General features: G+C 21.6%; 7 protein-coding genes across 7 annotated transcripts; 3 read left to right on the plus strand and 4 right to left on the minus strand.

Annotated features, from left to right (window-relative positions):
* Window positions 1–17,404: 17,404 nt before the first annotated feature.
* LOC128953416 (uncharacterized) lies at window positions 17,405–17,996 on the plus strand. The gene is made up of 2 exons (XM_054298901.1): window positions 17,405–17,417; window positions 17,614–17,996. The coding sequence occupies exons 1-2, from the start codon at window positions 17,405–17,407 to the stop codon at window positions 17,994–17,996; spliced, it is 396 nt and encodes a 131-aa protein (XP_054154876.1).
* A 6,772-nt stretch (window positions 17,997–24,768) lies between these two features.
* On the minus strand, window positions 24,769–26,078 carry LOC128953417 (uncharacterized). The gene is made up of 3 exons (XM_054298902.1): window positions 26,004–26,078; window positions 25,131–25,890; window positions 24,769–24,923 (listed from the first exon to the last, which is right to left on the minus strand). The coding sequence occupies exons 1-3, from the start codon at window positions 26,076–26,078 to the stop codon at window positions 24,769–24,771; spliced, it is 990 nt and encodes a 329-aa protein (XP_054154877.1).
* An 819-nt stretch (window positions 26,079–26,897) lies between these two features.
* LOC128953270 (uncharacterized) lies at window positions 26,898–28,209 on the minus strand. Its single transcript, XM_054298749.1, has 2 exons — window positions 27,533–28,209; window positions 26,898–26,946 (listed from the first exon to the last, which is right to left on the minus strand). Exon 1 carries the CDS (start codon window positions 27,911–27,913, stop codon window positions 27,608–27,610), a length of 306 nt encoding a protein of 101 aa, XP_054154724.1. The 5' UTR covers window positions 27,914–28,209; the 3' UTR covers window positions 26,898–26,946; window positions 27,533–27,607.
* Window positions 28,210–30,169: 1,960 nt separating this feature from the next.
* LOC128953419 (uncharacterized) lies at window positions 30,170–31,675 on the plus strand. Its single transcript, XM_054298903.1, has 3 exons — window positions 30,170–30,378; window positions 30,548–31,092; window positions 31,529–31,675. Exons 1-3 carry the CDS (start codon window positions 30,198–30,200, stop codon window positions 31,673–31,675), a joined length of 873 nt encoding a protein of 290 aa, XP_054154878.1. The 5' UTR covers window positions 30,170–30,197.
* A 1,240-nt stretch (window positions 31,676–32,915) lies between these two features.
* LOC128953420 (trans-aconitate 2-methyltransferase-like) lies at window positions 32,916–35,758 on the minus strand. Its single transcript, XM_054298904.1, has 3 exons — window positions 35,664–35,758; window positions 35,047–35,573; window positions 32,916–33,145 (listed from the first exon to the last, which is right to left on the minus strand). The coding sequence occupies exons 1-3, from the start codon at window positions 35,756–35,758 to the stop codon at window positions 32,916–32,918; spliced, it is 852 nt and encodes a 283-aa protein (XP_054154879.1).
* Window positions 35,759–40,757: 4,999 nt separating this feature from the next.
* On the plus strand, window positions 40,758–42,297 carry LOC128953240 (circumsporozoite protein-like). Its single transcript, XM_054298716.1, has one exon. The coding sequence runs from the start codon at window positions 40,801–40,803 to the stop codon at window positions 42,229–42,231; it is 1,431 nt and encodes a 476-aa protein (XP_054154691.1). The 5' UTR covers window positions 40,758–40,800; the 3' UTR covers window positions 42,232–42,297.
* A 19,899-nt stretch (window positions 42,298–62,196) lies between these two features.
* Window positions 62,197–65,216, minus strand: LOC128953316 (E3 ubiquitin-protein ligase makorin-2-like). The gene is made up of 2 exons (XM_054298803.1): window positions 62,784–65,216; window positions 62,197–62,667 (listed from the first exon to the last, which is right to left on the minus strand). The coding sequence occupies exon 1, from the start codon at window positions 65,198–65,200 to the stop codon at window positions 62,900–62,902; it is 2,301 nt and encodes a 766-aa protein (XP_054154778.1). The 5' UTR covers window positions 65,201–65,216; the 3' UTR covers window positions 62,197–62,667; window positions 62,784–62,899.
* Between the last annotated feature and the right edge of the window lie 6,873 nt (window positions 65,217–72,089).

Below are 72,089 nucleotides of genomic sequence, written 5' to 3' on the forward strand. Positions count from 1 at the left end.
ATAAAAAAATTAATTAAATCTAATATAACTGTAAAATGTTACTAAAAATATAGCTAAATTAAAAAATATATAAAATCTAAATTTAGATCAAAAAAATTAAAAACCTCTGATTTATAACTACGTGTTTATGTGTTTTAAACAAACAATTATTATTATTATAATAGTTAACATTAATATTTTTAATTTAATTTTAACATAACAAACATAACTAATGTTGTTAACACAACCAAAATACCTAACTAATATATTAATAATAATAATAATAATATTATTATTATTATTACACGATAATAATGGTATAGCTAATTGTCAAATACAATCAAGCTCAATTGATGGACTAATTTTAAACAACTTAGTCAATAATAATAATAATAATAATAATAATAATAATAATAATAATAATAAAACTAATATTGTTGATGATGTTACTATGATACAATCAATTGGTAGTAGTAATAATAGTAGGGATGTCACTGATTTACAGACACCATCATCAACACCGACATCAACAACAAGTGCATTGGCGAGTGGGATGGTGGCGGGTAGTGGTGGTGTAGAAGTTGAACATAAGCTAGTTAAAAGATCGGCAAATAAAGGAAAAGGTAGGGTACCCGGTAGTGTTGGTGATGGTGGCCATGGTGGTAAAAAGCATCCCGGTGGTATTCATCCAAGTGTCCATGATCATAATAATAATGATGATGGTGGCGGTGGTGGTGGTGGTGGTGGTGATGCTAGCGGTGATAGTCAAGGAAGTGATGATTCTGGCGGTAATGGCGGCGGAAATGATGGCGGAAATAATGGTGGCGGAAATACTGGTGATGATGGTGATTAAAATTAAGTTTTTAAAAAATGTCTTGGTGGTTTGTGTTTTTTTTCTAAATATAATGCTTTAATAAACTGTATGCTTTATTAGATTAATTATCAATTAGTTTTAAACACACATACAATGAAAAATAATGTTTTTTTAATAATTTATTATATTAGAATAATTTTTATGTTTAAAAAATTTATTTATGTTGCATATTAATCAGATTTAATTTTAAGAAATCAAAAATATTTAAGTTTAATTATAAAATTAAGTTTTTTATACTTGTTGAATTGAACTAAATTATTAATATTTGTTTAAGTAAATTTTTATAATAAAATATTGGATATAAAAAATTTTAAATTGATAAGCTAATATTAAAATATTAAGTTATTTTTTATCTTGTCTAAATTGTCTTAAATGTTATTGTATTAAAATTTTTAAAAACTAAAATATCCGACATTTACATAAAATTTAATTAATTTAATATAGATGTTGATTTTAAATAAAAATATATTTATATTAATTAATAAATAATTAGATATTAAAAAGCTAAAAATAAATTTTAAATGATATCATGATGCTTTTATTTATTGCTTAATTTCATAAATAAATAAATATTTAAGCGGCAAGTTAATTTATAACATAATTATTATGAATATTATTAGTTTAACAAAACAAAAATAAATTAACAGTTTTCTAAAAGTTTATATAATTAACTAAATTAATAAACAGATAATAAAATGTAAATAATTCTATTGGAAAAACAATCAATGCTATTGTTAGTCCAAAATATAATGGACCTAGTGCAATTTTTATATCGTCCACTTTTAAGCTAATAAAACTAACATCATAATCATAATTATTATTATTATTATTATTATTTGAATTATTTTGTTGTCCACTTGATATGATTATTGAATTTTTACTAACCAAATGTGACATTTTTACAATTATACCGCTTTCAAAAAATATGGATGTTCTAAAATATAGTATTAAAAAATATAATTAAAATTTTTTAAAAATGTAATAAAAAATTTTATTAATATAATTAAATTTATAAATAAAATATAATTAAAATATATAAAAATATAATTAGAATTTATAATAATATAATAAAATTTAATAATTATTAAATTTTTGAATATTTTCAATTAAAAATTTATTGATAAAAGATTTATTGCAACTTGCAAAAAAAATCTACAAATTCTGTATATTTAAATATTTAAAAAAAATAATTAAAATTTGTTTTTCAAATAAAAATTTATTGATAAAAAAGATTTAAAAAGAAATAAATGTCTAAAAGTTCTAAATATTTATTGTATAAATAAATTTGTATAAAAATTACTAAAACTTACATTAATTTAAATTTTTGACCAACAATTGTACTAGCATAATTTTTGTTAACCAATCTACCGCCACATTTTTGATAAAATTCCTCCCTAGATAAATGTAGGTTACGTTTATCTGGTAATTCCTCATAAAAACGTTTTAAACCATCAGGTCCAATTAGTATATGTGTTTGATCCAATCGAATCAATTTTATACTATTGTGTAAATATTTTTGTAAAAAATTTCTATGATTTGTTTGATATAATTTATTAGTAGAATTAGCTTGGCGATAATATTCTAGTTCAATTTTACGAAAATATTTCAAAATTAATAAAAAAAAATTAATTATAAAATGTATTTGTTCAAAATATAATTTTAGGGGGTTTTCACATATTACGTTTCCAGGGGAGGAGGAGGGTGAGTTGGCAAAAAAAAGCAAGCTTTTAGTGAACAAATGGGAGGGAGGGAGTGTAAAGACGTTTGCAACAAAAATTTTAGTATCGTGTGGTGGGGGGCGGGGGGGGGGTTAGCGGTTCATCACATTAGAACATAATTTTTTAATGACTACATGCAAATAATTAGCAAACATCGAGGTCTATGAGTGGGTCAAAAAAGTGCAAACGTAATATGTGAATGGCCACTATAACTAAACGGTATTTCATAAATAAAAAATTTAATTTAAATTATAATTACATTAAAATTTTTATTGATATCGATTTTTCTTTCATACCAAATTGGTTTCAATTTCAAGTCAAAATTAGCCAAATCATCTAACGTATCGATTACTTGTGTAGGCGTTTGAATCATTCCCGAAGTTATGTCGTTATTGAGAAAATTTCCCAGAAAACCTTTGCATACGATTACTGTAGCGCTTAAAACTATTAAATTTTGTTTGAGTATATCTATTGTTTTACCTAATTTAATATTTATTTAAAAAAAATCAATCAATGAGATAATTTTAGATTTTTTTTTTTAATTTAAAACACTTGCTAGATAATGATAATGTATCAAGCAGACTAAATAAGTATTCAATAAATTTTTTATTATTATTATTGTTGATAATATTTTCGGTTTTTATTTTGTATATAGTTAATATTAATGATAGGACAATGATAAATAAAAATATTAGTATCCAGCTCTATTAATTTAAAAAATTTATGTTATTTTATGTTTTATTTTTTAATATTTTTTTAAGAAAATTAAAATTTTACTTACTAAATAATCAAGTATGTTAAAAAATCCATAATAATCGATATTGTTTTTGATTGGATAAATACTGCCCAATAAAATCATACGACTAAACAATTGTGTATCATGGGTAACATCTAGAAATTTTAACATGCTACTAGCATGTAAAAAATTTGTTTGCAACGATAAATTGACAAGCTAGAAAAAATTAAATAATAATACTTTGATTTTTTTAAAAAATATAATATCTATAAAAGTAAATATTTACGTACATTATTATATAATAAATTTAAATCTATATAAGCTGGTCCATTATAGTTTTTTAATTGTGTTAAATTGCCATAGTAATTGTTTTTGTTATTAATAAATTTTACTCTATTGATGGTTTGTAAAAAAATAAATAATTAATTAAATCTACATATATTTAAATAAATTTATAAATATATTATATTATATAATAATAATAATTGGATTAAATTAATTATTTTTTAATTACTAATACCCATAATTAGTTTTTTTGATAATTGTATCTATAATTAATAATGGTACACCGCACATATAATATGAATTAAATAATTTAAACTGTTTAAAAATGTGAAAAAATTAATTATTTTTAAGATAAATATTTTTTTTATAATAAAAATTAATAATATATAAACTAGATAATTAAAATAAAAATAATAATATAAAACATACCATTTGATTATAATAGACAGTAATATTGCCAATTGGTTTAATGTTATGATTATTATTATTATTAAATAGATGAACAAAATTTGTATTAAATAATTTAATTTTTTCACAATTAAACATTGAATTCAATGTCATTGAATTGAATTGTAATTTTAATCTACTTAATAAAAATTTATCATACATTTTTTTAAATAATAATAATAATAATCAACATATATATTTAAATTAAGTTATAAAATGAGAAAAATATTTTTTAAAAATTTTGAATTATATGATTATGAGATTTATTATTATTGTAATGCATTATACACTCTATATATATATATACTAAAAATATATTAATTTTTTTAAAAATAATAATTAAAAAATACATTAAATTTATTATTGACTATATAATTAACAATATAATAATAAAATAATAATAATCTAATATAATATTTACAATAATATTTCATTAACTTATAATGATAATAAAATAAATAATAATATTTTTATCAAAAATAAATATTTAATGAAAGAATATAATATTTTTCTAGAATAAAATAAATATTTAATATTTATGTTATATTAAAAAAATATTATTATTATTAAATATTGATTTTTCAAAATATTTTTATTAAATGATTTAAAATACTAAATTATTATTATTATAATTATATTATTTCAAATTAAATTATAATTTATTTGTTGAATTATAATAATACCAATTATTATTATTTTTATAAAATAATTAAAACTATACTAATAATAATAGTAAACATGAAATTATATAAAATATAATTAACAATTAATTAACAAAAAAATTGTAAAAACAAAATATTATTATTTTTTATTATAAGCAACTTAAATTTTTTAAAAAAAATTAATTAAGTAAAATGTAGCATATAATAAAATGTGAAAATTTCAAAATTTATTAGTATAATAGCCATTGATAGTCCCAGATATAATGGTCCTAGTGCAATTTTAAGATCACTTAAACGCATATTTTCATTATTATTATTATTAAAAATATCTAAATTATTTTCATCATCATAATTTTTAGATAAATTTGCCAATAATTTTGAATTATTATTATTATTGATATTAGGACCCCGCATAATTATAATAAAATTTTTAATAATTAAATCATACATTTTATCGCGTAAACCGTTTTCCGTTATTAATGATTGTCTAAATTATAAACATAAAAATAAATATTTTTTTTATAATTATAAATTTTACATTAATATCAAAAAATAATATTTTTAAATAAAATTATTTACATTAATTTGAATTTTCTACCGACAATTGTTTTCGACAATTGTCTGCGTACTAAACGTGCGCCACATTTAAAATAATATTCATCGCTAGCTATATGTAGACTACGTTTATCTTTAAGTTGTGCGTAGAATTGCTTAATACCGTACGGACCAATCAGAACGTGCGATTTTTCTACACGTATTTTATTTAAAATTGAATGAAAATAAGTTTTCAAAAATATCGGATGATTTGTTATTAGTAGATTATTATCTAGTTTAGCTTGTTGATAATATTTTTGTTCAATTTCTGTAAAAATATTCTTGAAAAAATTAAAAAAAAATTAATTAAAATAACATAATTTTTTTACATAAAAAATTATTTTCATAAATATCTTTAAGCTAAAAAATATTTATAATTTAATTAGTAAAAAAATGTATGTAATTTACTAAATATAATTAAAATATTAATTAATATAAATTATTAGATATTTATAAAACCAAACAACAATAAAACTTTTCAATAAAATAAATTAGTTTTTTTAAAAAAAATATTCTAAAAAATTATAATCTATTACTTAAACTTATCTATTTACATTTAGTTTGCTTAGATCATCATTATATTTTTGGTACCAAATTGGACGCAATTCAGGACCAATATTTGCCAAATCATTAAACGAGTCGATTACTTGAGTGGGCGTTTGAATCATTCCCGATGTTATATCGTTGTTAAGGAAATTTCCCAGAAAACATTTCCAAAAAACTAATGTTCCGCATAAAATCCAAGTACTTTGTTTTATTTTATCTAATCTTGTACCTAAAAATTTATATATTAGTATTTTTGTAAATTTTTAAATAAATATATATACTTGTCAATGTTATTGCATCTAGTATATCGATTAGACAATTAAATAATGTTTGAATTACGTTTAATTTTTTAGATAATTGTCTACTATTTGCATCATTAGAAATAATTATTACCAAAATTTTACTTAGAAATAAAATCAATGTAGCCAGTACAATCCATATTATTGTTGATAACCAAGTCTATAATTAAAATGTTTAGCTTGAAAAAAATTAATTTTATTTTTTTTTTAAAACTTACATGCACATCTAGTATAGCTGTAAATCCAATGTAGCTAGTTAATTTTGTAACAGGGTAAACGCTGCCCAATAATACCATACGGCTATAGAGTATATCGGGTATAAAATCAACAAATTTTAACATGTCACTATTGATAAAATGAATTTCCATTGATATATCAATTAACTAGATAATTAATTTTTTATGTAAAAAAATAAAATATTTTTTAAATATATTATTTCTAATTTATTAATTAATTTTTAAAAAATATAATACTTGATTAAACAATAATTTTAAATCCATATAAGATTTTCCAGTATAATTGGCAATTGGTTTTATATTAGACGGCAAATAGTCATTAATAAATATTATACTTTTTTTAAAAAAATTATTTAAAATTAAATTTTAATTAATTATAAATTAATAAAAATTACAGTTTATTTTTCCAATAAATACCCATGATTAGTTTTTTGTACTAATGTATCTAAAATCAATAATGGTACTCCGCATAGATATTTTACATTAAAAAATTCATTCTATATTTTTTTAAAAATAAATAATTAATTTTTAATTTTTTTAAGATAAATTTAAAAGTTAAATAATATTTAGTTAACCAAAAAAATACTCACCAATTGTGGATAATAAATACTAATGTTTCCCATTAGACTACTATTACTAAAATTATGATTAAATGTATTGATTGAATTTTTATCTAGTACAATTTTTGAACAATCAAATAATGCATTTAGAATTAAAATTTGATAATTATTTCTAAAATTTTCTTGTAAAATTTTATCACGCATTTTTGATAAAAATAAAATATATAATAAACTAATATTTTTAATATGAAATATAATAAAATAATTCTAATATATCTACAGTATATTATTTATATTATTGATTTACAAAATTAATTATTTCAAAACATGATATATTTCAAAATAATTCATCAAAAATATTATATATTTATTAAAATTATTATTTATTTTTTTTGTAAACAAATAGCAATAAATAATATAATAAATAATGTAATAAATATTGATTTTTATTATTAAAGATTAATATTTAAAAAACTATTTAATTATATTTAGATTTTATTGAAAGAAAATATTATCATATTTTTTGTGAATTATTTGCATAAAAAATAAAAAAAAAATATTATTGAAAATATTATTATTTACTTATACTTTTAATAATTACTTATACTTAAACATTGGTTTTTATTAATGTTTAATAACTTATGTTATGTTTTCAATTCAAATATTTTACAAATGTTTGTATAAATATAAACTTTTTTTGTCTAATTATTATTATTATTATAAAATTTTTATTATCAACTTTTAATTATAATAGCTATTAATAATCAATATTAGTAAACAATATGCATATATTATAATATTATATATTTATATAGTAAATAATAATTTTTTTAAAAAGTTATACATATAGTTAAATAATAATAATAAATAATAATTTCCATTAATTATGATTTGCATGTAACCAATATTTGCACTATAGTGTAGGCAATTAACTGGTTGTATAAAATTAAAAATTTTAAATATATATTAATAATAATTTTTTTTATAAAATAATAATTTGCTAATTTAGTTTTATTTATTATTTATTTATTTTTTTTTGTAAAAAAAGTACCTCGTATCCTTTAAATTTATTTAGACGATTCAATTGCCAACAATGAAATCCAATTGATTTATCAGCCAGTCTAGTTAGTTGAGTTGATACCTAATAATAAAAACAATAATTAATAATAAAATTTATATCATATAAATAGAATAATTTTTAATTCTTATAAATAAAACATTTAAATATAAAATTAAAATATATTATATTATATTTTAGATTATTTTTTTGAATATTAAACTAAATTTAATGTTTAGGTTTTTGGGTTTAGGTTAGGTTAGGTTAGGTTAGGTTAGGTTAGGTTAGGTTAGGTTAGGTTAGGTTAGGTTAGGTTAGGTTAGGTTTGGTTTGGTTTGGTTTGGTTTGGTTTGGTTTGGTTTGGTTTGGTTTGGTTAGGTTAGGTTAGGTTTTTTTATTTAGGTTTTTTGGGTTTAGGTTTTTGTGTTTAGGTTTTTGGGTTTAGGTTTTTGGGTTTAGGTTTTTGGGTTTAGGTTTTTGGGTTTAGGTTTTTAGGTTTAGGTTTAGGTTTTTAGGTTTTTAGGTTTAAGTTTTTTTAGGATTAGGTTTTTTGATTTAGTTTTTTTAGGTTAGGTTAGGTTAGGTTAGGTTAGGTTAGGTTAGGTTAGGTTAGGTTAGGTTAGGTTAGGTTAGGTTAGGTTAGGTTAGGTTAGGTTAGGTTAGGTTAGGTTAGGTTAGGTTAGGTTAGGTTAGGTTAGGTTAGGTTAGGTTAGGTTTGGTTTGGTTTGGTTTGGTTTGGTTTGGTTTGGTTTGGTTTGGTTTGGTTTGGTTAGGTTAGTTTAGGTTTTTTTATTTAGGTTTTTTTGGGTTTAGGTTTTTGTGTTTAGGTTTTTGGGTTTAGGTTTTTGGGTTTAGGTTTTTGGGTTTAGGTTTTTGGGTTTAGGTTTTTAGGTTTAGGTTTAGGTTTTTAGGTTTTTAGGTTTAAGTTTTTTTAGGATTAGGTTTTTTGATTTAGTTTTTTTAGGTTTAGGTTTTTTAGGTTTAGGTTTTCAATTTTTATTTAGTATGTATACTCTTATCTGAGTGGATAGATCTAGACTATGGGCACCGGGACTAGCCATTAGCGAACTAATCAATGTATGCGCAAAGTCTACGCAATTACATAGTGAACCAGATATTTGGACAGTTGCCAACAATATGACCGTATAGATGGCAATATTCATCATGAAAAATATGTATAACATTGGCTGATTTGAATACATTATACAATAGAAACTGTATGAAATGATCATGCTGAATGCAAAATAAATACATAGTAAAAATTTTGACCAATACGTCGAATCGTAATCATTGATTTCCGCATAGATTTGGTCAAACGTATCGATAATTGTACGCAATTTACACGCGTAAATCAGTGGCCATTTAGGATCTCCCAGTGGGCCAGCGTTGTCTCCAATTCCGCTAGCATTAGCATGTACAACTTTAATACGTTGTTGTTGGTGTTGTTTAGTACGCATACGTTTGACCAATTGACCAAGCTGACCATTCAATGATTCAAGTTTATATTTCAAATATTTGATAATTACGTACAAATAGATAACATGAAAACATAGGGCAAACAGTTGATGTTTGACAAATATCATATAGACCATTATATTAGTTATGCATATGATAAGTACCTGTATGATTTTATTTATTTATTTTTTTTAAAAAAATAAATTAAAAATTTAATCAATAAATTTAAATAATTAGATTTAGCATGCACAAATAACAAAATATTGATTTATTTTTTTTATAACAAATCTAACAAAACTAAACAAAAAAATGAATTAATAAATTTAGAAACTATATTTTAATTAATAAATTATTAACAAAAAAAATTAATTAATTAATTTAAATAATTAGATTTAGCATGCACATGTAACAAAATATTGATTTTTACTAATTTATCAAATCTAACTATAGTAATCGTTATTGTTTTTAGAAATAATTTTTATCAATAAAATTAAATTCAATTATTTTTCAACAAAAAAAAATAAATAAAATAATTTTAAAATTACCTGTAGCAAGGTAGTTTTCAATGTTTGCAAACATAGATCACTAGTCAGGCACATGAAAACCTCTAGGGTTGTCAACATTAACAAATAGTTAAACGTATACAACAATCTATTGAATTGCCTGGCTAGTTTATCAACAAATCGCCAATTAGACAAACCAATTGCCCGTGGTGATAATTTACCGGAAATTACTTGGAAAATTGCCAAATAATTACCCGGAACCTGGTGCCAATGATTCCACAGATTAAGCACCTGTATGTACATGGTTATAGCCAGGCAAACCAGCTTATAGTAGCTAATAACTTTCACAGTTCCCATAAAATAATTACAAAAATTCAAATAATATACAGTATGGCCAACGGTTAAGTGTACATCACCGACAAATAAGGTTAACATGATTTTGGCTATCATATACATAGCTATGATAAACAGTACCCATGGTTGATTAATGAATGTACGTTTAACTACTAGTTGTTGACCATCCCTGTGTCCCCTGGCACTGGTAGGCCTGTCCATTGATATACCCAGTTTGTACAGTAAGGTATCGGCATCATCGACACGATAGATATTGCTTATTGGATCTGGTTGATTTTGTTTAGTTGTTTTATTAATTGACATAGTTAATTATTTTTAGTTTATTATTATTATTAGTATAATTTAGTAACAAATAGTTAGTAAACAGTAATGTTTTTGAAGTTTTTTTTAAAAAAATTTAAGTTATTTTTTATATAATAATAATAATAATAATAATATTATTATTATTATTATTATTATTATTATTATGTTCAAATACTGTATTTAGCAAGCAACAAAATTTATATATTTATTTACAGTATAGACAATTTACTGTACAAAAACATTAWTTAATATTTAAGATAATATTAAAGTATAAAATTTTTTGTATTATTAATATTATTAAAAGTAAATTTTTATTATGAAAAATAATAGTAATTTTTTTTAGGTTAAACTTATACCGCATATTGTAATTATAATTATGAATACAAAAAAAAACAACAAAAATATAAAAATAATAAATTATTGTGATTAATAATAATGAACTTAAACTTAATATTTTACACACACACACATACACACACACACACACACACACACACACACACACACACACACACACACACACACACACACACACACACACACACACACACACACACACACACACACACACACACACACACACACACACACACACACACAMAATAATTGAAATATACTACTGGTATATTAATTATTTTTGATATATTATAACTACTAATATGTCAAATATATATATAACAATAAAATTTATAATATTAAACTTATAATTGAGTTAATTTACTTTTAATATAATAATAATAATAATAATAATAACTACTTTTTCCTAATAATGTATATCATAATATATATTATATTTTATATTATATATATATATAAATTAAAACAAAAATAATTAATTGTTTTATAAAATAATTATTATAATTATATTTTTAGTTTATATAGAGTTTGCAAACTTCATTATAAATTTAATTTATTATTATAATAAATCAAAATAAATTACTATTTTTATTTTTTTTATCTTATAAAATAGACCCAAAAAAATAAATATAATTTATATATAAATATAATAGTAATAATAGTAAAAATAATAATTTTATATAAAACTATTGATAGTACAATATAATATATATATATATATTTATATATATATATAAAATAAAGTATAAAAAATTAAACTAATACCAATTTTATTATTAATAAAATATTTATTAATTTTTGTAATTAATAACAATCCTATTCAATTAATTAGAATATAATTAATTTAAAAAAATATAATATAAATATAAATTTATTTGTTTAATATTGTTGTTTTAATTTTTTTTAAAAATAATTTTATACATATATTATTGTATTTTTATTTAATTTTGATATTTTCTGTTATATATTTTTTTCTAGAAAAATATGTTTTATACTTAATAAAGTTAGATAATAGTAACTTTATGTTTAACAACAACAAAAATATTTTCAAAAAATTTTAGCTATAAATAAATAGATAGATATATTATGATTAATAATTTATAGTAAAATTTTCCTAAAAAAATATATTTTTCTAATTACATCAATTTATAATCTATTTATTGCCATTATTAAACTGTATTAATTATCTAACTGTCATATATATTGTATATATATAAGTATATAATATCAGCAACTCATTAAAAGTAATTTATTATATTACAAAAAAATATATTATAAATAAATTGTATTTTTTTAAAAAATTAAGTTTTCCACATTTTTTATTAATCGGTAAATTTTATTATAGGAAAAAAATTTAATAAATTATAGTATTAAATTTATTTATTTTAGTAAACTATATAAAACATTAATTTCATAAATATATATATATACTTTAATAATAAAAAATAGTAAAATTTAAATTAACTATAACTTAATTGTTAGCATTATAACTACTACTACTACTAAACTATAACTACTACTAATAATTTAATTATTATTATTATTATTATTTAGAGTTTTAAAATTTATTAGAAATTTACATTAAATTTAAAATTAGTTTTTTAAATATAAAATTCTAATAAATTTTATTAAAAAATATGTACTTAATTAAGTAAATAAAAATATTACATAAAAATTATTTACATGTACTTTATTTTATAAAATATCTAATTAAAAATTTTACTCTAAAAAATACAAATATTTTATTAGTTAACTATTTACAAATTTTTTTCCAAAAAAAATATAAGTTTATATTTATTAATAATAATAATAATATTAATATTAGTATTAGTATTAATTAGAATTAATAAAAAAAATAATAGAAAATAAATAAATAATAACTAATTAATAACAAATATAATTATATATATTATTAATTTTAATTAAAACAATTGTCAATATATTAGTTTTTCCCTCAATTATAAATAAATATATACTGTATATTTAAAATATACATAAAAATTACATATATTGTATGTAAGTATTATTAAATATAAATAATAATAATAATAATAGCACTTACAGTACAACTACTACTACTACTACTACTACTACTACTACTACTACTACTACTACTACTACTACTACTACTACTACTACTACTACTACTACTACTACTAATGATTATTACAGTATTACTCAGATATAGCATCATTAATAGGGGATAATAATAATTATTTTATTTTAATAATAATAATACAGTATTATTAGTATGTAGTATATAATTATTATAATATTAAAAAACTGGTTTATAAAATAATAATAACTAATAATAATAATGAAAAAAAATTAATAATAATTTACCCAGTATTACATATAGACATTGACATTTAAATATATATATATATGTATATATATATATATTGTTGTTATTTTATATATTATATATTTTATACACAATTAGTATTACAACTAGTAATAGGAAAACATTGAAAAACTTTTATTATTATTATTATTAATAGATTAGAAATTTAAATATTATTTTTATTATTATTATACACTATTATTACATGTATTAGTAGAGTATATATATATATAAATAAATGTCAAACAAACTATTTATTTTAAATAAAATGATTAATAAATCAATTTCACACAAAAAGTTATTGATATTTAAAATATCATTAGTTTTATTAAATTTTTAATTAATTAATATTTATATATTTTTTAATAAACTAATAATAATAATAATAATCATGACTACCCTAGATCATTTAGATGAAATTAATATAGAAATTGATAATATTGTAAGATATTATTTTTTATTATTATTATTATTTTAATTTATTAAAATTTTAATTAATTAATAATACTAATTATTTTTATTGTTAATAATAATATTATAAATAACTTTAAATTTTATTACACTATATATATATTAAATAATTTTAAAATACTTTAATATACTAATTATTTTTTTGATTGTTAATAATAATATAAATAAGTTAATTTTTATTTTATTATTTTAAAAAATGATATTTTTAAGTTTTTGATATGTTATTTAAATATAATATTAGATTTTTTTAGAAATATAATTATTTATCAAAAATAAAAATAATTAATATCTTAAAGTATTTTAATTTTTTTAAAAAAAATAAAATATATATAAATTTTTTTATTATTAAATTCATCTAGATAGATATAATGCGCACAAATATGACCCGATTGTTGGAAAGGGATGGCCGTATAGATGACCTATATGCCCGATCAATTGAGCTAGATGAATTGGGCAAAAATTTTAAACTAAATTGTCAACGTGTTTTAATTAAAAAACGTCACCTGAATAGAAAATTATTAATAATTATTATTGTATTAGCCAGTACAATTGTTTGTATAATTTTAGGTTTAATATTATTTGAATTGATTTAACAAAATGTTCAAAAAAAAATAATTAAATAAATTTAATTATTTATAAATAAATTATTAAGTTATTTACAATTTTTTTTAAGACAGATAAAACATATGTTTATAATAATTATTAATATAAATAATTAATTTTTGTTATTATAATATACAGTATTATTATAAATAAAAATAATTTTTATACTCAATATATATACAGTAGTTTTTTTTAAATAAATATTTGTATCAAAATAAACACAACAAAATTTTGTTTAACTTAAATATTACGATTAATTGATAGATTTTTTTTATTTGAAAAATTTTTAAGTAAATTTTCCACAAAAAAAATTAATTATATAATAAAGTATTAAGTCTTATATATAGTATAATATAATTTATATTTGAAGGTCATATCAAAAAAAAAGTTTAGATTAAATTTATTTATTAATAATAAATGGTTTTATACTTTATTTAAATGTATAAATAAATAGATATATATATATATTATATATATATTTAAAACATTAATATCAATAAAATAAAAATAATCATATCCTGAGAGATAAACAAAAATATACACCATTTTTGTCGCATTTAATATAATATTTTTATTTTAAAAATATATTTATTTATTTCAGATATTTTAAACAACAATTTTCAATAAAAAACACGTTGAAAACTAAACAGTAGTTTTTATTTTATTGTTAATGCATTTTTACAACAACAAAAATTTAGCTAGCTAAAAAAATTACTAATTAATACTAAAATTAATAATAATAATAATAATGTCTAGTACATTATATACACCAATAAATACTATACAGGACCAAGCTGATGAAGTGGTAAGTTTTAATTTGAGTTATTTTTTTAATAAAAATTAAAATATAAAAAATAATAATAATTTAATTGATAATATTAGATTTTTTAAAAATTAAAATAAAATAAACATAAACATAAAAATTATTCAATGAATTCTAAAACAATTAAAATATATAATTATTTATTTTGTTTATATATTATTTTAGAAAAATGTATTTATAATGTTATAATTTATTTGTATAAATCAATCACTAGTTAATAGCAATTATTTTTTTTATTTTTATTTATATTTATTTTTAAATAATAATAATAATAATAATACTGTAATAATTGTCAATAACCTTTTATATTGTATTGTTATAACATTTTTATATGTAAATTATTATTAATAACTTTATATATATATATATATATATGTGTGTGTGTGTGTGTGTGTGTGTGTGTGTGGATGTCATCATAATAGGACGTTTTTTTTAATAATTTTTTTAGTATTTTATATTTAACTAAATTAATTATAACTTATTTTGTTTTTATTTATTTATTTATTTTTTTTGATTTGATCTAGGTGGATATTATGAAAAACAATTTACATATGATACAGGAACGGGAGGGACGGTTAGATGAACTATCAGATAGGGCTACTAGTCTAGAGGAAGGTGCCCAACGATTTAAGCTAACTGGCCAATCACTGACCAGACACTATTGGTGGCAAAATAGGAGGCGCCAACTAGTATTGGCCGGTATTTTTAGCTTGATAGTTTTGGTTATTGTTATTATTATTGTTGCTAGTTTAAAATAATAATAATAATAATAAATAAATAAATGTACTAGATGATATATAAAATTTTGTAGTTTAATTATTATTATTTTTCTAAATATATAACTTTAATAAATGTAATATAAATTAATAGATAGATTATTAATAAATTATTAAATATTTTTGTTTTTTATATAAAATAAATGTTTTGATTGTAATTATAAAAAAAAAATTTGATTACAAATTACTATTAGTTTATTAATAATTATTATGTTTTTTTAGTTAACAATTATTTAATTAGTTATTTAAATAATTATTTTTTTTAAATAAATATAATATTTGTTAATTTTTTTGATACCATAAATAGTGATCTAATAAATTAGTTTTTTATTAAATATAAGTAATTTTTATTACTTATTATAATTACATTTTTATTATTATTATTTTATTTATTTGTTTTTATAATTATAAAATGATATCATATTTAAAAAATTTAATTTTCTATTAGTTTTTTTGAAAACTTTTTTTTTAAAAATAATTAAATTAATATGTTTTTTGTTGTTTTATTTTGACAAAAAAATAAACATTTTTTTTGTATTATAAACTTTTGACATTTTTTTATAGTTTTATAATATTTTTAGTTGTATTGATGAATACTTGATCAAGGTTAATTATCATTTAATATAGTAAATATAAATGTAATAATAATAATATATATATATATACTTAATATATAAATTACAATTTTTTAGCAAAAATTTTTAAATGATAATGCACATTATATTGATAATTAATTAAAATTATTATCAAAAAAATAATATAATAAAATCAACATTATTATATTGATAAAAAAACTTTATTTTATAGTCAATATATCAATATTGAAATATTTGTTGTTTTTTTATAAAATACTTTTATATTTTAGTTTAAATTATATTAATAATTAACTTATTATAATTATTTCTAATATTTAAAAAAATTATGAGTTTATTAAATATTAAACTATTATTTTTTTTAATAAACTAATAATTACAAAACTTTTGTAAATATGTATTTTATTTTTACTATTTATAATTAATTGTTAAAATAAAATAAAACAATTAAATACTGTACATACTGTATATATATATATACAGTATATATTGCTAGATCATCATCATCAATTTTTTTTACTATTTAATTGCAATTTTTATTTTGTTTTTTGATAATTTAATTATTAATTTTATTATACAATGTTTTAAATTTATAAAAATTTATGACATTGACATTGATATTTTCAACTACAAAAAAAATAACATTAAAAAGTATATAAGGCAAGTATGATATTTAAAAAAAAAATAAAAAATAAAATAAAATACATTATTAGTGTGTATATACTTTTTTTAAAAAAAAAATATTAAATTATTATTATTTTTAATAATTAAAAAACAATAAAATACAATGAAATCATTATCATTATTATTATTATTATTATTACTTTCAATGTTAACTATCGGTAAGTTATTTATTGTAATTACAATTTAGTAAATTATTATTATTAAGTATTATATAGTAATATAAATAAAGTATTTTCTAATTATTTTTAAAAAAAATTTTTGTTGAAAACTTATTTTCTATTTTTTTAAAACAAATATATTTTTAATATTTTATTTATTTATTTTTTATTATATAAAAAACAATATTATTTATAGATATAAACTGCGATTGCGGTGACAAACAAAATGGCTGTATGTTTGCCGGCGAGCTTTTCGGCTTATGTATGGAAGGTTTATGTACCGATAAATTTTTTGGACTGTCCCCTACTATTAAAACTATACCACAAGAGGGTAGTGGTGGTGAACAGGGACAGGAAGGTGCTGGTGGTGGTGAACAGGGACAGGGAGGTGCTGGTGGTGGTGAGGAACAGGGAGGTGCTGGTGGTGGTGAGGAACAGGGAGGTGCTGGTGGAGGTGAACAACAGGGAGGTGCTGGTGGTGGTGAACAAGCAGGTGCTGGTGGTGAACAAGGAGGTGCTGGTGATGGACAGGGAGGCGCTGGTGAGCCGGGAGGTATGGGTGAACAAGGAGGTAAATGAGTGGGGAAAAAATATTCATTAAGGTCAATTTATTATTGAAAAAAAACAACAACTATAATTTGTGCTTGATTATTTTATTTTATTTAATATTTAATTTTATTATTATTATTATGATAATAATATACTGAATATTTTTGTATCATATTATTTATTTTTATTTGTTATTGGTATTTTTAAGTTAAAATTTTTTTTTAAGTATATAAATTTTATTGTTATTTATTATTTTGAATTTAAATTTATTATATTGTATATATATGTTTTTTTTTGTATGTAATAAATATGTTATCATTGTTTTATTTTTTTTTTAAATTGTAATAAAAAAATTGTTAAGTTATGAAATATCTACTTTTATATATAAGTAATATTATTTATTTTTTATTAAATATAGTAAATTATACAGTAATTATATTATTTTAACTATTTTAATGTATTAACTAAATATTTTTAGCATGCTAGTTTTTGTTATTATTTTTAATTATTATTATTACTAGTTTATAATGCAAAATAATAATGTTAATGATTATAAAATTATTAAGTTTATTTTTTTAGATATTATGATAAAATATCTAATATAAAAATAAATAAATAAAAATTTATTAAATAAGTTTTAATTGAAAAAATAATCAAATTTTTTCAAAATGCGAATTATATTAAACATTTAATTATGATTTTTTTTTGTAAAAAAATAATTTATTAATAATATTTGATATAATAGTGATCTAAATTTATTATAAATTTTGTATATTTTAAAAAGTATTTAATAATTAAATTAAATTATTTTAGTTTTCAAGGATAATATTATAAATATTAGTTTTTATAATTTAATAACTTTGTAATAATTTAATTAATTTGTTTTTTGTTTTGTTTTATTTTAGTTTAACAAAACAAAATGTACATTTTATATTTAATTATTTAATTATATAATCATATTTTTATAATAGTAAAAATATTTTTCTTATATTGAATACTTGATCATGGTTAATTATTCAACAACAAAAAAATATCGTAAATGTGTAAATTATTATTAATGAAAAATTAAGCCAAAAAAAATTTTTAAATGATACGGCACATTTGATTGACACAATTTTTTTGCTACTAATTAATTTTATATTATCATAAAAATTAAATTAAGTTGATTATATATATACAGTATATAAAAATAATAAACTAAAAATTATGTCTATATTATTGAAAAAATACATTTTTTGTTGTAATTATTTTTAATATTTTCAATTTAAATTTAATATTATTTTTTTTTGATACTCATAAATGTATAAATAATTTTAAGTAATTTCTACTAAAAAACAAATGTAAACTTTTATTACAATATTATAGTAAACTAATTATTATTATTATAAAACTTTACTTTTTAATTTTGTAATTATTAAATATATTGCTAAATCATCTTTATCAATTTTTCACTATTTAATTACATTTTTTTAGTTAGTTAGTTAATGAATTTAATTATCATTTTATTACACAATGTTTTAATTTTTCAATTGACGTTAATATTGGAGTAAATTTTTTTTTAAAACAAAAGTATATAAGTAAAAAAATAAAAAAATTAAATACATTATTATATATTGTATATCATATATTATATATAATATTTTTTTTTTTAAAAATAAATTAATAAAATGAAATCAATTTTATACTGTTTTATAATAATTTTAATACAATTATTATTATTATTGCTTTCAATGTTAACTAATGGTAAGTTTATATAGTATTACTAATTGATAAAAAAAAATAATTTATTAAAAAAATAATTTTGTTGTTGTTTATTTTCTAGTTTTATTTAACAAAATTATTATCTATTTTCTAGTTTTATTAAATTACTTGAATTTGTTTTTAAATTACTAATGTTTAATATTATTTTTGTTGTTTTTTAAATAATTAATTTTTCTATATTTTTTAATATATTTTTTAAAAGTAATTTTCAATTATTTATTTTTTTATAAATTAATTAAAGGTATAGATTGCTATATATATAGTATCTTTAAAAAAATTATTTTTGTAATCAATATTTTTTATTTTTGGTTGAAAAATTATTTTCTAAATTTTTATATTTTATTTATTTATTTTTAATTTTAAAAAAATAAATATTATTTATAGATATAAACTGTGATTGCGGTGACAAACAAACTGGCTGTATGTTTGCCGGTGAGTTTATTGGGCTATGTATTGAAGGTTTATGTACCGATAAATTTTTTGGACTGTCCCCTACTATTAAAACTATACCATCACCATCATCATCATCATAAGCACCGGGAGGGTAACAGGGGGAGAAGGGGGGGGTATATAAAAAATACATACATTTATATTGCTAAAAAATATATAAAATATATTTCTAACACACTAAAAAAAATGTTGAAAAACTATATAAATTAAGTATTATTTTTTTATTGAAAAACAAATAAATTATTGTTTAATGTATTTTATAATAAGTTATTTATTATTGTTATATTGTTTTTTATTATGTTTATTATAATTTATTTAATTTTACAAGATGAATTTTATTATATATATATATATTTATTATGTTTTATTTCCTAATAAAATAAAAATTATATCAAACATTATTATATTTTGTTTTTTTTGTTGTAAATAAATATATTATCATTGTTTTTAAGTTTATATAATATATACTTTATTTATTGGTTAAAATGTTTTTTATTTATTTTTAAATTATGAAATTCAAATATATATATATATAAACTTATTTTACTTATTAAAAAAATACAATTTATAATAATAAAAATATTTAAGTACATTTTTATTTAGTTTAAAAACAATAAAATAATAATTTTTATTTTACATTTTTTTGTAATAATTTATAATAATTTTTTTCAATATAATTTTATATAACTATAATTTAATATATCATATAACAAAATATTAAGACAATAGACTGGTTTATTGAAAAACAATTTGATTGTGAAATTTTTTGATGATTTAAAAATAAACTAAAATATAAGTTAGTTTTTTTATACTAAATTTAATAATATAACAGTAATCTAATAAATATAATATTATTAGTTATTTATTTATATATATATTAAAATAAATTTCATATTTGATAAAAAATTTATTTAAGTTTTTCAAACTTATTTATAATCAGTAATAAGTTATCAGAAAAAAAATATTATTATAATTTTCTATTTAAGTAATAAAATGTTAAATAAATTAAATACCAATTATTTTCAAAATCATCTAGTAGAATTTGATTTTATTACAAAAATCTATTCAATTAATTTTAATAAATTACCAAGATCATCAACTGATCAATTATTAATAAAACTATTGCTAATCTATACATTGGTATCGTTAATTTGGTCTACGGTTGTCATCTTACGGGTAAATTATGAGGATATTAATTTACTACAATTATATATATCACCTGGCTACTATATTTCCAATCAATCGACTGCTACAATGTTTGATATGGCTGTAATATGTGTACGTATTGGTCAACTAATATATTTGCTAGATTATCTACTGTATGGTAATCAATGGCTAATTAAGCTAGATCAATTTTTTGCACTACATAAAATCATAATACTAACTGTCCAGGATGATCAAAAAATTAAACATATAATTTATCTAGCTAATAAATTTTATCGATTGGCAGCCATAATTGTTATACTAGGAGCAAATTTGGTTTTTATTGTATTGCCTATAACAATTAAATTAAAATTATTGCTAAATTATCCTGGATCATTTCTAATATACATAATTGATTCGCAAATTTTAATCAATATATACGGTATGTTAACAATACGTACAATGTTTGTACAATTAAGTCTATGTAAAATCTATCAAATACTATTTAGTAGTATTAATATGGAATTGATTGCGCAATCATCTAAAAATATACATAAATTACGTCTACTATTATTGCGTCACTCGTTAATATGTCAATCGTTACGTTACGCCAATGAATATATTGGACATAATTTTCTGGCATTAATTACAGCCTTATGTCCATTGACTAGCTATGTGCTAGTTAATTTTATGTTCAAACAAATTGACCAGGTACCTAAAATTATAATGTCACCATATTGTTCCTGGTATTGGTGATGCTATTGTATTTATCATGGTCGATAGCCCGGGTGGATATTCTAAGCAAATACGGTATGCATTCAGTACATAGTGTAGTAAATAGCGGCCGATTTGGCGGCGGAAATAAACAGTTAATATTTCAGGTAAATTATTATTACTTTTTTAATTAATATATATATATTATTTAAAATATTAAATTTTTTATCTTAAATATTTATTTTTTATTAATAAAAATTATTTAATTAAATAAAAGATAAGATTATATTTCAATCGTGTACTAAAATCGACAATCGGTTTGGAAATAACTGGTAAACCAATAAATGTCGAAAATATTTTTAATGTAATTATTTTTTTTAATATAAAAATTATGTATATAATAATTTTAACTATTTTTAAATTTTATTTTTTATATCTATAATTAGATTGTTACATTAACGATGACATATTTTTCCATACTAGTTAAAATGAGAAAAAATTCAAGTATATAATTTGAATATATATATATATTAAAATATTATTTATTTATTTAATATTATTGTCAATTATGGTTAAAAATTTAAAGTAATTTTTTAAAAAATTAAAATTTTTATTTTTAATAATTTAATGATAGTATATTGTACTAGTAGTTATTTAATAAACTTGTTTACTATATAAAYARTTATTTAATGTTTGTTGTATTAGTAAAGTATTTCATTAATTTTATTTTATATTTAAATAGTTTTTTGTTTAATATTAAATTTTAATAATATTTATTTTTTAATAAATTATAAAAATAATATTTATTTATTAGATTTTTTTTAGTTAATTTATGTAATGTAAATATTTATTATAATTATCTAAAATAAAAATAATTTAAACATATTCTATACTTTTTTTGAAAAATAATTAGCAAATTTTAATAAAATTTTTATTTGAATAGTTATAATTAATTTTTTATAAAAAAAATTATCATATGTTTTTAGCTTGCTTATTTCAATAAAAAAAATTCATATTATTATTATTATAGATTAAATAATGAACCTTTTAAATTAACATAATCAACACTAGCATGTAAATAGTTAATAGTTTCCAGATCAAATTGGCTAATACTTGTCGACACTAGATTAATGGTTTTTTAATGTTAGGGGTACAGGTGCTATGAGTTTAAATTGTTTTTAGACCAGGTGACTGACCAAAATCTAGATACCGGAGCTTTGAAAACCCATAGAAATTATCGATAAATTTTCTAATACCTGATTCACGTATTATCAATATTTCTAGGGTCTGTCCTAATGGTCGAAACCAATCTAGATTACTAAATACAGGTTCAGCTATACTACCAGTGCCGCTGCTGCCGATGCTCTGGTAGATAATAAGCCATTACCAGCCAATACATTAGCCAAACGTTGCCACTGGTCGGGACAGTAATGTTAGGACAGTTGACAACTCTAAACGATTCCACATTATTTGGCTATATTATCGAAAAATGACTGACCATTTGGTGTTGTTGTCACCGAAACGTTGAATTTTTGGTTAATTTTTACGAAATAATTTTACGTATGATTGTATTGGATGTACCGGTAAATGCACGGACCGGTAGGTTAGCGTACGGATAGTTGGCAATAGTTAACTGGTCTAACATATAGCCGGATAGTTGTCTAAATGTTTCCGWCAATTGTTTTAACGATCCGGTCATTGAACTACAGGTGACAGTTGTTTTGTATACAAARTCGTCGACTGTGTCCTACAATAAGGTATATAAATATATTAAAAATTTTATTTTTCTAAAAATAATAATAATAATTAATGAAAATGTTTTTGTATAATACATACAAATTTTGATTGACATACACAACCCGRTAGTAAATGAKTTGGCGGACAGGTATAACCAGATGACTGTCCCGATTGTGGTTTATGTAAAATCATTAATAATGTTATTAATAATGTTAATTGATTTATCGAAACTTTTTTTAATATCATATTTTTTGTTAATTAATTAATTTTAAGTATTTTTATTATTAAAAAAATAGTAGTAATAATACTAGCAGTTATTATTGTATGAAATAAACGAAAATTTTTTTTAACTAATTTTATTCTACTAATAATTTTAAATAACTTATATAAATGTTTTTTTAGATTTCATTAATTTTTTTATTTATATAATTTAACACGATTGTTTATAATTTTTTTAAATAATTGTTAAAACTCAAACATATATTTTTATATTATATAAAATAATTTTTGATTTAAATCAGTAATTATTCAAAAAAAATATTGTATTTATATTATTGAATATTTTTGTTTATTAAATTAAATTTGTTATATAAACAACAAAATTTATAAAATTGTTAATCTAATAAAATTAAAATCATAATTATAAATAGCTAACTGTTATTAAATTTATTTTTTATTTTATTTTTTAAATAAAAAGTACAATAATAGTAGTTGTATTAATAATAATAATTTAATAATATGAAAATTATTAATAATTTACAATATTTTCTATAATTATTTTTTTAATAATATAATTTAGCTTAATTAATACTTTACAAAATTATAGTATTATATATAATTTAATAAAACTAAAATGTACATGTAAAAAACATTTTATGTATTTTATAAATCAAAAATATAATAATATTTTAATAAAATAATTTTAATTATAAAATACAATTAATAAAAAAAACAAAATATTTTACTAAAATTTAATTAAATAATTATAAATAATTAATTAATTATGTTTATCTAAACATATTGAATAATAGGGTTGATTAACTAATTGTGATGGTATACCACATTTTGCACCATGAAACATTTTCAAAATTTTTTCATCATTAATTTTGTCTTTGACAATTATGTCACAGTTACAATCAAGATTGTTATTTCCTAAAAAAAACAAACAAAACAAAATAATAATTTTTAAAAAATCTAAAAGTTAAAATAATAAAAAGTAAGAAACTTAAAAAAAAGTTAATCTAAAACAGCAAATTCAAAAAAAAACTAAAAAGTGAAATAAAACTAAAAAGTTAAAAAACAAGAATAATAAAAAAAATTTAAATGTAAAATAAGCTACAAAAATATTAAATTTTATACCATTTAAATTGACATAGTCAACACTGGCCAGTAAATAGTTAATAGTTTGCCGATCAAATTGGCTAATAATTGTCGACTCTAGATTAATGGTTTTCAATGTTTCGGGTACAGGTGCTRTKAGTTTAAATTGTTTTAAACCAGATGACTGAGCAAAATCTAGATACCGGAGCTTTGGAAACGGTAGCAAATTGTCGACAAACATTTCAATACCTGATCCACGTATAATCAAYGTTTCKATGGTTGATCCTAACGGTCGAAACCAATCTAGATTAYTAAATACAGGTGCAGTTATACTACCAGTGCCGCTGCCGATGCTCTGGTAGATAACCAGCTCACGTAGTCGTGWCCTACTATTATTATCAACAATACTAGTTGATAACAATAATTGACCAAGTTCATCTAGAATACTAGTGCCGMCGCCAGCTAATAAACTAGCCAAACGTGGCCATTGAACCGTTAAAATATTAGGACAGTTGACAACTCTAAACGATTCCACATTATTGGCTATATTGTCGAAAAATGACTGACCATTGCTACCAATAAATCTGAGTAATTGTTGCGAGTTTTCTATAGTAATCTTACGTATGATTGTACTATCGGTGAATACCCGTACCGGTAGGTTAGCGTACGGATAGTTGGCAATAGTTAACTGGTCTAACCTATAGCCGGATAGTTGTCTAAATGTTTCCGACAATTGTTTTAGCGAACCAGTAAGTGAACTACAGGTGACAGTTGTTTTGTATACTAAGTCGACTGTACTCTACATTTAAATACAAATTTATATATAATTTTTATTAAAAAAAAATTATTTAATTAATTTTATCAGAAAAAATTGATGAAAATTATTATACATACAAATTTTGATTGACATACACAACCAGTGTTTGGCAGATTGGGTGGACAGGTATTTCCAGATGACTGTCCTAACAGTGGTTTATACAAAATCATTGATATTATTATTATTGTCAAAACTTTTTGTAATAGCATTTTTTCAATTATTACTTTTTTATATAAAAAATAGTAATAAACAGTTATTAAATACAAAAAAATAAAAAATAAAACTATAATTATATTCTACTAATAATTTGAATAAGTTTTTATATACTAATTTATTTTTCTTATTATTTATAATAAATTTTATAAATTGACATGCTTGTTTATAAAAATATTTTATTTAAATGTAAAAATTCCAAAAAATTTTGTTATAATATAAATATTTATAAATAAGTAATAATTATAAATTATTTCTAGTTTATATTACTTAAATTATTAGTCTACATTTAAAAAAACAAAATTATTATTATATTTTAAATAACTTTAATATATTGATAAAAATTTTTATATAAACAACAAAAATTGTTATTATTATTCTAATAAAATTATATGTAATTATTATTAATAATAATAATAATTAAAAACATTAATACAAATAGATAATAGCTATTTAAATTTATATTTATTTATTTTAATTTTTAAATACAATAGTTGTATTATTATTATTATTATTATTAAATAAATAAATTATTAATTTTTATAATATTTTCTATAATTAATTTTTATATAATAATATACAGTAATATAATTTAGTTTAAATAATTTTATTTTTTATTAAACAATTATAATTAAATTTTCATAGCACATTGTGTCCCATAGGGTAACCCTACCATAGATACCGGTGTCGAGCACCTGGAGCCAGCAAAACGATCATTTTCATGGTGTTGTTGTTGTACTAGTATTGTTGATATAGTAGTAGTAGTAGTAGTAGTCAATGATGTCAATATACCAATATCATCGCACCAGCATGATAATTTATTATCTATAATTGATTTAATTAATTAATTTTTAATTAATTTTTAATTAATTTACTTTACAAACTTTAAATAGTATTATAAATAATTTATATTAATAAATAATAAAGTGTACATARAAAAAATATATTAGTAGTATTTTTTTATAATTTATAAATTTAATAATATAAATATTTATTATAAATTATAAACTGTAACTAATTAATTGTAGATAATTTTATATTGATAAATTAAAATTTTATATTTTAACATATTGACTGTAATATATAGTAATTTATCTAACTATAGATAAAAATTATTATTACCGGTATTATTTTTTTAATGTTATGTTTTAATATTTACTAATTGGATATAGCTAGCATACACATACACATACACACATACACACATACACACATACACACATACACACATACACACATACACACATACACACATACACACATACACACATACACACATACACACATACACATACACACATACACACATACACACATACACACATACACACATACACACATACACACATACACACATACACACATACACACATACACATACACATAGTAGTTAAAAAATTTAGTAACTTACATTTTAAATCAACAAATGGCACCCGGCTCAAATAGGCAAGTGTTGTCGCATCAAATCTAACCAGTCCGCACCCGCTCAAATTAATTGCACCCACTGTCCCAGATAGTGGGCCCAGTAGGCTAAATGTTTCCAATGTCGGTGTATGGGATAGATCAGTAACTGGAGTCTGGTAAACACCGATAGGTTAGCCGAAAATACTTGCATACCTGAGCCCCTGATGATCAGGTGTTCCAATGTTGCCGATACGGGTAGAAAACTGGACAAATCGGTAATCGATGGACTGACCGGTTGTTGTTGGTTGAGATGATGACCACTGTTGACAATAACCAGTTCACGGAGTATAGGACCGCCGCCACCGCCGCCTCCAATATCGTTGGCCATCAGTTGCCACTCGTCTCGTCCTATATTCGGACAGTTGGCTATAGCTATGGCCTCCAAAGTACGKCCAATATTACCGCCGAAAAAAGTCCGGCTCTTAGTGTTGTTGTTATTATTACCGAACGACTGGAGTTTTGGCGAGTTTTTATGACCAGTCGGCGGATAATTGCCGTCCCATTGATGAATACATTGGCCGACGGAAGTTCACCGAACGGATAGTTGGCTAGTATTAGGTCATCGATTGAGTAGCCGTTGAATTGTTGGCCAAATAGTWGGCCTAATTTGTCCACTGATTCAAGTTTTTTYGWYGATAGTCCTGAACATGTGACCACCAGTTTGTAGGTATAGTCGACTGTACTCTATATATATACAGTRTATGTTAGTTAATGATAGGTTAGGTTTAGGATAGTTATGATTATTATTAGAGAGACAGAGAGACAGAGACAGAGAGACAGAGAGACAGAGAGACAGAGAGAGAGAGAGAGAGAGAGAGAGAGACAGAGAGAGACAGAGAGAGACAGAGAGAGAGAGAGAGAGASAGAGAGAGACAGAGAGAGACAGAGAGACAGAGAGAGAGAGAGAGAGAGAGAGAGACAGAGAGAGACAGAGAGACAGAGAGAGAGAGACAGAGAGAGACAGAGAGAGAGAGAGAGAGAGACAGAGAGAGAGAGAGAGAGAGACAGAGAGAGACAGAGAGAGAGAGAGAGAGAGAGAGAGAGAGAGAGAGAGAGAGAGAGAGACAGAGAGAGAGAGAGAGAGACAGAGAGAGAGAGACAGAGAGAGAGAGAGAGAGAGAGACAGAGAGAGAGAGAGAGAGACAGAGAGAGAGAGAGASAGACAGAGAGAGAGASAGAGAGACAGAGAGACAGAGAGAGAGAGAGACAGAGAGAGAGAGAGACAGASAGACAGAGGAACCGGTAGTTATGTATAATTAGTTAATAAAGTATTATTATTATTATAGATATATATGACATACAAATATTGTTTGACACCGACACCCAGGTATGGCATTTGCTGGACTATAGCACCGGTATTTTGGGGCTAACAGTGCCGTCATAGTCATTGACAATAGATATGTACTGATAATAATGTTAAATATAAATAATTTTGTTACAAACATAATAACTTATATATAATGTATATAATAATACTAATTAATAATAATTGGTATATAATTTAAAATATTTAATTATTATTATTTTGTTAATAAAAATAAAACTTCAATAATTACACATAAAAATTATGATTATTTAATAAGTTTTTTATATTTATTTATTATCTGTAAAATAATTATGTTTTTTACACATTTATCATAATATATTTCAATTAATAAAAAAAAATTAATTGTTTTAATTATTATTATTATTTTGTTTAAATATACAGTTAATAATAWATTTTTTAAATATTATTTTTTTWAAATTGAATAACAAATATATGTTTTAAATATTATAATTTTGAAATTTTATTTATAYTTTCTGTTTGAATAATAAATTATTAAATTATATTAAATAAAAGCACGTTTAGTAGGATTTACTTAAATTTTTTTAAAAAAAACATTATTTTATTAAATTATAATAAATTTTTCTAGAAWTTAATTTATTATATTTATATAACCAAAAAAAACTCATTATATATATATATATATATATATATATATATATATATATATATATATTTAAACTACAAAYTGATAAATTAGTTATACTTTATATATATACATCAATATATATAAAATAAACATTAATAAAATATCTATGAATATTTTTTATTTTTTTTGTTATTTATTTATAATATATTTTCAATAATTTTTATTTTAGGAAAGACTATTTTTAACTAAAATAAAATTATTGATTAAACTAATTTAAATTATTTTGACATTAAAAAAATTTTGGCTCATTATATAAAAAATATTAAGTTTATTGAAAAAATATTAATTAAAAAAAATATAATAATTAAAATAAACATACTAACTGTTTCAATATTAAAACAACTCATTTTAATTAATTAATTAATTTGCTTTATATTTTTCATCTTTATAAAAAAAACCATATGTAATTTTAATTAATTAAAAATAAATTCATATATTTTATATGTTATTAATTTTATGCATTTAATTAGTTTTAATTTAAACAAACTAACAACATAAAAAAAWAAAATGACTCATCASAATMAACTAGTAATTATAATGTTTATCCGATTGATGGTGATGATGATGGTCATCCTAGTTAGTCAGCATTATCATTATCATTATCAAGTTGAATGTAATGGCATACTAGATGTTCTAGATATGTCAGATTCGATTATAAATGARGTTTTAGGCGATGAYGATACTACTACTACTACTACTACTACTGCTGCTGGGCATCCTATTGTCATGGTAACATCATCTGGGCAAAATTCTAAAAATTTGACAAAAATGGCGGCTGCCGCTATTCCTACTGCTATCAATGTTAATACAGCTGTTACTGGTAAATATATATATATAAATATATATATATATATAAAGTAAAATATACACACACATAAACAAATAAATAAGTATATTTTTTTATTAACTTAATTTTTAGATAAAAAAATTAATAAATTTATACATGATAAAATTATTTAAATAAAGTTTACAATGTATATATATATTAGTTGCCACCACCAACACCGCAACCAACTGTCCACCAATAACGCCAAGTTTTTGGCCTAAAAATGAAAAATTTTCCGATTATCGATTGCAATACAAATYSCTGAACGTATCGGATATTAATAAACTAATCAATCAAACATTGGATAAACAATGTCAGCTAGCTCGTATATTGGGTAATTGGCTGAAACAMAATAAACTAGACTATATAGCTGAACAATCCTACARTGATTGTCAATTTGAACTTGATGATAATCAACGGGTTATGCAAACAATTTCAAAACTGGTCAACCTAGATGAACGTTTAGAACATACCATTAGACAATTACGTTGGCTAGACTATAGGACAATGTTTTTTATTAATTCGATTAAACGTGTTAGAAATTGTACGTTCGATGAAATTGTTAGCTATGTTAATATATCGGATGTAAACCAATTGGTCAAATTGGTTACCAATGGTCATCGGGAAGCATTGAACGAATTGGCTAATGAAGTGGAATCGGATCGTCAAAATGTTGGTAAAAATTTTTGGATACAATTGGATACACAGGTTAGTTGTCATTTAAKTATTAATTGTATTATTATTATTAGTAGTAGTAGTATTATTATTATTATTATTATTATTATTAGTAGTAKTAGTATTATTATTATTATTATTATTAGTAGTAGTAGTAGTAGTAGTAGTAGTAGTAGTAGTAGTAGTAGTAGTAGTAGTAGTACTAGTAGTAGTAGTAGTAGTAGTAGTAATACTTTTATATGTAGTAGTAGTAGTAGTAATACTTTTATATGTAGTAGTAGTAGTAATAGTAATATATTAATATATAATGGTTTTATTTCTGTTACTAATTAAAAATATAATATATTTAACTATCTATCAATATATATATATATATATATAAAATCAATATATTGTTTATTTCTATTTTCMTTTTTTTTATTTCTAAAAAAAAATCAATTCTGATTATAATAATAATTATYATTATTAGACATTAGATGAATATAAGGTTTTATACGCCAATGAGGACAAACAGTTGGCCCAATTGAMGYCGGATTCGATCAAAATTCCRACAATGAGACTAATRATATTCAAATTACAATATCTAAATCGTATCTATAAAGTTATACATGATTAGATAGTATTAATAGGAATAATATATTAATAATAATAATTTTTAAATTTTTTTAAATATATTTATTTATTTTTATATAAATGTTTTTTTAATGATAATTATAGAGGTATATTTTATTTATTAAATAAATAAATATACATATGAAAATATTTATTTTTAAATTAAATATTAAATTTATTATACTCTATAATGTATACACTATATTGTAATATAAAAAATAACCAACAACAAAAACTTATCTTGTTTATAAGGTATAATATATATATATATATGAAATTTGAAAAAAAATTAAAAATTATAAATAAAATTATTTGGACAGACAGACAGACAGACAGACATATAGAATTCAGATACGTACTCTTATTATGTGTTCGTGAAAAAAACATTAGACTATTTAATCAGAGTTGCTAAAAATTTTCAATTTCAGAGGGATATAGGGGGTAAAGATGATTTTTAACGTTATTTTTAACTAATTTGCTTGTTTTTAATCAATAATTATATTCAAAATAAGTCTAGAAATAGAAAATTTATATAAAAAAAAATTAAATTTAATAATATAAAATAGTAAATAAAAAATTTTTTAAACAAAAATAATTTAAAAATCATAAAAAATGAGTCTTTTAATAAAAATTTTAGATGTTATTTTTAGATGATTTTTAACGTTATTTTTAACTAATTTGCTCGTTTTTAATCAATAATTAGATTCATATAAAATTTTAAAACAAAAAAACTTACTAAAATAGTATTAATTAAAAATTAAATTTTTATAAATTTCTAAATTTATTCAAAATCTCATTATTATTATGATAATTAATAAAAAAATACAATTATTTAGTTTTGAAAAAAATTTGAATTAATTAAAAATTTAATAATATAGTACTTTATTTATTATTACGTCTAAATAATAATAATAATAATAATAATATTTTCAGAAATAATTATTAATTATATTTTTAAATAAATTATTTAAAAATATATTTTAATATAGTATTTCATATTGACAYATAACTAACACATTTTTTWATATAAAGATTATAAAATATTAATWWTTAATGCTAAAAAATTTTATTAGAARTATTATAGTWGGAATTATAGTTTTTTTTATAACAATTTTTATAWTTRAAAAAATTAAAACAAAATGTTTATATTTATATATATATATTAATTATTATTAATATCAAAAATAATAGAATTTATAACAATAATAATAATAATTCATTAGAAAAATTAATTAATTAATTAATTATTGTTTAATAGCAGTAATTCTCAGCAATTGATGATAACGTTTGACTTCCTTAACGTTAGGATCGGCCAAAAACTGTTGCCAAGCCCTGGGATTCGGGCCGCCAATAGCTAACGGGTTGACCATTGCATCGAAAGCCGTATCCCATAAGTGATCGTTTAGTTCGCTATCGAAATCTTTAGGATCGTTGAAAAACTTTCTAAACTTTGATATCAGTATTGGCATAAAGTCTAGAAATAGAAAATTTATATATATATATATATAAATAAATAAAATTTAATAATCATAAAATAGTAAATAAATTTTTTTTTAAAACAAAAAAATAATTTAAAAATCATAAAACAAAATGAGAGAGAGAGAGAGAGTCTTAAACAGCGGCGATGCTATTAATTTTACAATTATCTGGTGCCAACAATACGTTGGATTTATTTTAAAGTAACCAAGGGTGGTGGGTAATGTTGTTTTTATTTAATATTTTTTTTATTTTTTTTAGAGAGAGAGAGAGAGAGAGAGAGAGAGAGAGAGAGAGAGAGAGAGAGAGAGAGAGAGAGAGAGAGAGAGAGAGAGAGAGAGAGAGAGAGAGAGARAGAGAGAGAGAGAGAGAGTCAGAGAGAGAGAGAGAGAGAGTCTTAAACAGCGGCGCCGTCGACGACAGCGGCGATGCTATTAATTTCATTATTTTTTAGATTTTTATTTTTAGATTTAGATTTAGATTTAGATTTAGATTTAGATTTTAGATTTAGATTTAGATTTAGATTTAGATTTAGATTTAGATTTAGATTTAGATTTAGATTTAGATTTAGATTTAGATTTAGATTTAGATTTAGATTTAGATTTAGATTTAGATTTAGATTTAGATTTAGATTTAGATTTAGATTTAGATTTAGATTTAGATTTAGATTTAGATTTAGATTTAGATTTAGATTTAGATTTAGATTTAGATTTAGATTTAGATTTAGATTTAGATTTAGATTTAGATTTAGATTTAGATTTAGATTTAGATTTAGATTTAGATTTAGATTTAGATTTAGATTTAGATTTAGATTTAGATTTAGATTTAGATTTAGATTTAGATTTAGATTTAATCATATAATTAATTAATATCAAAAATGACCAATTACAATCTTATCCAGTTCACAAAAAAAATTATCGAACAACATTACCCACCACCTTGGTAACTTTTTTTTTWAAAAAAAATCCAACGTATTGTTGACACCAGATAATTGAAATTAATAGCATCGCCGCTGTCGTCATCGTCGTCGTCGGCGCCGCTGTTTAAGTCTCTCTCTCTCTCTCTCTCTCTCTCTCTCTCTCTCTCTCTCTCTCTCTCTCTAACTCTCTCTAACTCTCTCTAACTCTCTCTAACTCTCTCTAACTCTTTCTAACTCTCTCTAACTCTCTCTCTCTAACTCTCTAACTCTCTCTGTCTCTCTCTCTCTCTCTCTCTCTCTCTCTCTCTCACTGACTCTCTCTCTCTCTCTCTCTCTCTAACTCTCTCTCTCACTGACTCTCTCTCTCTCTCTCTCTCTCTCTTTCTCTATAAAAAAATTTAAAACTATTAAATAATATTAAATTAGCATCGCCGCTGTCGTCATCGTCGTCGGCGCCGCTGTTTAAGTCTCTCTCTCTCTCTCTCGCTCTCTCTCTCTCTCTCTCTCTCTCTCTCTCTCTCTCTCTCTCTCTCTCTCTCTCTCTCTCTCTCTCTCTCTCTCTCTCTCTCTCTCTCTCTCTCTCTCTCTCTAACTCTCTCTAACTCTCTCTAACTCTCTCTAACTCTCTCTAACTCTCTCTAACTCTCTCTAACTCTCTCTAACTCTCTCTAACTCTCTCTCTCTCTCTCTAACTCTCTCTCTCTAACTCTCTCTAACTCTCTCTAACTCTCTCTAACTCTCTCTCTCTAACTCTCACTCTCTAACTTTCTCTAACTCTCTCTCTCTCTAACTCTCTCTAACTCTCTCTCTATCTATCACTGACTCTCCCTCTCTCTCTCTCTCTCTCTCTCTACTGACTCTCTCTCTATTACTCTCTCTCTCTCTCTCTCTCTCTCTCTCTCTCTCTCTCTCTCTTACTATCTCTTTATCTCTCTTTCTCTAAAAAAAATTTTAAAAAAATATTAAATAATAAAAAATACCAATCATTTTCTGTCTATCCGTAGTCCAACAGACATCTATAGTCTCGAACTGTTTAATCAGTAACTGATTATCCATTGATTGTAGACATTGACGCCAATTGTCGGCTTGTTTTTCGGGCGATTCATACCATTGTTTTTTCATAGGCCAACCATAACTGGCCAAACGTTTGTTAATATCTTCTTTGAGTTCAATATTTGCATGAATCATACCGCCCGTAGACAACAAGTGGCCAATAGTGTCCATCAGTTGACGTTTATCCGGAATATAACCAAACGATAGATTAGCAAATATTAGATCCACTTTGCAGTCCAATTGCCTAACCCGGGGACTCATATCCGGCCATTTTCTACCCATATCTTGCAATTGATAATCAATACTAGAGTCCGGATTATTAGTGCGGGCATAGTCTAACATTTCGGGTAAACAATCGATGGCCACAATCCGTTTATGCGGGATATGTTTGGCTAAAAAATTTTTCGTAACATCACCATCACCGCAGCCTAAGTCAACAATCAGATCGTATGATCTGTTAATTAAAATTTAAATTAAAATTTAAATTAAACAAACAAATTATAATTTTAATTAATTAAAAAAAAATTTAAAAAAAAATAATTACTTGCTATACGATTTTATAATGCTAATTGATTGCATTGCTAATAATTGGACATTACTTTTTTGTCTAGCATATACACTGGGTTCAATTTGATCCATGGTTAGGTTAATTTTTTTAGAGATTTTTTTTTTAATTAAAAATAATTTAATTATTAAAAATATATATATATATTATATATCTTAAAAATAAAATAATAACATTAATAGATTATATATATTATAAAGCTCTCTCTCTCTCTCTCTCTCTCTCTCTCTCTCTCTCTCTATAAAAAAGTAATTATTTTACTAAATAATATTTAACTGTTAAATATTATTAAATATATAGATAAAAAAAATGTTTTGTAAAACATGATACTAATTTTTTCAAATTTTTAATAGTCATATTTTTTTTAAAAAAAAATTAATACTAGTCATCGTACATAAGTTTTAATTGTAGAAAATTTTTTACTTTTCATTTAATCATTATTTAATTTTTTAGTCAAAATAAAATTATTAAAGTATAATAAATATTGATATATAGACGAAAAATATAATCTATATACATCAACAACAACAAAAAATAGCCATGCTCAATTTAACTATAAAATAGATTTAATTAAAAAATAAATAAATCTGATCTGTTAATAAATTAAATTAAACAAACAAACAAAAAATTATAATTTTACTATAATTATATAATTAATTAAAAAAATAAAATTAAAAAAATTATTATTAGTTAAAAAAAAAAGATTACTTGCATTACTTTAAACGGCAATTTTTTCAAAAATCCCAAAATATCGATATTAGGGGGGTTATTTTTGGCCTTACCCCCCCTCTATCCCCACCTACTTAACCCTGACTCTACATATATATTTACAATTTATATTATTTTTAAAAAATATTATTATAATATGCACCCGTATAATTTTTTTTTAATGACATAATTTATATTATAATAATAATATAAATTATTATTAATATATATACAGTATATATACTATATTTATACTGTATTTATACTGTATTTTATAACAATTAGCTATTTATTTATTACTAGTAATAACGCAATATTTTTCTTATATTTTATATATCAAATTGTATTTATTTCTATATAAAAAAAAATAAAAATAAATGCTAATAATTAATATTACTGTATATTTATAATAATATGATATATAAATTATGATATAGTATAATATCATATTTTTTTGATAATTTTTATTTATATGTCAAAATAAATAATAATAATAAGAAAAAAGATTAATTATTTTTTTTAATACATTATTAAGTTTATATAAGTTTTATTTATATATTTATATTATATATTTATATTATATATATATACTGTATATGTAATAGTAAACAGTCAATAATAGGAGACTGTAATTATATACAGTATATTATTATTTAGTTTAATAAAATGTATTATTATTTTAAAGGAAAAATATTATAATTTATTTTTAGTTTTTTTTAGATTAAATTATATTATATTACTTTAAAAAAATCAAAGTTAACTTAATGTATGTTTTGTTTTTGTTTTTATAAATAAATATTTTAACCTAGTGTATTTAAATTTATTAAAATATATCATCATAATCATTTATTAAATAATAATTTTTTAAAACTATTAATAATTATTTGTTTTAAAAAATAAAAATTAATAATAATTATTAATATAATTATATTATCTATATTTTCAGTGTTGTAATAATTAATAATAATTTATTAATAATATCTAATAATCTAAATTAATAATACATAATAATATTAATTAATAATACATAATAATATTAATTAATAATATCTAATAATATTAAGTAATAATACATAATAATATTAATTAATAATATCTAATAATATTAAGTAATAATACATAATAATATTAATTAATAATACATAATAATATTAATTAATAATACCTAATAATATTAATTAATAATACATAATAATATTAATTAATTAATAATACCTAATAATATTAATTAATTAATTAATAATACCTAATAATTAAATGGCACATCATCATCATCACCATGGTGATCATATATATCATAGTAGGCAGGAGCTTATTGATGATGATGATAATAATAATAACGGGGATATACCTACTGGGACTACTACAACAATAAATCACCATGATCAACAACAACAATCAGCCTACAATGATCTTGAACAATTTCTCGGACGTTACTATGTAATGGTAGCCCAATCATTCAAACAGTATACCCAAGGGGTACAACCATCCCCGGGTAGACTGGCCAAAGTTGGCTGGATGAAACTATCCGACCTATTGTTTATCATACGTTTTACTTTGATAATATTTCTATCACCATCGACCAAAAAATCGCAACCATGGCTCCAGTATCTGCTTGGCGATGCCTATACCGGTGACTATCTACTGGTATGCGGTGTACTTGTCCTAGGCCATTTGACAACAATGGCCCTGAGCTATCAACTACTAGCCCTCGAGCTAAATGGCCAGATGACTGTCTACGATTATTTGGATCGTATACCCAGTGGTCGGCTCCGGTATCAACTAAACCCCCGATATATGAATCAATTCCAACGGACAGTCAGATTCTACAGGCGCTATATGTCCGATCGGTTTCTATGGTTAATGACCCTGAACTCCCTGATCATGAATATTAAGCCACCAATTCAACGCTATCTCCAAAAACCAATGGATATCCTATTACTGGGGAGTGTCCTATTTTGGACAGTCGACTCCCTGTATGGTGTCTTGAATTTTTATGCTGTATTCATTGGTATGTCTAGATTTTGGACTACTAGTCTAACCTATTTGCGGCTACAGTTTCGCCAATGTAACCAAACAATTGATTGGTCTATGCGTTCCGAAAATACCTGGGTACTGACCCGGGCACTCAAGCATCATCACCATTGTTGCCAGTATACTACCCAATTGAACCGGGTTATCTGTATACTAATGTTTATTATACAAACATCGGCAGCATCGGCCCTAAATCTGGCCCTATTTGTTGCCCAATCACCCCAAACCCGTCCGGGAACCCGACTATCAACGGGTATTATATTCCTGGGTTGTTCGGCCCTAATATTTACTCTGAACCTAAAGTGTGCAGCAGTTACCCGGGCAGCTCATCTACCCTATCGTCGGGTATTCCGATTGTTACAATGGAAACAGCTATCGTTGGACAGTCGTCTAAAGGTTAGCCGTTTTATTGAACGATTATCCGTGGGTCCGAAAATTGGGTTTTATTGTCTAGATTTGTACGAAATGAATTCAAATACATTTTATTTATATACGGCAGCCTGGTGCTATAACTATATAATGGTTACCAAGTTTATCTATAAAACTGGTATATTATAAAATAAAAATTTTTAGTATTTTAATTTTTCTAATATTTTAATTTTAGCCAAAAAACCTAGTTAAAATATTTTTTGTTGTTAAAAAATAAATTTCTATTATTATATATATTTTTAATTTAATTATGTATTTATTGTTTATTTTATTATTTGTTTGTTTTTTTTGGTTAATAATTAATTTTTTTTATATTTTTTTTGTTACAATACTATGATGATAATAATATTTTAAAAATTGTTATTGTAATTTTTATATTTATTTTTGTTTATTATAATAATTATGTTTTTTTAATTATTATAATTATGACAATAATAATAATAATAATAATTGTTTTTTTAATATTTTTATTATCTATTTTTATTAAACCAAAAAAAATTTATTGATTTATCTATTTTAATGTATCTTTTAATCTATTAATTTATGTGATATTTATGTTATATTATTTTAAATAATAAATATTTTTATTAACTATAAATTTTATACAATATTATTACCAGTACAGTAAACTTATTGTTAAATATATTTATTTAAATTATTTACTGTTTATATAGTGTGTAGTACTTAATAATTTAAATCGTAAATATTATTAACTTTTTTTTAAATAATTATTATTTTAATGATTATAAAATAAAATATTTAGTATAATAATAGGTATATGATTTGAATAATATTTTATTTATATTTAGAAGCAATAATAATAATAATAATTATTATTATTATTATTAAAAGCAATTAAAAAAAATTTATTATTTTTTTAATATAATTTATTTAGTTATTTATTCAAAAATCATAATGTCATAAAAAAATATATTTTTTAATTATTATTTTGATATTTTTAAAAAATATTATTTTGATATTAAAAAAACAAAACTTTATTATTTTACATAAGTTAGTAATTTATTGCATATATTATTAAATAAAATATTGAAATAAAAAATTAAAATAATAACTTTTAAACATTAAAACAACGCATTTTAATCAATTAATTAATTAATTATTAATATATATTTTTTAAAAACGTGTAATATATTTTAAATTATATAAATTTTTTAAAAATCATACTAAAAGACAAAAATTATTATTTTTTATTTTTAGTTATTAAATTAATTTGTCCTATTATTGAAAACAAATTAATTTAACTAAATGTATTTTTTAAAATTATTATTATAATATGCAAATAAACTGCTAATAATTTTCACGAATTCCTGAAAGGAATACGTATATGCATTCTATAAGTCGGTTTGTCGGTCTGTCTGTCCCACGAGGACATAAGTTCGAATCCACTATCTACTACAATTTTTTTTGATTTTTTTTTTGCTTTTTTTTAAGTTTATTTTTTAGGAAATTGAAGAAAGTGGTGTTCAAAAATTAATTTAAAAAAAATTTGAATTTTTTTTTATTTTTTTTTTGATTTTTTTTCGTTTTTAAGTTTATTTTTTAGGAAAATAGTAGTTTATTTTGTAATACTGAATCATTTGATACCCCACATGACTATAGTTTTTATTTTGTCATACTAAATCGTTTGATACCCTACATAACTATAGTTGATTTTATTTTATCATACTGAATTTAATTTTTAATTATGATTAGGAATTCGTTTGGAAATGCTTTCTAGCATTCTCAACTGGTTTCTAATGCATTTTTACACAACACATTTTAAAAATTTTATTAATTAAATTTTTAATTAAAATTTTTTTTTTAAAAAAAACCAACCATATGTGATATTATTAATTATATGAAAAATAATTTATAATAAACGACTAAAAATATTTTATTTTTAGTTATTTGATTAATTTATTTAACAAACAAACAAACAAATATAATGACTCAGCAAAATCATCTATTGATTATATTGAACGTATTGATTTTGATGATGATGATGATCATCCTAGTTAGTCATCATCATCATCATCAAGTTGAATGTAGTGGTGGTGGTGGTGGTGATGGTATGCTAGATATGCCCGAATCGTTTATGAATGATTTTTTTGGTGATGATAGCGCTAAAAAAGTGTCTAGAAAAAACAAACATGCTAAACCAACTAGCGTTGACAAAAACGATGATGCTGCTGATGATGCAGATGATAATGATCATGATGATAATCCTACTACTATTACTACTACTAGTAGTAGTAGTAGTAGTGACTCTATTGTTAATACTGCTGCCGGTGCAGCTCCTGGTACCGCCATTGTTAATACAGCTGCCGGTACAGCTCCTGGTGCCGCCATTGGAAATACTGCTGCCGGTCCAGCTCCTGGTGCCGCCATTGGTAATACTGCTGCTGGCGGTCCAGCTCCTGGTGCCGCCATTGGTAATACTGCTGCTGGCGGTTCAGCTCCTGGTGCCGCCATTGGTAATACTGCTGCTGGCGGTCCAGCTCCTGGTGCCGCCATTGGTAATACTGCTGCTGGCGGTTCAGCTCCTGGTGCCGCCATTGGTAATACTGCTGCTGGCGGTCCAGCTCCTGGTGCCGCCATTGGTAATACTGCTGCTGGCGGTCCAGCTCCTGGTGCCGCCATTGGTAATACTGCTGCTGGCGGTCCAGCTCCTGGTGCCGCCATTGGTAATACTGCTGCTGGCGGTCCAGCTCCTGGTGCCGCCATTGGTAATACTGCTGCTGGCGGTCCAGCTCCTGGTGCCGCCATTGGTAATACTGCTGCTGGCGGTCCAGCTCCTGGTGCCGCCATTGGTAATACTGCTGCTGGCGGTTCAGCTCCTGGTGCCGCCATTGGTAATACTGCTGCTGGCGGTCCAGCTCCTGGTGCCGCCATTGGTAATACTGCTGCTGGCGGTCCAGCTCCTGGTGCCGCCATTGGTAATACTGCTGCTGGCGATCCTGCTCCTGGTACCGCCATTGTTAATACAGCTGCCGGTACAGCTCCTGGTGCCGCCATTGGTAATACTGCTGCTGGCGGTCCAGCTCCTGGTGCCGCCATTGGTAATACTGCTGCTGGCGGTCCAGCTCCTGGTGCCGCCATTGGTAATACTGCTGCTGGCGATCCTGCTCCTGGTGCCGCCATTATTAATACTGCTGCCGGTGCAGCTCCTGGTGCCGCCATTATTAATGCTGCTGCCGGTCCAGCTCCTGGTGCCGCCATTATTAATACTGCTGCCTTTGCAGCTCCTGGTACCGCCATTGTTAATACAGCTGCCGGTCCAACTCCTGGTGCCGCCATTGCTAATACTGTTTCTACTACAACTAGCTATAGTACCGGTGCCGCTAATGCTAATCCTAATACTAAAAACCATTGGTAATTATTGCTACACAATGTTAAAATTGAAATCAATTTTTATAATAATATTATAACTGTTATTATTATTAGTTTGAAAATGTTTTAATAAATTAATAAATTAAATTTATTGTTTTCTAAAAAAATTGTATTAATTATAAGAATAATGATTTTAATTTTTTAGAACCAATTGTCAATAAAATTAAAACAAATTTACTCAATCAATTTTAAACACTTATAATAATAATATATATTTGTTTAAATAAAGTTTTGTTTTTAAAAATATACTAAAATATTTATTATTTAAACAACTGTAATTAATTAATTACCCCCAAATATTAGCTAGGTAAATTTAAATATTTTTAAATTTTTAATTAGTTAATAAATCAATGTGAGTAACTGTTTGCTTTTTTCGTATTTTAATTTTAACTTGTTAAGTTTTTAACTATGATAATTAATTTTTTAAATATAATTAAATGTTATTTTATTGAAACTTATAAAACTTATTTTTTAAACTACAGTAAAAATTATTTGCAAATAATATTTTATAATTAAATACATGTTTATTTTGTAAAACAAATTTATACAGATCAAATATTTAATATTTTATTTTAATTAAATTATTATTAATAAAATATTGATCTAAACAAAAATATATTATTAGTTTATTATTAATAATAATAAAATTTTTAACAATAATATTTCTATAAATCGTATTAAATAATTTACTTATTAATTTAAATTAGACTAAATAAATTTTAATATTTTTATTGTTTTTTATTTTTTTATTATTATTATTAGTTTAATGTAGATTATTATGAAAATAAAACTATGAAAACAAAAATTTCTAATATTAATATAATAAATAAATATTAATTTTAATATTTTTTATGTGGGTGTTTGTATGTGTTTTCAATATGTAATAAATTACACAAAAATAAAAATAAATAAAAACTTAAAACTAAAAAAAAATAAAACTTAAAATATATAACAATAATGTCAATAAAAAAATATATGCACATTTAATTACTTAAATATTTAAAAATAAAATAAAATAAAAAGCATATTTAATTAATTTATTTTAACAAAAAAAACAATTGATTAATAAATCTATTTTTCTACAAAATTAATATACAATATATTTTTTTGGCAAAATAATTGTGAAAAAAAACAAATATTAATTTTTTTTAAATATTTATAATATTATTATTATTATTGAAAATTTAATTTAAATTATTATTTATAAAATTGTATGAATACTACTGTATATGTTATGACAATAGACAGTCCGGTCCATATGATTGACGATTGAATGGTAAACAGTGAACAAGCGGTCAAATCGATAGGTTGTCGGCGTATATGTGCTAACAGTGCCGTCAATTGGTGTAAACAATCGCCGGTTATAGTTGTGTCCAGCGATTTGTAATATTGATCCGTCAATGATGTATAGGTTTGACGGGATTTGTTTGACATATTAATTGAACTAATTGTTAGCCAAATATAGTTAATTGTATAAAATATTAGACGATTTACGCTTATAATCAAATCAAACCAATTGCCTATTGTTTGTTATTATAGCGAAACAAAAATTAATCAATTAATTTCAAAAAGTTTTTATTATTTACTAATTATAATAAGTGTAATAATAATAATACTAACAGTAATTATGTTGTTAATAATAATAAAATTTTTAAAAATTAAAATAAATGAAATAAGCCTAATATTAAAATAAATAAAACTTTTTATTTAGCTAGATAATATTTAATGTTAATTAATTTATTACAATTTTTTTAAAAAACTTAATTAATGTTATTATTATTATTGTAAAAGTTTTAACTTTAGATTATATTATAAATACTATTAGTTATTAAATTATTCAGTATTTTATTATTAATTTTTAAAAATAAATTTTTTGATAAATAGTAATTTGATTATTATTTTCAACAACAACAACAAAAAAACTGTAAAAAATAAATTATAATTAATATTACTAAAGTAAATTAAAATGTACTAGTACTAATAAACTAGATGTTTTAGCCTCTCGTTAAAATTTTTAAAAAATTATGTTTTTTAATATAAAAATAATCTAATATTTATTTAATTAATATTAAAAATAATCTAATATTTAATTATTTAATTAATTAATTTAAATTTAAATTATTTAATTAGTATTATTAATATTACATACCTGTTATACCTTGATGACTTACTAATAAATTGACAACATGAAATGTAAACTTACAAATATCTAATATATTATAAATATATAGTATCAACAATGTACTAGATACATTTTGTTGTAACCTATAAGCTTGTCGACTAATTTGATAATGTCGAAATTCTATACATTTTAAATTATCTAGATTAAATTTTCTACAATTTAATTGATCAAACATTTTACCAATTATTTGACAATTCAAACAAATATACACGGTAGCCAATTGACATGGTAATTGGGTACATAGATTATATAGGGCATGTAGCAATGTACTTAATAATTGACCATGTTGAAATAAATTACGATAATACAATTTCATTAATATATATGGTTCTAGTTGAATCAATTGTTTCATGGTTACCAATATAATATAGCTTAAAATATTTATAGTAATATAAATTAGCATCAAGCATAATCTATATGTATACCATCTAGTTAATTTTTGTTGAATAATTAATTTATTATCTAGTACAAATTTATCGCATTTTAAATTAAACATGATAGTTAATGGTGCCGATAATTTTAGCATTACCAATGTCAATAGAAATAGATCGTAATCAGTTTTATATTTATTACTATAGGATGTACTAGTCAGAAAGTTAATTTTTATATAAACTACCATGATCAAATTGCCAGCTATAACTAGACGAAATAAATATAATTTTAAATAATTAATTATCAATTGATTTAATTTTAAATTTTTTAGGTTAACTGATTGTTGACGAAAACCAAAACACTTCATTATAGTTTTTAGATAATCATTAAATGATTTATTATTATTATTATTATTAGTTGGTGTTGTTGTTGATGACATATTTTTAAAAAAATATATTACATAAAAATTAAAATTGTTTAATAAATTATTAGTTTTTATTTTAAATATTTTTAGTTTAACTATTTAAAACTATTACTAGATATTTCTATGACTGTTATAATACTAATAATAAACTAATTTTTGTTGTATTTTTATAATATGTATTATTAAAATATTTACATTGAATTTTATAAAAAAAATTAATTATAATAATAATATTGTTAACTTATTTAGATTAATTTTTATATTATGTAAATATTGTATTTATTGATTATTTTTTTTTAATATATATTGTATTTATTATTATTCATACATTAAAGTGAGTGTTTGTTTTGTTTGGTTGTGTTTAACATTATATATTTTTTTTTAAAATATATTTATTATATACTGTATATATTTGACAATAATATTAATAATAATAATTTATAGTTATTTTTTTCTGTTTGATTATATTTACTTAATAAAAACTAAGGCAACAATTAAAATTGAATTTATTATTTTTATTATTAATAAAAATTTAATTTAAATTATTATTTATAAAATTGTATGAATACTACTGTATATGTTATGACAATAGACAGTCCGGTCCATATGATTGACGATTGAATGGTAAACAGTGAACAAGCGGTCAAATCGATAGGTTGTCGGCGTATATGTGCTAACAATGCCGTCAATCGGTGTAAACAATCACCAGTTATAGTTGTGTCCAACGATTTGTAATATTGATTCGTTAATGATGTATACGTTTGACGGGATTTGTTTGACATATTAATTGAACTAATTGTTAGCCAAATATAGTTAATTGTATAAAATATTAGACGATTTACGCTTATAATCAAATCAAACCAATTGCCTATTGTTTTATTATTGCGAAACAAAAATTAATCAATTAATTTCAAAAAGTTTTTATTAATTATAATAATTATAATTGTAACTGTAATTATATTGTTAATAATAAATTTTTTAATAATTTTTTTTAAATTAAAATAACCAAGATAAGCCTAATATTAAAATAAATAAAACATTTTATATAGCTAGATAATATTTAATGTTAATTAATTTATTACAGTTTTTTTTAAATTTAATTAATGTTATTATTATTATTGTAAAAGTTTTAACTTTAGATTATAATATAAATACTGATAAAGTTATTAAATTATTCAGTATTTTATTATTAATTTTTAAAACTAAAATTTTTTGTTAAATAGTTAATTGATTATTATTTTCAACAACAACAACAAAAAACTGTAAAAAATTAATTATAACTAATTTTACTAAACTAAATTAAAATGTACTAGTACTAATAAATTAGATGTTTTAGCCGAAAATGTTAAAATTTAAAAAAAATTATGTTTTTTTATCATAAAAATAATCTAATATTTATTTAATTAATTAATATTAAAAAATTAAATTATTTAATTAGTAATAATAATATTACATACCTGTTATACCTTGATGACTTACTAATAAATTGACAACATGAAATGTAAACTTACAAATATCTAATATATTATAAATATATAATATCAATAATGTACTAGATACATTTTGTTGCAGCCTATAAGCTTGTCGACTAATTTGATAATGTCGAAATTCTATACGTTTTAAATCATCTAGATTAAATTTTCTACTATTTAATTGATCAAACATTTTGCCAATTGTTTGACAATTCAAACAAATATACATGGTAGCCAATTGATAGGGTAACTGGGTACATAGATAATATAGGGCATGTATCATGGTACTCATTAATAATTGACCATGCTGAAATAAATTACGATGATACAATTTCATTAATATATATGGTTCTAGCTGAATCAATTGTTTCACGGTTACCAATGTGATATAGCTTAATATATTTACTGTCATATAAATTAGCATGTATACTATTGTTAGTTTATACCATCTTGATAATTTTTCATGAATAATTAATTTAGTATCTAGTACAAATTTATCGCATTTCAAATTTAGCATGATAACTAATGGTGCCGATAATTTTAGCATTACCAATGTCAATAGAAATAGATCGTAATCGGTTTTATAATTATTATTATTATTATTATTATAGGATGTACTAGTTAGATAATTGATTTTAATATAAATTATCATAATCAAATTGCCAACAATTACTAGACGAAATAGATATAATTTTAAATAATTAATTATCAATTGATTTAATTTTAAATTTTTTAGGTTAACTGATTGTTGACGAAAACCAAAACATTTCATTATAGTTTTTAGATAATCATTAAATGATTTATTATTATTATTATTATTATTATTAGGTGGTGTTGGTGTTGTTGATGACATATTTATAAATTAAAATATATTATTAAAGTATGAAAAATTAAAATTGTTTAATTAAAATTATAAGTTTTTATTTTTAAATATTTTTAGTATAACTAGCTATAAAGCTATTACTAGATATTTCTATGACTAATAATGTTATAATAATAATAATAAACTAAATAAATTTTTCATATATTTATTATTAAAAGATTTACATTGATTTTTTGAAAAAAAAAATTAATTATAATAATATTGTTAAGTTATTTTGATTTATTTTTTATATGTAATGTAAATGTTATATTTATTGATTATTATTTATTATAATATTTTTATATATGTTAATAATCAATAACTTAATAAATCAAAATAAAATAATAATGTAAATAATGTATTTAATATAATTATATTATAATTTTTTTTGTGTATATTATAATAATTTGTTTATTTAATTTATATTAGAAATTGTTTACTATTAACGTAAAAATATTATTTATTCTATAAAATAATAATAATAATAATGCAGTTTTAATAAATTAATAAGTTTTTAATAATATTAAAATAAACTATTGTATACACTTGTAGTATATTTATATTAAACAATATTTTTTTTGAAATAAGTTTTTTTTAATAACTTTTAATAAATTATTATAATTATTACTTATAATAACTATAGTTATTGATAAATTATTACTAAATTACCTAGCATAAAAAAAATTATTTTACAAATTATACATGCTAAACTAAATCATTTATAAAAAAAAATATTATATTTTTTTCTAATTTATTTATTAAACCAACAAAAAACAATTAAATTGAACACATTTTTAAATTAAGTAATAATTATTTTTAGATATTTATTTTAATTAATTTTTTAGTTTTGGAAATACATAATAGTAATCATCATATTTTTTTTATTATACTATAGAATCTAATAATTAATTTTTTTAAAATTAATTTTAATAATAATAATAATTGTATTTATTATTATTCATACATTCAAAGTGAGTGTTTGTATTGTTTGGTTGTGTTTAACATTATATTTATATTTAATTTTTAAATATATTGATTATATACTGTATATATTTGACAATAATAATAATAATAATTTACATTTAATTTTTTGTTTGTTTGTTTATATTTACTTAATAAAAACTAAGGCAACAATTAGAATTGAATTTATTATTATTATTATTATTAATTTTATTATTATTTTTTTAGTTTTAAATATAACTTTTTGTTTGTTTGTTTGTTTAATAATAATAATAATAATAATAATATTTCGGTTTAATTTCTGTCCCATACAAAAAAAATTTAGTGGCAATAGAAACAGTAATAATTGGATAATTAATTAATTAATTAATTAATTTTAAAGATAAAGGCATATATTTTTTTTAAAAAATAAAATTAATTATCAATTAATTAATTTACTTATTTTCTTAAATGGTTTTTTTTGGACTTTCAAATTATTATTTTATTTTTATTTTTGGTGATAAACTAACTAATTATTATTATATGTTTTATTATCAATTTATTAGTTAAGGTATTTAATTAATTGATTATTTAATTAAAAAAATTAATACTTTTTATAAAAGGTTTTTATTTTTCCTAAAAATATTGAGAGTCAATTATAATTAAATTATATATTGATTTTTTTATTTAATACATTAATATCTAGTTTTATATTTTTTAATAAATAAAAAAAATTAATCACAATTTTGTTTACAATCTTTCATTATTATTTTTTTGTTGTGTATTTAACTCAATCAGTAATTTATTTATTTCTTGTAATTTATAATATTATTATGGATTTTACAGTTAATTAATTAATTAATTAATTAATTAATTGTAATGATTGATAGGCAACTTATTTTTTAAAATAAAATAATATTATTATTTTGTATACAATTGTTTGTTTAATGTTTTTTATTTGTTACAATTAATTTTTGGTGACAAATATACTGTATATAAGCTATACTATACTATACATTATAATAATTATACATTTTTTTATATATTTTTAAAAATTCAATAATAATAATAATAATAATAGTTTTTAATAAATTTTTTTGTTGTTGTTGTTATTGTTTAGATAATTATTTTTTTTCTCAATAGTTTACCCACAAAAAAAACATTTTATAATTTTATTAACTTTTATATTATTTTTTGTTGTTTTTTAAACTAAAATATTTTTCATCAATCAATTATATAATAATATATTTATTTATTTTTTGTGGTTTTTCTAAGTTATTGTTGTAATACAATTGATTTTTTTAGTTAATTACAAAATAATAATAATACAATATAATACGCGCGCGTGAATCGACTCGGGTGAGCGGCTCTTGAGTCCGTCTGGGCTGACCAACCAATCATGAACGTAGAGCTACTCGCGGGACGACCGCCGATGACCAGTTGGTTTTCGGACACGTTTGTGTCCGAAACTGAGCCCTTCAGGGCTCGGGCGCTACCCTACCGCTAGCACGCGTACGGTTGTAGTTGTTGATTAAGTTGACACAATTTAAAGTGAATTAACTATTTGTTTTAGTTATATAAGTTTTATTCAAGTGGTTATCTAAAACTAGTCCAATAATACATTAGTGAATATATAGAGTCTGAAACTCAACTAAAAACTAATACAAAATACTGAGAGTCTCAGTAGTCTCAGTCGGACGTGTTATGTGAGTGTCATCTCATCTGTGTCTCTGTCTCCCTGAGTTGGGAACAGTAGGCTTTTATATAGGCTGGAATGGTATGCAGTATATACTAGATGTGGGCTGTACTTTACAGCCAATAACATGCAACAATATAACTAAAATATTCATTATACTGTACCCCACCACACCTTAATAAAAGCCCCCCGTTTAACAAAAATGTATAATTATAAACTTATAATAAGATTAAATGGTAAACAATTTCCGCTTTTAATTAATAGGGGAAACCCGAGATCCGGGAGAAAACCTATTGACAACAATAGCTGAAGCGGTCTCAGATTGCAATAATGTATAATTTGCATAAAAACTTCTATTGTCCCAAATTTGGGACACTAACTTTAGTTAAATTAAAACCTATTCTAATTTTCGGACAAATTATATATTAATGCAAACACTTGTTTATACAATACAAGTGCTATTGTTGACCCATAAAAATATATAGTTAAATAAAATTTAAAATTAATTATAATATAAAATTATTGTTTAAATAATTATTCGTATTAAAATATTAAAAGGTTTTAAAATAATTAAAATATGTAATATATAATATATAATTTAATTAAATTGTATTTAAGTATACTAAGTATATTTCAGTTTATCGTTAATGTACATAACATTGACATTAAATCCAATAAAATGTTGATCATTGGTTTATTTCTTGAGACGCGTAGTATTGACAGTATAGTTGAATTAACAGATCCAATTGTTGATACCGATGACAACTATTTGCAGTGTCGTCGTTTAGGTCAATGTTATCAATATAGGCAGTAGTTACTGTGCTTCTTAAAGTGATAATGTGTTGTTGCAATAGATATTATGATACCACCAATATTGTATTGTAGTACCAAAATATGTCAATGATAATATTTTGTTGTTGTTATGATTGAGTAAGATGTTTCATATAAACTTTTTTACAATTATAATTCTTATTACATTTTTGTGATTAAATAATTTTTATAATAATAAATTAATATAATATTGTATAAAACAATTGTTCAGTAAAAAACAATTTTTAATATAAATGTTAAGGTAAAATTATTTTCGAATATATTAAAAATTATATAATTATAAATATTATAGAATAGTAATAAATAATAGGTTTGTCTCAATTTAATTTCAAACAAAATTATATAATAATATTTGAGACAATTTTCTATACTTTAAATAAATATTTATTATAAATCGTTATAAAATAATTTGAGACATTAGTCTTAAATACTGATAGATATGTCTCAATTTACTGTCTGAAATTTCAGACAAAAGTATATATAAATATTTGTGATAAATTTTGTGAATTTAATTAAACTAAATTAGATAAATATAATTATTATTTTATAACCTTACATTTAATTTATTATAATACTTTTCGAACATTAGTCCAATTAGTAGTTACAAATTGATGTACACATTTTTTTAATTCAATAAATTTAATTTATTTATTTATACCATTTTTTTATTAATTTTATTTTAAATGTACCTTAATAATAATTATCAATTCAAAACTAAAAAAGGATCACTAAATTCAGTGTAAATCATTTTGGCCATTAACGAGGACATAAATTTAATAATCATACTTAATTATTTTGAATCAACTAATTATTTAACCCATTATAAACATTAATTTATTTTATATTTAATTGTTCAAAAATCAAGTCTCAATTTTATACAAATTTTCTCATTCCTTAAATTAATTTCTTAATTTAAGTCTATCATATTTAACTTTTTATTTCAAACCTCAAATTATATTTGAGTAATTTAATCTTCAATTATTTCATTCCTTAAATTATTTTCTAATTTAAGTCTAATTTTAAACATTTTATGCGCAACTGTTTATATTTCATAAATTATATGTAAGTAATAGGTACCTTATTAATTTACATACTAAACACTAATTGAGACCGACCATTTTTTTTAGGACATTAACATTTATTTTAAACAAAAATTTAAATATTCACTTCTAGGGTTTTAATTTCATACAATAGGTACTTTAATGTTAATCTGCAATTATTTAAAATATTTATTTCATACTTAATTAATCAATTATCAAATCAAAATTTTAACAAATATCGAACTTTACTTTTTTTAAATCTTACAATTTAAAGTTTATATAATTTTACTTAAATACATAATTAATAGGTCATAAAATGTACTTGTTATTAACATTTTATTTATTTTAGTTTCCTGTATATTCAGACAATAATTATTTCATTCTCATTTTCAGACACTATATTCTGACACACTATTTTCAGACACTATTTTCATACATACTATTTTCAGACACATTATTTTCAAACACACTATTTTCGTTAACTATAAATTAAGCAGTGATTATTGCTGGAAAAGTAGTTAAGCCGTCAATAAAATTATTATATTTGTCAATAAATAAAAAGGGAACATAGACAACGGCTTATGTAGAGACTAACTCTTACTAATTTACCTGATCTGCTGATGCAGATCCAGGTGACTGAAGAATAGCTCTTGTAGCTGATTTTAGCGTAGTGCTTCGTTTGTGATAGCACGAACGGGCAAGATGACCAGGTTTGTGACAAAAATCACAAACAGGTCTACCTTCAACAGTTTGTCTATATTGATATCTGTAACTATCATAATTACGGTATTTATTCATAAACTGTTCAAACATTGAACATAATTTAGAAATATTTTGGGACTCTGTGCTATTAATTTTTGACTCATTTTGTTTTTGCTCAGTTTGAATCTTATTTAGAGACTGTTCATTATGCTCAACGCTATTTATAAATAGGTAATTATGAGATTGTCTTATCTGAGATAAGAATTCGGACTCTTCTATTGACTTAAGTTTACTTAATAAATCAATACAATCTTTCGGCTCAAATATAACTACTTTTTCTAACATTCCAGATATTAGCCCTCTCATAATATGTGTCAGCTTTTCTTGTTCATCCATAAGGGGATTAAATTTCTCACATAATCTAATTATATCATAATAATAGTTACTGACTGACTCATTGAGCTGCTGGTATCTCGTAATTAATTTTAATTGCTGAAATGATTTGTAATTTTTAGGTCTAAAAGCGCTTTTGAGACCCTCATAAATGTCATTTAATGACAATTTATTTTCATATGTGGCATCTGTTTTAAGTTTAACAAAATTTCTATACCACATCTCAGCAATGCCTTCTAAGTGTACAGGGAGTCTCAACTTTTTCATTTCATTGCTCCAGTTATTACATCTCGCAATATAACTGTAATGATCAATCCAATCATCTATATCACCACTCCCATCAAAATTTTGAGGGGTTACTGAGCCGACTGTGATTATAGACTTAAATTCATGTTTGCCTTTACTTTCAAACATCTGGTTATTGTTAGTAAGTGTATTAGAGCTGTTAGTTACACTATCACAAGTAATATTTGAAACAATTTTTGGGTTATTTTGAGTGTTACTTCCATGCAATGAGTTATTTGGGACATTAGGGCAATTATTTAGAGCATTAGTTTGGGAATTTGCTTGCAAAATGGGATAAGCAGTTATATTAGTTGAAGTGTCATTTGAAATATTTTGGCTGTTATTTATTGCTTGTTCTAGTGATATTGCATTAGTATTAGTAAGCGTTAGGTCATCAACAAATGTTAAATTTATTGCATTAGTATTATCTGCGTTATTTTCAGTTTCAGTGTCGTTTAAAACACTTATGTCTGTATTAGTTAAGTTATGCGCTTTTGAAGTATTTCGGGATCTGTTTTTACGCTTAAGCATTTTTTTATTGCTTTTGAGATGATTTTGTTGAGCAATAGATTTGAAAAGTAATATATAGTTATTATTGCTCTTTGTGAGTCAAGAAATGTTTTTATTGCGTTTCACATGCATTATCTAACTCAACGCAACCATATGTAAGATTAACTGTTAGGGACTGAAATTTGTAATCCCTACTCAAGTACTGTTCAGTATTATAGTATAGTATAATTTTTTTTAAATAAGATTCATGAAAATAATTTGAATTATTTAATTAAAATAAAGCAAAGTTTTAAAATATTTTTATATAATTCAATTATAGAAAATTAATATAATTTTTTAGTTTCAATTTTTAAGACTCAAATTATGCATTAAAATTTGATACCTTTAGTAATAGCTTTAGTTTTAGCAATAGTAATAATAACTTTAAATAATAGCATTCATAGATTAAATTAAGTATAGTTATCGCAACAAATAATACAAGAAAATATAGCACTAAAATATCAATTTAATAAAATTAAAACGATAAAATATTGATTATAATTTTGGGACATACCTTATATAAACTTATCAGATAAGTACTTTTGAAATCGTTACCTTTGCGACCTCCACCATATACAATATAATACGCGCGCGTGAATCGACTCGGGTGAGCGGCTCTTGAGTCCGTCTGGGCTGACCAACCAATCATGAACGTAGAGCTACTCGCGGGACGACCGCCGATGACCAGTTGGTTTTCGGACACGTTTGTGTCCGAAACTGAGCCCTTCAGGGCTCGGGCGCTACCCTACCGCTAGCACGCGTACGGTTGTAGTTGTTGATTAAGTTGACACAATTTAAAGTGAATTAACTATTTGTTTTAGTTATATAAGTTTTATTCAAGTGGTTATCTAAAACTAGTCCAATAATACATTAGTGAATATATAGAGTCTGAAACTCAACTAAAAACTAATACAAAATACTGAGAGTCTCAGTAGTCTCAGTCGGACGTGTTATGTGAGTGTCATCTCATCTGTGTCTCTGTCTCCCTGAGTTGGGAACAGTAGGCTTTTATATAGGCTGGAATGGTATGCAGTATATACTAGATGTGGGCTGTACTTTACAGCCAATAACATGCAACAATATAACTAAAATATTCATTATACTGTAATAATAATAATTGGCGTTTATAATGATATTTTTTTTAATAATAAAAATATAAAAACCTAATAATTAAAATTTTATTTTAAATTGAGGCAATTTGTTGTGTTTATAATATATATAAGGTCAATTTTATAATTAATTATTTTATATTTATTTAATTATTTGCAAATAATAATCAATTGGCAGCATTTGAATTAATTTTTTAATTTTAATTGTTTAGCTAGGTTGTATTATAATAATCTAAAATATTTTTTTTAACTTTAAGTTATAAATTAATTAATTAATTAGTCAATTGTGTCCCAAAAAAATAGTGTACTTGATTTAAATTAAGTTTTTTATTTTTAATTATTTTTTTAAAAAATAATTAATGTCTGTATACTGTGTGGGTGTGTTGTCTATGTAAACACAATTAATATATTTATTTATTTGTATTTTTTTTTTTAATAAATTTGTTGTTAAAAATTATTTTATAGACATTTGATATATAATAATATAATTTACTAACTGATGATTGTTTAGCCAATTATATATTATTAATTAAACTTTTGTTTAAATGTATTTTTTATATTACATTTAAATAGAGTTTTACAATAAATATATTAATATTTATATTCAATATTAATAATAATAATATAGTCTATAATCTAATGCATTATTCAAATTGTTTGGATATATTATTTTTGCAAATATTTTTTTTTAATAAATAATATATTGTTTTTTTTTGATTAAAAAAATTGATATTTAAAAATAATATAACACTTTGAGATTAATTTGAGACAAATAGTTGATTGAAATTGCATTTTTTAGACACAATATTATATATAGCGATATACAGTATAATCTACAGTAATATTTACTGTGAAAAAAAATTATTTGATATATATTTTTTTAAAGTTATATAACTATTACATTAACAATAAAAAAAAATTTTTAGTGGTATTTATCTTTACTATCACTTATATATTATAAATTATTGGGAAAACACCACACATTTACGGTATACACAATAGTAATAATAATTATAATTAAATAATTATTATTTAATATTTTTTAGTTTATTATATACTCTCTATTTTTGTTTATATAGCTTGTTATATAAATATATTAATTTAATTGTGTGATTCAATTAAATGTATACATTTTATGTTAGTATACAATATATATATATATATAACAGATTATATTATTATTATTAATTAATTAATTAATAGATATATTAATAATAATAATAATATTTCCATATAAATACATTATAATGTTATTTTTATGTTTGTTGTTTCAATGGGGAAAATGTGTGATTTATACAGTATATATACTGTATATATATTATAGTATATATATTATAAATTTTATTAACACACACACACTCACACACACACAATAATAACTAGTGTTGGAAACCATATAAATTTTATTTGAAATTTTCATATTATATATATATATATATATTTATGTATATATATATTTAATATATATAAACTATATTATAAATGCACACATATTTAATAATTAAAGCAATCCCTGTCACAAACAACTTAATAATAATATTATTGTATTTATTATATAATAATAATCTAATGAATTAATAGTTTTATATATTTTTTTTGTTTCAAATGATAGCAATTATTTTTTTCCCGAAAATTTGTTTGTAATTATATTTAATTATTAATTATCTTAATTTTATAAACTAAAATAGATTTTTCCCATTTGTTTATCATATATAGTTTATGTTTATAATAATAGTATAATTATTATTATTTATTTAATTAATTAATTTTATGTTATTAAATAATAACAAAATTATATAGCTAAAATATGTATATATATATATATATAATATAATTGCTTTTAATAATATTAATCAATATAACTAGAAAAAAAATAATTACTATAAAAAAAATATAATAATAAATTCATTCAAATATTAATTTTAATAAAAATTAATGTTATTATTATTTGCAATAATTCTCTTAAAAAAAGGCAATAAAATTATTTGATTTATTATTTTATTAATTAATTTTATTGAAATAAAAAATTTTAAAAATAAAAAATAAACATAAATAACCTAAATTTTGTTTTTATTTTATTTGATTTATAAATTATATTTAATTAATACATTTTTCAATTTAATTATTACTTAAAAAATATTTTTTTAAAAAAATTAAAACTAATAGGCAGTTCACAGATTTAAAAAAATTATATAATTAAATAATAATTATTATGATTATTATTATTACCATGTTTCAAACTAATATTACCAGTATACTAAAATTATTATTATAATTACATTTAAAAAAATAAAAATTGTAAATTTATCACTAGTATTTACAGATAATTCACTGAGAGAATAGAGTAATAAATAGCGCCACCTTAGAATTATATTATTGAATTAAATAAAATAAAATAAATTTAATAAATAACGTTAATAAAAACTTTTATTTTAACAAAGTTTTGACATTACAATAGTGTTGTTATTTTTCAAAGTTTGCAAAATATTAATTAAAAAACCTTCGTAATGGTAGTTGTTGGCAAATATTTTTGTTCAATTTTTAATAAATGATCACAACATTTTGACCAATGATTATCTATGTCAATATCAACAAATGTATTTTCCATTAAATCAATAAAACTATTTTTAGTAAATCCTATATTTTTAATGGATATCCTTCTTTTCCATTCCGCCCATATTTGCTCAATTGGATTTAATTCGCAATTATAGGGCGGCGTCCGTAATGGTATATGTCCTGCATTACGGATGATATTATCGACAACATATTCACGCTTTGATTTATGTTGTCTTACAATATCCATAAGTTTACGTTTATTTAATTTATTATTAAAATTAATTTTGTTATTATTTAGCCATAGTTTTATATCTCCTACTTTCCAAGCAGAAGTGGGAAACCTAAAACAATTATTGATATAAATAAATAAAACATTATCATTAGTAAAGCGAGTGGCCATTGACGGCTTATAACGACATATACAAACCTTTGCAACAATCGAGAATGTGTTGTTGCATTGTCGAACACAATTACAGTTGGTTTTGATGTTAAATTTGGTATTAGTTTGTTTTTGATCCAATTTTCAAATGAATCTGAATTCAATTCTTCATTTACGGATAAATGTAATGATCCAATGACAAACCCATCACGACTACCGGCATATATTATACTGAACCTTTGACCAGTTGACGGAACTGTAATAATATAAGTGAAAAGTTTTGTGTTTTACATTAACATTGTTACCAGCATTAAGGGTTGCTCCCATACATTTTTTAATTAATTTTTAAAAATTACTTATATTATTAATCATATTTTACTTACCAACACTAAACTTTACCCTTAATTTTTTTGACTTATTTAAAGGTAATAATATTTTTGCTCTAATAATATTTTTGTGGATATATGTTTCATCCAAATATACAATTTTATATTTCTTTTCTAAAACTCTTTTTCTTTTCAAATATTTTCGCCGATAACTATTAATAACTGGACTATTAATCTTCATTTCTCTTAATGCTATCTTTGAATCTCTTGTCTTATATCCCATTTTCTTTAATATTTGATAAAATGTAGTTCTTTTGCAGTTTTTAAAACTTAATATTTTACTCTTAGATTTAGAGTTAAAAATGTCTTGTTTTGATGGAATTAGTCCACTATTATAGGACTTGACAATCATATTGTCAATAACATTGAAGTCCTTAAGTGTTGGACTATATTTTGGCGATCGATTTTTAGTCTTTTTTGGTGATTTATCGCCATTCAATCTACTTATAAAAATATTTTTTATGTAATTTTTATTTAATAATATAATTTAATATAAAGTTTGTGGGCTTATTTTGGCTTATCAGCTATTATTCAATAATTGTTTTATTTGTTTTCAACTTTAACTCATTCATTCATAATTATTCAATTGTAAAGGATCTGTGGTTAAAAAACTTACCCTATTATTTTCCAAATAGTACTTTTCCCGCGTTTAAACTTTAAGGCCAGATCACTAATTATCTCTGTTTTGGTCTCTTTACCATTTGTCACTCTTTCATTATATTGATCAATAATTAGTGACCTAATTTCTGAATTAATTCGGACACCTTTACCCCTTTTCGGTGTCACGTTTTCTTTGTTGTCCATTTTTCGGCGGCCGATTCGATATGCTATACACTGATCAATACAGAGACTGATACTTCACATTTAAATAAAAATTATGAGACGTAACTCATGTGACTAACATTTGTTTTTAATTAGTTAATAAATTAATACATATAGATAGCGCTCATATAACTCTATTCTCTCAGTGAATGATCTGTAATTATTTTTTTACATAAAAAATAACATAAAAATTAAAAAAAAATAATTTATTTATTCCTAATAAAAAACAAAAATATTATTTTTAAAAAAAACAATAAATTTCATTCAAAAATTGTTTGTAAAATTAATCTAGATAAAATAATTGATGAAAAAAAGTAATTTAAACTATACTATATTATCAATTTTTTTCAAGTAATTAAAAAAAAATCATTTAAAATATAATAATATAGTTTTTTAAATGTAATAATTTTTTTTTTGAAACATGGAAATAATAATTAATATTTTTTTGTATATATATTTAAAAAAAATTATACATTTTTTTATTGATAGTCATATAACGTAATTTGTTATTATCTATTAATAATAATAATTATTTAAAAAAATTATTATAATTATGAGAATCCCTAAGTTTATAATTATGAGAATCCCTAAGTTTATAATTATAATTAATTAAAAATTAATTTGCAATATATATATATATATATATATATATATATATATATACAAACACACACAAAAATTTTGTGCATATATATATATATGTATGTAATTTGACACAGGTAAGTTTTTATTAAAAATTTATTTATTTTATTTAAATAATAATAATAATAATAACTAAAACTATTATTTTTTTAATATATATATATATATAGTATATACTACTGTAGTATATATTTATATAGTTATCACATATAGAAAATTTTTCCTCAAATAGTAATTATAATATTTAATTAATTAATTAATTAATTAATAATAATAAGCAATCACATTTAGTTAATTTTTTCAATAATAATAATAATAGTTTTTTTTATAATTTGACATATTTTTATGTATATATTTATATTTTGCAAATTTTGTGTATTTTTTTAGTTTGCATTTATTTGTTTTATCTAATTTTTTTTAAGCAAATATAAGTATTTTAGCACATTTTTAAATAAAATTTTTTTTTTATTGAGATAGAAATTTAAAAAAAAAATTTCTAATATTTATAATWATAATAATAATAATAATAATAATACCTAAATAATCTAATTTATGCTGTATAAATTTTAATTATAATTATTAATAAATATTTTTTTTTTAAATAATTAACTACTAAAACTAGTTAATTAATTTTGTTAAAACTAATAATAATTGTTTTTTTAATTAAAAAATAAATTAATAGAAAAAATTGTTGTTTTTTTTTAAAAAATCATCATCAGTGTATAAAATAGATATTTTTACTAATATTTTATCAATTTTTTTTCAAAAAAAAAAATTGTATCCAGGTGTAGTAGTAGTAGTACTAATTGAATAGTAATTGAATGGAAATTAATGGAAATTTATTTAATTAATTTTTTGTTGTTGTTGTAATGTAAATTACATGAGAGAGAAAGTTACGTTTGGAATTTACTCTAAATATATATATATATATTTATATTTAATTTTTTATTCAAATTACCGTAATTTTTTTACACTTAACACTAGCATATAATTTATAAATATATCAATTATTTAAAATAATAATTAAATTTTTTTATACAATGATATTACGGTACAGTATTTTTTTATATATATATAGATATTTAATTGTTTTTTTTAAATTTTTAATATAGAGATATAGATATATATTTGTAAAAAAAATCACAATTAGGTACTAATAATAATAATAATAATAATAACTCAATCTATTTTGTTTTGTTTGCTTTATTTTTTTGTTTAATTATTATTATTATTAAAGGGATGAGCTTTTCAATTATCATTTTATTATTTTTTTTATTATAAATTTTAATTAATTATTATAAGCATTTTATTTATTGTTGTTGTGATATACTATATATATATACTATAATCAATTGGAAAATTATTTTTAATTAATTAATTAATTATTTAATTAATTTTGTTTAAAATAATCATATTTTGTTTGTTTGTTTGTTTAAATACATAATTAATTTTCAATATAAATATATTTAGATATATATATATCAATTTAATGAATCAATCTATAGATAATATCTCAATCAATATGTGATTAATAGATAATAATTGCATTTTAATTATAATTTTTTTAAATCATTATTTTTTCGTAATCAGTAATAAATCGATTTAATAGATAGATATAGATATATATTATAAATATTTAATTAATTGTGTTTCTCATAATTATTATTATTATTAAACCCGAAAACAAAAACAACAACAAAAATCTCACATTTTTTTTAAATAGTATTTTTATATATATATATGAAAACAAACAAACAGTTAGAGAGAGAGAGAGAGAGAAAAAAAACATTATTTGATGAAAAACGCAAATTTAAAATTAAAAAAAAACAAAAACAAATTAACTAATAATTAAAAATAATTGGATGTAATGACAGCAACAAAACAAAACGATAGAAAAAATACATTATATTTTTTGTTTCACACGTTTTCACAATTAATTAATTGATTTATCGATTCAAATAATAATGAGAGAGAGAGAGAGTAGAAAAAATTACTACAAAATAATATGTATTTTTTATATATATATATAAATAAAACAATTATAATATATTTTCTTTTTTATTATTATTATAATAATGTATTCAATTTATTTAGTAATCAATTATTATTATTTTGAGTTTAATAGAGAGAGAGAGAGAGAGAGAGAGAGAGATATTATTAAATATTTATAATTATTAATAATAATAATAATATTTAAAAAAATGCTACAAAAATAACTTTATGTTTCTTTGTTTGCTATTAAATATATTTTTTTTTATTATTAACTAACTAACTAACTATCTATCAAATCACACACTTATCAGTGCTAACTCTAATAAAAACTAACTACCGGTGCTTTGAACTATAGTTATACACTATATATAGAGTAATAATAATAATAATGATTAAAAAAAAACCTGAGTTAATAAATGGATGTATGTTTTGTTGGGATATTTTTTTCTAAATTAATTAATTAATTAATAAATAATAATAATAAAATCAATGTTTGTCTAACTAATATTAAAACAATTATAATAACACAGTGAGTGAGTGAGTGACTGAGTGTGTGTGAGATTTATACTTTAAAAAAATAACAAAAAAATTTCGGGGAATTTTCCTTCAATCAAACAAAAACTAACGGCACATATGGATTCAAATATACAATTCAAATAGTAATAGTAATAATCAATTAATTAATTAATTAATAATAATAATAATAACACTTTGTTTCTTTCTATCGGTTTGTGTGTCGGTGTGTGTGTGTGTGTGTCTTAAGGCGCCAACAATTAGATTAGATAATCGCTATAATAATAATAATAATAGTAATAATAATAATAATAAAAAGAGACCACAAAATAATGATAATAATAACTAATTAATTAATAATAAACACAACAATAACAACAACAACAACAAACCGAAAAACACCAAATGAATGGATCAATCGGTCGGTGCCGCCGATCGGTCAGTCAGTTTAGTTTAGTTGACAGACAGACAGACAAGAGTAACGGTAATTGAATTTTTTTTTACTGATTTAACTGATCAGTCCGTCGGCATAATCGCTAAGATCGGAATCGTCGTCATCGTCGGTCTCATAGCTGGATAGTAGGCCCATCTCTTGGATGTCGAATACGTCCTCCAAATCGAGTGTCAATAGCCAATGATTATTATCCCTGACCTCCAGATAGTTCCACAGCAACATATCCCTCAGGGTTTCGAGTTCGCCCTCTTGATTCTGGCGCCGTCGTTGGCGGGGTGGCGGCATTTCGGCTTTACGGCCGTCGGGGTAGGCGTGCAGATAGAAACAGGCGCCGGCAAACGGACATTCGCCCTGTCCTTGTTTGAAATATTTGCACGGTTTAGTGGACAAGGCTTTCTTGTACGATAGGATCAGCTGTTGTTTATCTGATTGATCGTCGTACCAGTATTTCGATGGTATAACAAAATCGCTGGATACCCGACACTCGGGACATGACCTGATGGTACGGTTATCAAACTGTTTGGTTTGACGCCATTTACGTATACAACTCAAGCAGAAAATATGGGCACATTTCTCCAGTATACCGAACCGGCGTTCGGTTATCGGCTCTTTTTCCATAACAATGTCCATACATATACCGCAAGCTTTATCAAGGGATCGTTGGACAGCAAACGATAGTTCCATTTCGCGTTCGTGTTCGCGAATACATTCGTCCCGATGACGGTCACGTTGACCGGGATCGGTCGGATGTAGACAATATTGGCCACAATAGTCACATTCTTCGCCGTGAGTGTACTGGCATTGGCCCAGAGGATAGGGACATATGCCGCCGATAGCGTGCATAGCGTACGGACATAGTGTCTTGTATTTGGGTGCGGCGACGGGCGGCGGTGCCGCTGATATTGTTGGTCGCACTTTGTTGTCGTTGTCCATATCACTACTACTACCGATTATAGTGTCCATCATCGACATCATCACTGGTGCAGTAGTAGTATTAGTAGTACCGGTATTATAGCTATAGTTGTTATAGCAATCGGGTTGTTGTTGAGTAGTAGTATTGGTGGTCGTCATCATTGTTGTTGAGATCTGATGGTTGTTATTGTCCACTAGTAGTGTTGATGATGACTGCGCCGCCGCTGCCGACTGTGCGGCGGACGCAATCTGAGCATACGATTTGGTGGTAGCGGAGGCTGCTGTGGCCGCTGCTGCTGTCGTATTAGTTGGCGAACCGCAACCAATGCCCGAATCGCTAGACGATTGTCGCGAATCGGTTTTCAGACTAGGATTTGACGTCAGTATAGGTCTTAGGCGTTGTTGTTGTTGTTTTTGATTAGCTGTTGATAGTATTGATGGTATTGTTGTTGTTGTTGTTGCTGTCGATGACATCGACGGCTTAAACAACGGCAAAATAAAAGGAGGTTTTATTGATGAGCTTTCGTTGTTGTTTGGCTTATGACTACTACTACTACTACTTGAAGTACTTGTTGTTGTTGTCGTCGATGACGACGACGACATTGTTGAGGAGTTTATGGTTCGGGAATTGGTATTAAAGGGCACTAAATGTGGCTTTTGATTGTGTGGTTGCGGTTGTTGTTGACCACTATTAGCACCGATAACGGTTGTGGTGGTGGTAACTGTAGCACCAGTAGCCACTTTATGCCGATTGTTGGCAATCAGTGTCTGTAAGGACTGGTCGGGCGATAGTCCCGGTGCCAGTGGATCGGCGTACGTATGATCGTCGGCAACAATGTTGGCGGCGGCGGCCACTGTTGAGTTGGTGGAGGTTATCGTCGTCACCGATGATGGCGGCGGCGGCGGTACTAACGGTGTTGATTGATGATGACTACTACCGTTACCGCTGTTGTTGTTGGCCACCAATAATAGCTGGCCAGCAGTCAAATGCTCGAAACGGCAATTGTCGCCAAACATACAATGACTTTGCAAATGATACCAACAAACCGATTCGGGTATCGGCTGGGATCGGTTCGGGTCGTGCGAAAATCGACACCAATGGCCATCGCGACACTGACCGCGCAAATGAAATCTGCATAACAGTCGGCGGCGATCGTCATCGGTATTGATGTTAGTGTCCGCGGCTGCGGCGGTGGCCGACGACGACGACGACGACTCGGTAGTGTCCATAAGGATAGTGTTGTCCAATAGTAAACCACTAGAGCTTACTTGCGGTGGTAGCCATTGGTGTTGGTGGCCAGTGGTGGTCACTGAACCCGATGAACCCGATGTTGAGGCAGCCATTGACTGACTATTAATATTTGTTTCAATTATTTTTCTATTATTATTATTATTATTATTATTAGTATTAATAGTATTATTATTAGTAGTAATGGCAGCCATTTGTATGACTATGCGATAGCTTATAGAATATATATATATATATATATATATAGTATTAAACAGTATTTCAATGTATTTCAATACACACTATGTGTTTGTTATTATTATTATACTGTACTGTATGTGTGCTTTAAATTTGTTTTTTTTGTTGTATTTATACAACACTAGCTTATATAATGTATATCAATACTACTCTCTAATATGTGTTAGTAATACACATACACTCTATGTGTGTGTGTGTGTGTGTGGTTAGGAGTAGTGTTGTATTGATAGACTGTATATACTGTATGTGTGTGTGTGTGTTGTATATAATGTGTTCTATTATGAGTGTGTTATTCCAATGACTCAATTACTACTAGAGTAGAGTAAAGTGCAAACTATGTGTGTGTGTATACTGTACTGGAAATAAGTTCCCACCAATAATAATAGATAAAAGTTTCCCTTAAAAATAAAATTTTTAGTATTCCATTTGCTTTGTTATTTTTTTTAAATTTTAAAAAATAAATACATAGAAATTTTTATATTATAACCAGATTGTTTTTTTTAATATTAAATAGGCAACTGTATTTATTTTGTTTGGATAATTATATTAGGGAATATTCAAATAAGTTATTCCCCCCCTAATATAAAATAAAATATTATTGCTAACATTAACATGTAATATTTAAATATTGTACAGTGTAATTTTTTTTATTAGGGGGACCGTTCATATATTTCGTAAATAATTAATTAGGTAAAATTGGGTAAAGTCTGGGGGGTGGGGGGGGGTTGTATCTAAAAAATTTATATATTTATTTAACCTAGATTATATTAGTATTATTATTAATTATTAATAGACTATAAAATAGTTAATTTAGAAAAAGATATAAAAGTTTACAAAAAAAAAAATAATATTTCAATTATAGCAGTAGTAGTTTTTTTTAGATGCAATTTTTTATTTAAATTTTAGTTTTTTTATATATTTTTTTTTTATATTAACATGTAATTTTATTTCCTATTATTTTTATATATTATTTATTTTTTTTTGTAATAATATAAATATTAATATTAAACTAGTTTTATTAATATGTGTGCAATGTACATAGATTAATTTTTATTTTTTTATTTATTTTATTTATTATAGCATCAACGTTATTTTATCGTAATTTTAGCAATAATTTTAGCAATAATTTTTATCATGTAATAACTTATAAATATTTCAAATATTTTTTCGTAACAATGATTAACCAATGATTTCCTATTAGTCAATTTAGCTAAAAATATTTATTTATTTTATTTTTTTATAAAAAATAAAAACTAGTAAAATTAATTTTATTAGTGCAATTGTTAGTGCAATTTTTTAAATGCAACATTGCAGTATGATAAAAAAAAATGTTGTAGTAAACAATATAATTTATACATATATATAAATATATATATATATATATATATATATATATATGTTAAAATATATAAAAATAATATATAGTACAACAACAAAAAAAACTAATTAATAAAATCAACTAAATTTGCAAATATTTTTAATTTTTAAAAAAAATTTATTAATAAAAAGTTTAATTTATTTTCTGAAGTTATTAGTAAATAATATATTTTTTTATTTTTTTAAAAAAATCTATATATTAATTATAAATAGACTTGTAAACTTTTTTTTTAATGCAAATAATATATTTATATATATATATATTTAAAATCAGAAAAAATAATATAATAATTTTATTAAGATTATTGAGTGTTATTTAGTTTTAAAATAATTTTAATAAAAAGTCTAATTAATTAGTAATTAAAAAATAATAAACAATGTCAAAAATGTAAATTATTTATACTATAAAACTATTTATCTATATATATATATTTTATTTAAAATTATCAAGTTACAATTTTCAAAATTTATTATTATTATTATTACTAATTAATAATAATTTTTTTTTACTTATTATAGATTCAATTATAGTCAATGATGTTTTACTATATTTATATGTATATATACAGTATATTACTAATATAATTAATATATAATATATAACTAATATAAAATTATTTATCTACATATATATTTGTCTAAAATTATATTTTACAGTTTATAAAAATATAATATATTTTAATAAAATAAAAATAAATAATTATTAAAAACTTTATAAGCTAACTTAAATATTTAATTATAAATTTGAACCAATAAAATTTCTATGAAAAAAATTGTCATAACAAATTAGTTACTGTTGTTAAAAAAATTAAAATAATAATTTTTTTTTAATTTTTCAATTAATTTAAATCTACAATATTGTATGATAATTTTATTAATAGATTACAAATTTTATAAATTATTTTATAATCTAATACAAATAAAAAATTAATGATTTATTGTTTTTTTATTATTTATAAAAAAAGTTTTTAAATTTTTTGCATTAACTTTTTTTAGTTAGCATTATATTGTAATTTATGATATAATAATAAATAGATTTATTTAAAAAAAATTTCTATAGAAAATATAATAATAATATTATTAGAAATAAATTAATCAAATAATTGTAGTAGTAATAATTTAAAAAAAAAATTATTAATTATAGATTAAAATTGAAAATTTTTAATTAATTTGCAAAATAAATTAAATTGTAGACACTAGTACATTCTATATTTAATTATTGTTAAGCTATTTATCTAAATATATTTTTATAAAACAATTATCATGTTACAGTTTTTAATAATAATTATTAATTATGATTTTAAAAAATTAAATGCTAATATATTTTTTTTTATTATTAATATATTTAAATACAGTATTTTTTTGTCATCATAAAAATTATATTGTACATTTTAATAAAAACATTATAATTATATATTAATAATTTTCATAAAAAACTAAAATATTTATAAATAAAACTATTATCATTATTATTGATCAAATACTATTTATACTAATATACTATTTATACTAATATACTATTTATATATAAACATTATAAAATTTGTGATAATTAATTAGTTACAGTTTTTTTATTTAAAAAAATTGATTATGAATATTATATCAAATTTTAGTTTTAATTTAGTATATTTATTATTACTTCTATATTTATTAATTTAATTAATCAAAAAAATAATAATTTAATAACAAATCTAAAGATTAATTCAAAAGTTTTTTTTAAATTATAACAATATTTCTGATAAATTTATAATATATTTTTTTTGGATAATTAATTCAATAACTTTAAAAATATTTGTTTTTAATAATAGTAGAATTATAAATTAAATATATAATTAAACTTAATTAAATGTTTTTTTTAAATGTTTAATTATATATTAAATCTATAATTTATAATTAAACGATATTTTTAAAATTTACATTTATTTACTTTTTATTGATTGTCGACAAGTCTAAATTTATTATTTTGATAAAACTATATATCTACATATAATTTTATTTTGAATTATTATGTTACAATTTTTAAAAAAATAATATTTTTTTTACAAAAAAAATAACTGCAATATTAAAAATTATTAATTACTTTATATACTAACTTCGCTAATAATCTAAATTTATTAAATAAAATATATCTATTGAATTATCAGCATAATTAATATGTTACAGTTTTTAAAAAATAAATTTAAAACTAAATTTTTTTATAATTAAAAAAATAAATAATTCATTTACTACTTTATAATAAATTAAAAACTACTAATATTTTATATAAAAAAAATAAATAAATATTATGTAATAAGTGGTCGATAATAATCGTTGAATTGATTATTAGTATTATTATTATTATTAGTTAAGTGTATTTAATTATATCTAATTGTTTAAATAATTGATCAAAAATAATAATTAAAAAAAATTTTTTTTTTAAAACTTATTAAATACTGTACTATCAACACTTGCTTGTCTAGTTTAAATTAATTTGAAATAATAAATATATCTAATTAATATTTTTAGATAATTAATTAGTTACAGTTAATCAAAAATAATTTTCTATCTATATTTTTATTTACTATTGTATCAACAAAAAAAAAATTAAAACTAATAATATTGTATATTATAATACAGTAATTAGAGTGTATATACAAATATATATAAAATACTAATAATAATTATTATTATTTCAATTATTTCAATTATAATTTAATAACTAATTATAATTATTTATTTATTTCAAATAATTTAATAACACTAAAAATTTTTTAAAAAATAATATACTAAAACTAATTTGATTTTTTTTTGGTATAATAATTATTTGAAAACTAATTATAATAATTTATTTTAATGTTTAATAACTAATATATATACTAAAACTAATTAGATTTTTTTGTATAATAATTATAGGCAATCGTTACAATCAATGGCAATGCTATATACAATACTGTTGACGGTTTAATCCACTGTTTGATTAGCAATGGATAATCTCTTGAGATAATCCCTATAATATCGCTATTGTTTGATTGGTTGGCCGACCCAACTAACTGTTGACTACGTTTAGCCATAAAAAATTGTACCAAACATTGATGGGCATCGGGTCGTCGGCCACTATTGGCCAGCACTGGTAGTCTATTGTCTAACCAATCGTTGAAACTATCCAACTGTTCGACATCACTGGCCGTCAAACTCCATGTGCTCATCGATTGTATTAGTTGTCTAGTGGTAGGCCTATCCCTGTCGTTGCCGCTAATCATCTGATATGTCAATCGTTTAATAATATCTCGTTTTTTATCAACAGTTTGTTTCATATAATCAGTTGGACTGTAAGTATTCAAAAAAAAAATTTAATTAAAAAAAACAATAATTAATTAATTAATAATTTTTTTTTAAATAAATTATAAAAAAAATAATATAATTTAAAATAACAAAAAAATATTATTATAAAAAATATAGATATTTCCACAAAAAAAAATTCCTAAAAAATTTCAGTATATAATTAATATTATTATTATTTTACAATTTATTTACAGTTAGAATATAAAATAATTTTTTTAAATCTATTAAAACTAAAAAAATAACTTAAAATTTTAATCAAGATTAATTGAAATTAAATTTTTAGTATATAATAAACATTAATTTTCTATCCAAAAAAATATAAATAATTTTTTTAAATTATATATTTAAACAAAATTAAATTAAACAATACATACGTATAAAAGTTAAACAATTTGGTGGCTATTATACCCAGACTATAGATATCAGATTTCGGGGTATATTTGCCATCAAATACTTCCGGTGCCCAATATCTACCTGTACTGTCATCAGTACGGCTACTGTTGTTATTTTGACCTAACGTTTCCAAAGCACCGGTAGTTTGTTGTTGTTGTCTGACAGTTGCGGCGGCGGTAGCTAAACCATAGTCACTAATCTTACAATAGTTACCCGACTGGGGGCCCGACATATCTAAAAAAATATTTTCCGGTCTAAGATCCCGGTGCACAATCGGATCGGGTTTTAATGTATGCAAATAATTTAGTCCAATAATTAGCTCTTTCATTAATTCCGATGCTAAAAAATAATCAATTTGATGGACTGGTAGTAGCTGTGGACTATCGTTAGGTGTGTCCCCACCATCATCTGGAAATAATAGTAACTGATTTTTCAATCGGATAATATCCGATAAATTTGGTGCCATAGGATTGTAGGCAATTTGTAAGCACAGGTAGGCATCCATTTCCCACCAATGGCTGGCATAGTTGACCACATAATCCCTGCTTAAATCGGATACAATTTGTAGCTCCGGTAGTATTATATCTATATTTTTATAAATTTTTGTATATAAAAATTTTTTACAAAATATTAGATTATTATTAATAAAAAAAAAGTTTTAGTTTTGTAATATTAATAATAAATAGTTATTAGTATTATACACACACACACAAAAATAAAGTTAAAATTTTTTTATAATAAAATAAATTATATATAATATCTTTTAGAAAATGTTAATATTAAAATTTATATTTGTTTTTTTTTTAATTATTTACTTAAAAATAATTTTTTTATTTATATATTATTTGTATATTATTAGATTAAATTTTTTATATTAATATATGGTATTTTTAAAAAATAATAATCTAATATTTTGTAATAAAAATTATTAAACTACATTAAACTAAAATAAATATCCATATAATAAACGTTAAATAGTTATAATATTTATTTGAATTAAAAATCTACAGTTTTCAATAAACAAATATTATATATAATAATAAATAAATTTATTTATAATTTTATTTGAAAATAATTTTTGACTAAATATTTTATTACTTTAGTTAAAATAATTTATTAGTTTTAATAGGCACACAGTTACTATCTATTTAATAAATTAATAAAATATAGTATTTATTTCACTAATTTTATCAGATAATTAAAAACTTACAGTTTATATAATTATTTATTTAATTAATTAGTATAGTTAATAATTTTTATATATTTAAAAAAATTAATAGATTATTAATATCTTAAATATATTTAGGATTATTGTTATATTATAATAATAAAAAAAGTTTTTAAATAAATAAAATAACAATTAAATGAGTGTAACTTTTTTAAATGATTTACTAATATATTATAAAATAAATATATAAAAAAAATTATAGTTTTATTATTAGCATATCATATGTATATTACTTTAATTAAATAGTTGTCTAATTAATATATATTTAAAACTTTTTATTAATTAATTAATAATAATATTAAAATTTAAACAAAAGTATAATAATATTATTATTTAGTATTTTTTTAATTAAATTTAATTAAATTTTTTTAGTTTTTTTTAAATAAATTATTTTTTACTTACTTTCAATTGGTATACGTTTAATGGCATAAAATTTTTGCTTGGACCTATCATACCCCCGATATACCTGTCCACCAAATCTACCCGATGATGATCCAATATGTTCAATATTATCAAATTTTCTATTA

Source organism: Oppia nitens, unplaced genomic scaffold (assembly GCF_028296485.1).
Source record: "Oppia nitens isolate AA-2021 unplaced genomic scaffold, nextdenovo-longstitch-racon4-pilon3 scaffold21_pilon_pilon_pilon, whole genome shotgun sequence".
NCBI lineage: Eukaryota > Metazoa > Arthropoda > Arachnida > Sarcoptiformes > Oppiidae > Oppia > Oppia nitens.

Coding starts and splice junctions, on each gene's coding strand:
- LOC128953270 (XM_054298749.1), bottom strand. CDS start 27,913: ATGGCCAACGATATTGGAGGCGGCGGTGGCGGCGGTCCTATACTCCGT.
- LOC128953420 (XM_054298904.1), bottom strand. CDS start 35,758: ATGGATCAAATTGAACCCAGTGTATATGCTAGACAAAAAAGTAATGTC. Junction 35,574..35,663: donor ATTATAAAATCGTATAGCAA/GTAATTATTTTT, acceptor TTTAATTAACAG/ATCATACGATCTGATTGTTG. Junction 33,146..35,046: donor GGATAGACAGAAAATGATTG/GTATTTTTTATT, acceptor TTCTATTTCTAG/ACTTTATGCCAATACTGATA.
- LOC128953240 (XM_054298716.1), top strand. CDS start 40,801: ATGACTCAGCAAAATCATCTATTGATTATATTGAACGTATTGATTTTG.
- LOC128953316 (XM_054298803.1), bottom strand. CDS start 65,200: ATGGCTGCCATTACTACTAATAATAATACTATTAATACTAATAATAAT.